Source organism: Larus michahellis, chromosome 2, assembly GCF_964199755.1.
Source record: "Larus michahellis chromosome 2, bLarMic1.1, whole genome shotgun sequence".
NCBI lineage: Eukaryota > Metazoa > Chordata > Aves > Charadriiformes > Laridae > Larus > Larus michahellis.
In genome coordinates, this window is record NC_133897.1 from 58,343,763 (window position 1) to 58,405,417 (window position 61,655).

The 61,655-nt window shown below is 45.3% G+C and overlaps 1 protein-coding gene across 2 annotated transcripts; it reads left to right on the forward strand.

Annotated features, from left to right (window-relative positions):
• The first annotated feature begins 2,675 nt into the window (after positions 1-2,675).
• On the forward strand, positions 2,676-37,530 carry BLVRA (biliverdin reductase A). 2 transcript variants are annotated; one of them, XM_074575631.1, is made up of 7 exons: positions 2,676-2,805; positions 20,636-20,767; positions 22,486-22,605; positions 23,422-23,519; positions 24,916-25,023; positions 28,465-28,636; positions 34,808-37,530. In XM_074575631.1, the coding sequence occupies exons 2-7, from the start codon at positions 20,649-20,651 to the stop codon at positions 35,079-35,081; spliced, it is 891 nt and encodes a 296-aa protein (XP_074431732.1). In that variant the 5' UTR covers positions 2,676-2,805; positions 20,636-20,648; the 3' UTR covers positions 35,082-37,530. The 2 variants fall into 2 exon arrangements, with proteins under 2 accessions (XP_074431732.1, XP_074431733.1); XM_074575632.1 differs by lacking the exon at positions 2,676-2,805 and adding an exon at positions 20,387-20,521.
• Positions 37,531-61,655: the final 24,125 nt, after the last annotated feature.

The following is a 61,655-nucleotide window of genomic DNA, read 5'->3' on the forward strand; positions in this document are numbered from 1 at the left end:
CTAAGAAGCCCTATTAAGAGGCTGGTTTGTATGCAGAGCTGCAGGTTTTTTAACATCTCTCTGTCCCCTCCTGCCTTTCCACTAACATCCCTCCTTTGTGGGAATCGGTTATCTTTACCTGCGGGGTGGTCTGACTCCTCCATATCTAATAACTCCCTGAAAAATCTATTTCATACCTTCCAGACCTGAAGAGGGATTTTGTGCCAAAAGCTTGTCTATGGTTCCCAGCTATGCCTGTGTTGGCCTGGCTACCCCTGCAGGGGTACTTACCCCTTGTAATTTTGCAATGATGAAAGCTATACAATATGCATCCAATTTATTGGTATTGGTTTTATTGCTTTTTATTGGTATTGAAAGGTACTCATTATTAATAGATACTTTCTCTGCTATTTCCATATGGAAAGAGAAAAAGACTATGTAAGACATCAGTACACCAGTAGAGCTATGTCCACACTGTGGGTTATTTGCTGCTGCTTCTTCCAGGGTTGGCATTTCCCCCTGCCTGCTGTCACCACCCTGGGGACCCTAAGCTTCTCTTGCCATGCCAGCTGCTCATCTCATGGTCACAAAGAGCTCCTCCAGAGCTCATGTCTCATTCCACCCCTGGAGAAACTGCTTCCCCCTTGCCCCCCGCCCCAATCTTGACCAGATCTGTAGTTCAGTTAAATGTTGGGTTTGTTATCTAGCCATCTGAATAAATAAACCTATGGCAGAGTGAGCTTGAGGCTATATACAGGGATCAAACAGCAAGTAGTTAGCTGACTGGTTTAAGGTAACTTAACTCCACAGAGGCAGTTGTGCCCTCCTGTTTGCCTGCGTGTTGCCATTCCCACCTGGTTTTGGGAGATGATCCATCTGGAAAGTAGTTTTTTATTTTATTTTTTTACAAGGTTAATTATGAGATCAGACAGGTCCCGCATCCTGTAGAACACGTGGCTGAACAAATGCGAGCCCTGTAACTGAATCCAAAGGCTCTGAGTTACATCTGCCTCTAATCACTCCCATATGCATTCTTTCACATGTTCTGCTATTCGTTATGATTTCCTATCATGTGCTAATTGATTCATTACTTTATGCTAAGCATACAGTCACATGCTACTCATTAGCAGTCCCATATGTTGAACTCATGATGTATATCTTTAAGTGCCGTATCTCCTGGCCTGCCAATCCTCCTTTATGCAATACCACACATATGTTGCAGACCTTCATTCATGCTTTGATGGACTTTAAACTTCCTGCTCATTAGTCTTGTATGTAATTCTTCAGTTACTCTCTGAAGCTCCTCCTTATTGCAGTTGTGTAACTACTTTAATTAGAACTGCTGATACATAGATCTGTGCCTTAGCCTTGTGGTAACTACAATGTATTGGAGAGGGGAAGGAATGAATTTTGAAACATCCTGTGACATATTTGAAACATCCAGCATAGTAATGTCAGCATAAACCCATGTTCAGATGAAGTTAAGTTAGACCACGGAAGTTTTGCGAGAGTTAAAATTCTGTAACTGGCTCAGAAAACGTGACTCCTGAAAAGCAAACATATCTGGGAGTAGGCCAAGTGAGTTTCTGAAGTCTTGCTGGTGAGGAAGTTAACTGGTAAGAAGAAATGAGTGGGAAAAGACGGAAAGAAGAGTGTATCACTCTTACAATTCCAACCTGCAGAATTTTGGAAAAAGAATTTAAGGAATTTAGAGCTGCCTTGAATTTTAAAGTTTTATAGGAAGAAGACAGACTACTTATGGTATTACTATGTACGCATAGCATGCCCCAAGATTTGCCAGAAATAGGTTGAACTGAACACACTCGAGTGCAAAAAATTAGTTACTGATTTGTCCAGTTATTTCTACTTTATGCCTGAGGTGCATGAATATAGAATTTGATGAATTTGATCCTTTGTACCTGTAGTCCCAATATGACACAGGTTTAGATTCTATCATAGACTGTAAATGCCCAACATCAGCATGGATGGAACTCAGTTCATCCTTATTTTCATACCCTGCTTATTGCAGGAACTACTGGCCTGCAGGAAAATAGCTGCACCCTCCCAGGCTTTTATCTTCCAAGCCCTGTGTGAAGCAGCTGGAAGTCCTGTTCCATGTAGATAAGAAATGGCGAGTAAAGAGGCTGGGAGTAAGATCTGGGTAAAAAGTGGCTCTCCAAGGAAAAGCTAGTGCTTAAGCACAGCATGTTGTGGGCTGGGAAGCAATCCCTGTAGGAAGGGAGACAAACAGTCTTGAGTAAGAGCTTGTGTAACGCCTGGCCTGAGCTTTGCTAGTGGCTGCTTTCTGCATACCGCCTACTTGGGGGAAGCCCGGCACAGAATGATTTCTTTTCCGCGTGGCACTGCTGAAACTCCCGATTTCCTGAGCAGGGACTCAGCCTGCAGCGTAAACCCTATGGACGCGGCTGGGCGGACGCGAGCCCCGCTGATGTACCAGTGTCTGCAAGCCATTGCACGGCTGGGCTCTGGCGAGTCCCTGGCTGGGGTAACCCCTGCGTGGGCTTCACCGGGGTCTTGCACAGCTCCCAGGGAGGTGTCAGCCCCTTGCTAGCCATGTGCTTGGTGTTTTCTAGGCGCAAGCTCCCACCTCAGTGCCTGTTCCTGCTGCTGCAGCTGCTCCTGGCTATAGCCCGCCCCTATAGTGTCCTTATTGGATTCCTGGCCAAGGGGGTGTTGCTGCAGCGATAGCAGCGGGGCGAGCGGTGCATTGATATGCCGGAGCTGCAGCCGGTTGTATAAGAAGGAGCTGCAGGGAGCGGAGGAGAATTAAAACAGGATCACGTTTCTCCTCTGTGAGCCGAAGAGGTTAGTGACTATTACTTAATCCCCGCTAGCTGTAATTAGGATTTGGAAGCACCGCTTTCGTCTCCTGACTCCCCCCCTCCACCCTTCCCAAGGTTTCTTGCCACCAGCGTTTTCCCCTCGGTTGTCCTGCAAGTCACGTTGTCCTAGCCGCTCCAGGGGCGCCCACCACACTAGAGGGGACAGGCCAGCCCTTGGGGAGGGCGGGGGGAACAGCGAGAAGAACAAAAAGAGAGAAGCCCTTTGTTTGGAAGAATGTCCAAGGTGCAGTGAAGCAGAGCATTTCGCTTGCAAATGATGTGGAAGTAACCAAGTAGCATCACTGGGTGGCCAGAGCACTGCCTGGTGCCAGTGTGAAGGGTCATTTAAAACCTTTCCTCCAAAGTGTCTTCTGGGCTTGTTTTTAGAAGTGCTGAGTTTCCTCCAAAGCCTGTTAAAATCCATGTTTACTGCAGGTGTTTGACACCCCCTTCTGAAACAGCAGACCATTACCTTTGCTGTACCTCAGTTTACCCATGGGAAAAGTGGAGATGAGAATATTTCCCTTTTGTAAAGGGACGTGATGGGGCTATATTCCAGACAGCCTTTGGTGGGAGAAAGGTGATGCTTATGTTCTCAGATATGGTACAGAATCCACGTGTAAAACACACTGACACTTTATTAATAATTACTTTATGCTTTAGTCACTAGAGCACACAATCTCTAACTATCTTAAAAAAAACATGCATCAAGGCTCAGTCTACACACAGAGAAAAGACAGGCTCAGCCTTTATATAACTCTCCTGGCATCGTGCTGAACTTTTGTGTTGGAGCTTGTTCAAAAAAACCGAGCTAGTGTTAATTACGGCAACAGTTTATTTAACTGATTTTGTGTGAAATAATTTTTATCAAACTCCTTGCATTGGTTTGCCAAATTAATTTTCCAGGAATTAGGATAGTCATTCAGCTGTTTATTCTCCCATTACAGATGTGAACACAGTGTGCCAAAAATCAATAACTTAGTGTTTGAGCGTCTTTCTGTCATATGTGTCGATAAATGGGAAAATAAAGACAAATCTGTTTCAGTAATATTAATCCAATTTGAAGTTTAATCTTCACAAATGTTCACAAAATAAAGAGCAATAGGTAAATATTTTATATTATTTTCAGCACATATAAGAAATCCTTAGTTAAAGTCTTACTGAAAACTCTTGTTACAAGCAGTGCATGCAACTTAGATATTCAATAATTGATAGTAAAATATTAATGATTGACATGATTCTTACTATTGGATCCGGGAACTTCCCTTATACTGGAAGGCTGATGATTCTGGACTTGTCCTCCTGAGTTTACATGCACATGGTCAGCAAACTTTTTTTCTAATACCAAGCTCACAGTTTCTTCAGACAGTGAATTGAGTTACTGTTTGTGATCAGCTAGAGTTGAAGTCAATGAAATATGGTTTGCATTGTCCTTAAAGGAATGGTAATCCTTATTTTGTGTAGCTAAAAAGGAGACTCAATCTTTGTAGTTTTCAACTTCTTATTTTTAGTGTCCTCATTGTTTTCCTTTTCCAAATTGTAGCTCTAACTGGATGTTTCAACACCCACTCCTTATCCCCCCCCCCAACGCTAAAAGACCACCACATTCAGCTCTGAGAGACTTCATTTTTAGATGTCAAAGGGCCAAACTTTTTTTTTTAATGACAAACGGATGCTATATCCGCAGACTTCATAAACTAAGCTCAGCAGATGAGAAAAGGGCCACTGATCACTGCACTAAAAATGAACCACCTTGTCAAAACAAGTGAAGGTGAATGGGTAAATTAACTGACCAATTTTCGAATTAGAACTAGAATCACTTTCCGTCTTGCACTAGAGTGTCAGGACTTCAGTAAGATGTAGGAGTGGAACGCGCATTGGCATTTTGCTATTTTATGATGACTCTGAAGTCACCTCAGTTTCATACGGCGTGTAGAGAGGATATTGCACTCTACGTTGTGCAGATTTGTTGTAGGAAGCTTCAGTGGGTGTTTTCCATTACACTGGTGTGGTCCACTGGAGCTCTGTCTGTGCTGCCATCCTTTGTTGGTAAGCACCAGTCAGGCAACAGGAGATAAACCAAAACTGGAAAGAAGTGGAGAAACTAACAAAAAGAGCTTGGATAGATGTGATAAAGCAGTGTTTGCAGTGGGAGAATAACTCCCCAGGAAAAAGGAGCTCCTGTGTTTGACGCAGTGGTACAGCAACATCAACATATGCAGGACCGGGGATAACTAACTCGTTCACGTCTAATTTTCAGGCAACCATAGATCTTTCTGAAGCTTGCAGGTAGCGCTCAGTGTAGTAAAAGAATGTACATTATGCTGGTACTTCACTTTTTTTAAGCAAGGCATAAAAAATGTCACTTCACTGAGAGGGGAGGGAATGGGGCTTAGGGAAGAAAAACAGTCTGAAAGCCAAGGCATTTAGCAGCTTAATCCTGTAGTAAAAAAAAAAAAAAACCAAAAACCAAACAATGAGTGTATACATGCCCTGTTGTAACTTTGTAGAACAAAGTTTGCTGAGGGGCTGTCCCTCTCCTCTGGAGTTAGCCTTGAACCGTGGGAAGTGTTCTTACACATGTACGGCCAAACTGTTGGGCTTACATCTTGAAACTTTATAAAATAGGCGCATGTCATGGTTTATAATAAAAATATAAATCTACATTTGACCTGTTTCTTCTCTACTAAACAAAAAGAGCTTTGGCTTTTTGTTTAACTGAACTTAAGCATTCCCTAGACTAATGTTTGCAACCCAGACAAAGCTCTGCTGTGCTAATTAGAAAGCATTGCAAAAAACACACCTTGACTGGGAAAGATAATGAAATGCATTTGCTAATCCTGTTATTCCAGGTGAGTGCAATCCACCACTTAAACAACATGAGTTCAATAGTTAGCATAAAAGGAGTTTCTCCTTTTTTCTCCCCCTTCTCCTCAGTATAGCATTATAAACCAGTTAGAAAGACCCTGTTTGGGGAAACTAGCATTCCTGTTATATTATCGTAACTATCCTAAATGATAAATTAAAGGCTGCACTACACTGGCTAATAAAACAAGCTGTTCTTCTGGCTCAAGTAATGTTATTGTGTTTATTAGCTTTCCCTCTTAGTGAAATGTGTAGGCAGAAAGGGATCATTATTGTCTTGTCATTACCTTTGCTTGTGAATGAGAGGAGAGGAAAGCTGCCAGAAAGAATATGAAATTATTAAATAATCCCTAAGTAAGAGAAAGAAGTAGTACAGGATGTGAGGGGAAAAGTTGAGGCCACAGTCATTTTAGCTAAAATGCCATGGATGTTTTTTAGCTATGTTAGAAGCTATAAAGCTTTGTGAACCTTTCTGTTGCTAGGGAGCAGTCTTTAGTCAGTATTTACTGTCTTTTGCAGGTTCTGACACAGATTAGCAAGAGAAGTCTGGTTAGTCTGTTATTTGGTGATGAATTTAGAGACCGCAGTGGCTTGCTCATACTTGTCTTGGAGTAATTTGCTAATTTTTCTCAGGCATAGCACAATTGTGTGCAGCTGGAAGTGAGATCAGTGCGTTTGTATAGATCTCTCTAGGTTTAGTCTTGGTGACAGATAGAATCATAGGGTTGGAAGGGCCCTCTGGAGATCATCTAGTCCAACCCCCCTGCCAGAGCAGGGTCACCTAGAGCAGGTTGCACAAGAACGTGTCCAGGCGGGTTTTGAATGTCTCCAGAGTGGTAGACTCCACCAGCTCTCTGGGCAGCCTGTTCCAGTGCTCTGCCACCCTCAAAGTAAAGAAGTTCCTCCTCATGTTTAGATGGAACTTCCTATGCCCAAGTTTGTGCCCGTTACCTCTTGTCCTATTGCCAGGCACCACTGAAAAGAGCCTGGCCCCATCCTCCTGACACCCACCCTTTAAGTATTTATAAGCATTGATAAGATCCCCCCTCAGTCGTCTTTTTTCCACACTAAAAAGACCCAAATCCCTCAGCCTTTCTTCATAAGAAAGGTGTTTGAGTCTCCTAACCATCTTGGTAGCCCTTTGCTGCACCGTCTCCAGCAGTTCCCTGTCCTTCTTGAGCCAGGGAGCCCAGAACTGGACACAGATAAGAAGGGCTGAGATTTTTTTGTCCCCATTAAATCAGATTCATAAAATTGGGATGGAGAAGGCAAATTAACTCCTGACTTCTGTCTTCTTCTGAAGATATGATACTCTAGCAGCAAAAATCTGAGGAACTCGCAGGAAAGGATAAAGATGGACTCTGTGCTGGTTACAATTCACTGGTAAAGTGATGAGGCTATAAACTGGGATAGTACACTTCTGGCATTGGAGGTGACCATGGGCTTCATCCGCTTTTGTTCTTGGTGTCCAGTGTAAGACAGAATAGGCCTGGTCTTTTCATAAGTATGGAGTACTTGAATTTGTGGTCTGAGTAACCTGGAGTGCAGTATCGCTTAAAAACAGCCCTGAGGTGTCTTAGGTTCATCATCCAGAAGTCCGGATAACCGGTACCAGCGGCTGCTGGACATAGTTGCTCTAGACAACATGTTTTTCATTTGGACTTTGTAATCTTCTCAAATGGCTACAGCTGAGCAAAAGTTTGATTTGTTTGAAATCTATTTTACATTTACTTACTTGCGTAGCAAAGGGGAATAGCTATCCTTGCATTTAGCCCCGTATTTTCAAAGGTAACACATACTCTCTCGTTCTCTTATGCCTGGCATTTGTAATGAGGCCTTAAGACTAAGGGCTGTTGAATAAATCTTTTCAAAATAAGCAGGTCGTTTGCCTGACTCTGCTTACTGCTTAAAAATAAAAGTATTCTGGCAGGTTTTTCTGACCCTGCATAGGTCCTGGTGACAACCGTCCTGATCTAGTAATATTTGCAACATAGACACAATGAAAAAACAGCAAAAGAACCATAAAATATTCATATTATATGATAATATAAACAGGGCTTAAAGTGGCTTGATGGCAGCTGGCCCTCTATTAGGGAAGGGAGGAGAAGAGTTTCGCATCCTTTTTCCTCCTGCCCCCTGAGCAGGGAATGTGACAATGTAATTCTGTGTCTGCTCCGAACACAGTCTTTATTCCTTTCTGTCTCTGAAGAAGGCCTAATTTTGCACCAGGCAAATGCATGATTTTTTTTTTCTTTTTTTCCAAATGAAAGGTCAGCAGTTTTCTTATGTTCATGGACTCAGGTTGAGGGAGCACCTTTCAGATAAACTGCTGATCCACTGCAGCTTACCACCATCCCAGTCAATTGACCAGTACCTTCCCAGCATCAATTGTCCTCTAATATCAGAAACACAATGTTCCTGCTTTTAAAACATGGGAGGGGAAGTCCTCCTATCCTAGATGCTGCTAAGTTACCAGCTCCTAAGGAAGCATGAAGGTGCTGATAACCCTGGAGATTAAATTTCTTTTGGTTAAATGACTACTAATTGAGGCTTCAACTCTTCATCTTTTGCCTTTGGGATCTCATACTGCCATCCTGACAGAGATGGCCTTTTTCATCAAGAGAATCATTACGAGCAGGGGGAACTGATGCAGTTGCCAAGTCACTCTCCGTCATATTTGAAAAGTCATGGCAATCAGGCAAAGTCCCAGTGCCTGGAAAAGAGAAACATCACACCCGTGGCAGAGGGGTTGGACCAGGTGATCTTTAAAGGTCCCTTCCAACCCAAACCATTCTGTCATTCTAACAAAAGGAAGTTCAAAGTACATTCCTTTACAGTGTGCTCATTATTATTATCTTTAATTTCCAGCTCCTACATCACCTTATTTTTGCTTATATGCCTATATCTGGAATAAACTTCCCTATTCCAGACGGCAGAACTAAAATACATGTGGTCAGGAGAAAAAACCAACCAGCCTGAAAGCAGTGGAGACAAATGGCTTGTGACCTGTAAGTCTGGCTCACAAGCCATTGTTTGGCCATGCTGTTAAGCTCTTTCTCTGACTCAATTTAATTCTAACCAAAGCCAATGGATCCAAGTGGAGGACAGATCATTGCAGACAGTGTCAGTTATGTATTCTGAGCTGCTGAGGCTCCACTGTTGCCTTTATCTACACGAGTCTGACCATGAGAGGGAAGAACAGAGATTTATTGTCTGATAGCTAAAGCAGGCATCTATAAAACAGTGACAACTTACAAATATCCATGTGTAGTGTTTGTGTTTATGACACTAATGTAGGATGCCCTGTGTTTTCCATTTCTAATGCTAAAAAAAGAAATGATTTGTCTGAAACCCAGTTTGTGGAGAGGCCACAGTGACGCCTCAAATGTGAATGACTGAAATAATAAAGATTAATCTCATACAGTGAGTTTCTTTCCCAGAACTTCAAAATGGTTTGCTGTGTTATGCTAGCAGAAAGGAAGGAGGAAAGAAGGGATTTAGACTCAGGTTTTAAAAAGTTGTAAGTAATACAGCTAAAGTAGTGAGCAGGGTTGCTGTTACATTTTAAAATATCTTTAATGTTACCGTTGTTAACATAGGATTGTGGTAGTTCAGTACAGTGACTCTTTTCTTTTCAGAACTCAGTGACCTCTTTTGTCACTTAAAGGGGTGGTGCAGTTAAAGGCATGAACTTGAGGAGGGGACGGCGCTCTCATCTTGCAGAAAAAACCCAGTGGACTGAGTATTGTCTGATCCTGAGCCTTTGCAGTAGCTAATTCAGTCGTTGCAAAGTTAGGCGGTTGTGCCGGTCCTGCCTTTGATGGGATATTATCCATTTGTTCAGCCACAGTTGCAAATAAAATTCTGGTCCCCGTTAAGTAGATCCATTTGGCAGAGGAAATCAAGAGAGAGGTACTCAGTTGTTTTGTCCCGATTACATGGCCATGCTGGTTCTGAATAGGTTGTGTATCTAAAATACTCCTCTGAGCAGGCATTCAGCATCACTAAAACCTTCAAGCTCTGCATCTTTGAAGGTAGATTATGAGGAGTAAAAGATTTTTTAAAGCCTATTCACCAATTATAGCTATTTTTTACAGAGATTTTTGTGGGGGTCATGAGCCAGCAGCTTCACTGGTCCCAAATCAATGAGATTTAATAAAGTATGTAGAACCTTCAGTAGCCCTAATACACTGGCACAATCCATCCTGTATCCTTCTCTGGCTAATGTTACTGCACAGACCCAACCATCAAGTCAGGTTATCATTTTTAATGAGTTTTTTATTCATTACACATCCATGTGCAAGATGGGAATACCTGATCTGGGAGTTGCAATACATATTAATTTCTCTGTAGGCGTGTTTTTAATATTAGTAGTTGTTGGAGTGGCTTGAGCCAAGTAGGACCTTGTGCTTTGCTTGCAGTTGGACCCAACTCGATGGCTGTTTTTAGGTCTTTTTAGAGACTTTTTGGAATGCTAAATCTGGTGATGGCAGATCTGTAAAGAGGCAGACAGTTGTAAGTAGGAACCATTTTGTAGGTCATTCTTTTGCTTGTTTGTCAACCCTGAGCGTGAGCCTGAGTGTGCCACGCAGGCTGGCACACTGGGAGGTTCAGTCAGGTTTAGGCATGCTCAGAGCTGTCTGACTGTACAGGCAAATCAAAATTAGTGGGTAATTTAGCCATCTTCTTGGCATATAAAACTGCCTCTCTGCTTGTAGGGTTTGATGGGGATCCTTCCTAGGAATCAGAAGGGGAGATGTGGTGTTTGCTTTTGCAATGTTTTGCAATGCTTTCAAACAAAGAAAGCATTGTTCTCCCTAAAATTTTGCATGGGATCTAATGTGCAGTTGAAGTACTGTGGGAAAGAAGCTTTTACAGCATTCCTGTTACCTTTAATTTTTTTTTTTTTTAAATTAACTTTCTTATCAGTAGGGTTTAAGTAGGATACCAAATGTCCCCGCTAGTGGCTGAGGTTTTGGTAAAGGTGTTTTCAGTTTCTTGGGACAATTGTAGCAGATAAGTAGCATATCAGGACTACTTGACTGCTAAATCACAGTGAATTGCAGACTAACTCTTCCTGAGAGAGCAGGCCAGTGGCTGGCCTGCGTGATTCTTGAGTGTTGTGATGCCCAATGTCTGACCAGCTACAATTTATGTATATATTATTTACTCTGAAGAGAGTATGTGGCAGGCTTCTGGTGTTATGAGTTGCCATTACGCTAATGATGGAGGCAGAGGATTTCATCAGCCAAGCAGTATCTTTATGGTGACTGCGGCATGTAGCGGGAGTGCTTTTTTTGTTTGGCGAATTCTCAAAATAGGTCAGCCTGTTACAGATCTGGGATGCAGTGACCTTTAGCGGACCGGAAGATAGGTATCATCTATTGGATTGAGTCCATAAAGATATTAAAAGACATACTTGTGGCTGGATATGTGTTTTGTTCTTGTGCCTAATATTGCAGTAAACAGCAAAAGCTCTTATTTCTTTATGTGCTTGTAGGAGTATTCTCATTGATATAAATGGAATTACTCGTGATTAAAGCGAAGCATGCATGTAATTCCTTGGAGGGTTCGGGTTTCAGATGACTTTAACAGCAAGAGAAAGGAAAGAAAAAAACAATTTTTTGTGTCATGCATTAGATGGCATTGTTTAATATACGTATTTCAATACAAACCTTAATTGTAGCCACCTTTTCTAGATGTCTGATCTGTGTGGGATTTCCTACAGCAAAGAAGAGAGGCTGTAATAATACCTATTTCTTACATTGCACTTATCATCAGTAGGTCTGAGAGTGCTTTACATAGGAGAGAGGTTTCCCCTACTCTTGAATTGGGAGGAATGACAGGGAAAGGGGATGTGATTGGCTTGCTGTAGGTCACCCAGTAAACTTCTGGAAGAAAGTAGGAATACAGCCTGGAAACGCAGCTTCCCTGCTTCTGCCTAGCCCAGCTCTGCATTCGCTAGGCACTCTGAAGAAAAAAAGGCTTATGGAAAGGACTGCAGTGATGGGCAGGGAAATTCAGGGGCAGGTGTAGTAACTGAGAAAATATTTCAGAACATTTTTCTGTAATTGTCCATCGTCACTTTCATTTGTATTAAAGCAAAGGCTTGGAGGCCGCTCCTGGCATTGGATTTTACCTGCAAAGCATTCGTAAAACTATCAAGTGAGATGGAGAAGCATCTTCTTTTCGTAGGTGACACAGCAAAAACAAAATGAGCAGCACAGGGAGGGAAGGGAAGTGCTGAGGTTATTTGGCATGTCTCAGATCTCTGGCCTGTCAGCTACACCTCTTGTGATTAGCTTCTAGTAAAGTTTCCCCAAAAATGCAGGTGTGGTTGGATGTTTTAATGGAACTTGAAAAGCTCTCAATTTTAAAAAGTGTAAGAGTCACCACAAAACAGCAATATCTTTGTAAGAAATAGGTGTTTAAGCAGAGTCTCAGTTATTAGTGTTCAGCTGCTTAGCCGTGTGGAGGTTTTACTCTGGTGGCTTTATTGTTCTGTGGGGAACCATGTAGGGGACATGGTTGACCACAAATCCACAGGGACCTCGCAGAGTTCAACTATGTGATAGCTTTAGTGTTTACGTGGGTATTAAGTCCAAATAGTGGTGGAGGATGTGTTTTGTGCCTTTTTTTCTTTGAGCTAGTACCGTTTTTAGCTTTACTCAGGGTTATTTTCTCCAGCCTGTGTTCAGGCACAGACTGGTAGTGTAGCGATAATATTGTTTGATCCCAGGGAAAATTAGGATCTGTGAATTGCTGATAGTTCCGTACCACTGCTCATTCTCCTGCGTGCTCATCTAAAATTGGACTTCACTCCAAAGTAACTGACAGTCGTTTGTTAAAACACTCCTCTCTCCTTCTACCACCGTAGACAAATTCACTTCCAAAAATTGTTATAGCACATTAAAGCCTGGAAGAAATTTTTAGGACTGTTTGTGGTTCTCTCTGCTTTAGTCATGTACTAATTAGCCACATTCAAGCAGCCTTTTGGTTTAAAGAATAGCTGTGATGAGGCTGCAGTTACGTGGAATTGTTTATTTACCCACCAGAAGTTTCACAAGACTCTCTGTAATTCATTCCAGAGTAGTTCCTGGAAACTTAACATTAGAACATATGATTCTGTAAGTAGGGTGGTGGTTGTGAAGGACGCACTCGACCCCTTAACTGAAGTAGCAGTGGTTTGGTGCAGGCTCCCAAGGAGGTGAAGGCCTGAGCTGTAGCCAGGCCAAGAACTCCTTTAGTTTTCAACCTGTTCTCTGAAAACCCACAAAGGAACAAAGTGCACAAATCACCATTTCCCCCCCCAAAATGAAACAATACAGGTTATCTCAGGGTAGAGTTTCAAACAAATGAGCCAGACTGAGGGCTTAGCTTTTCTGCACATCCCTGGGACTCCATCTCAGAAGTTTTATTTGTCTTGGTTTTTCCTCTTCAGACTAGCAACCAAATCTGAACCACAAAGGGTGACTGCAGACAGAGAAGGGCAACGGGACAAAATTATCTTTCCTACCCGTGCATGTACCTCGCAGCACTTCTGATTCAGTCCTCCACAGGGTGGAATATGTCATGTATTAAAAACAGATTTGCAGATTCTTCCAGTACCTCTCACGGTTTTATATTAGTTTTGTGAGATGTTTTTGCTGCAGGTGTGGAGTTGCAGGCTGTGGAGAGAAGCCTTTCTGTGATGGCAGTCAGGACTGCTGCAGACTCTGGAGTTAGTAGAGTTAAGTCGCAGAAGTATGTTTTAATAACTGTTTTCCTTTCTGCTTAGGTACTAATGCTGGAGACAGTCTATCTGTTACAAGTGCAGCCATTTATTATTAACCATCACTGCATATAGTAGAGGTGCTTGTTTGGCAGCTGTAACACAGCATCTGGCCGTATCTCAACATAACTATATCAACTTCAGCTTTGGCAGCCAGCTGGAAAACCAAAATTTAATCAGAAAAGCCAGGCAAATAAGCCTGCGTGTAAATTTAAGCCGGTGCAGGTGTATTGTTCAAATGGCATTTAAAAATTAAGAAGAAAAGCCCGCTCTGGCGGTTTCCAAGGTACAGTGGTGCCAGTCAGGATGAGAGGCTGTTTTCTGCTGGCAGACCTCTGCGAGAGTTGGTGCCTTGAAGGTATAACTCACCTACCAGAGCCTGCGTGCCTGCCAGGAGACTGTGACTTGGGTTGCGATAGCCAGAGAGATGGGTGGAGAGATGGAGAGGCACTGGGGAGGGTTGATATTTAGGACCATAACAAACAGCTCTCAAGGAAAAATGGGGTTGCTCTACAACTTCTAGGTGCAGTTGTTTTCCTCTGAAGTATGGAGACTGTAAATGGTCTTGGCATGTTTTCAGGAAAATTCCTCTGTCAATGTCATTTTATGTTCAGTCAATGCTTTTAAGGAGAAGAAACAGAGGGACAGAGTGTTGGGAGTTGCCTTCTTGACTGTCTCAGCCTTGCAGAAGGGCTTTACTTTTATCTCTAGGTTGCAGCAAAGGCAGAGCAAAAATGCAGACTCCCGCTCCAGCATGTTAGCATTCGAACAATTATTTCCTTTGCCTCCATTTCTGTTTATCCTTTTTCTTCAAGTTCTGCCTTCAGTTAAAATTAGTGAGCCTGTTGTTGGGTCTGCTTCCCCAAGGTACTTCAGCGCATACAGAGGTTAAAGTGCATAAGTGGTTTCCTGCAGAACAAAGGATATTTATGCCTTTGAACAGGCTGTTAAATTGGAGCATCGGTGCAGTTCTTCCCTTCTAAAAAACAACAGTAACAAAAGCCACACTGTTCAGCTTCTGCTTTCTCTGCTCCAGGCAGATGCGTCTTGCTATGATCAAACAATATGAGAGTAAGATATGGTAGCGCAGGCTACAACATGTACCAGCACCCTTAGTACAGCATCTACCAGGGCTCTGGGTATTTGAAATCGGAGATGTAAGGATAGAAGGGACCTCAAGTTTTCAACTTGTTGATTTTACAGTGACTGCTGATGTCTGTCCAGTGTTCCCCTAAAACTTACGTAGAGGAAGACGCTGCAACCCTTGTCTCAGAGCTTTGCTGCTGTAACAGAGAAAATGTGCTCTGTGATGGCTGATCCACAAGTCTGCTGCACAGGGAGCTCTGGAGCACTTCATCGGTCCAGTCTGGCTTAAGTTAGGGGAAAATACCAGGTTGAATCTGGCAGCCTGAGAGGGTTGAGGCTGCTGCAGCTCCATGCTCCCAGGTCCAAGCAGTCGTGAGGCTGAAAACATATTTGCAGTCAGCACATGCACACAGAGCACATATACACACCATGTATATACACATGTACATGGCCGGTTGCAGAGATCACAGACAGACAGAGCGCTTGCACAAACACAGACAACACCAGCAGCTGTATCCTGCTTCCCTCTCTGGCTGAGCAGGATAGAGGTCTGCTGGTGGGAATATGTGTGTATATACATATGCATATTTGTACAAGGTGGATCCCGCCAGCAGCTGGGCTCAGACACTCCATCTGCCCAGTAGCTACCCCTGAATCCCAGTCTCCCCAGTTGCTGGCCCTTGGCCGTATGAGCCCCCCTTTACTCTTAGGAGCAGTGGGAGGTGGCTTCCAGGTCAGTGGGGATTGTGTGGTGTATTTATTAGTGGCAGGAAGGAAATGACAACATATGTCACCACTCAGGCTTGGTAGAGTTATAGATTTAATGTAAGCAAAGCTGTGATGGGTATAGGAGGGGGTGCTGGAGAGAGTGAAAATTGCTGAGGAATTACTGTGGCGGTGAAATGGTTCAACTGTTGAGTATGCAAAAGTGAACTAACCTTGATAGCAGCCTTTTCAGATTAAGTACTCATCTGCGAGGCTTCTGCTACTCTTTAGATACGCGTGGCAGTAAAGTCGTAGTCACTTGAAGTAGCACACTTAAACAGACCAGGCTGGGAGTGCTCCAGGACAGCCTCCCACATCAGTGTTATGCTATTGCAGGTGACATTAATTGCAAAATATTTTGATTTCTGATGCGAGTCACTCATTCATACCTGTGGGAATGAGACTTTGAAAACTGCAGGGAGAATGCATGAGGCTTACTGAAATTCACTGTATTTCATCAGAGAAGGTACCTTTTTCTCATCCTGTAATGTCTAGGTATGCCATGAAAAGTTTTCTTGAAGGGGAGATAATTCTTAAGTTCTGCCTTTTATCTTGCCTCCGCACTGGCTTTGCATGGCCTTAGCAATGTTGCACAAAACAGAGGTAAGCCTCGCTTCCCTAAAGCTTACTACTGTGAGCATTAGGGGTTTTGAGATGTAGGGGTTGAAGTCCCTCTGTGATTGCAGTGGGGAGGAGCACATTTGCTGTGTGACCGATCCCTTTAGGCATACTCCACTGCCTGTTTTACTGATAAGTTTTGCAAGAATACTTGGGATGATGGGACGATGATGTATCTGTGTAGGATAAATGATCCTCCTCAGCTAGATGCCTTTCTTGGGTCTGCCTCTGTGTCATGCAGAGCTCATCCTCTCTCGGTAAGAGGAGCCACTTGTGTGGGCTGTCAGTGGGAAAGAGGTCCTGCACCAGTCTGCAGCCACTAAGTCCCCCATCCTGGTTCAGAGGGGACCCTTTGTGCGGCTGGCAGAGCTGCCTGCAATCAGGCCAGGGCGGTTGCTGCTGGGCGGTGGGAGGCACTCTTAAATCACAAGCTGTAAGCACAAAGGACATCCCTTTCTAATCTTCTCACCAGCCCCTTTGCTTTCATATAGCCAGTTAGGAAAGGGTGGAGAAAAATGCTTTTGGGTGCTGGCTGATGTACTGTTGTATCACTTACTGTACAATTTTTCAGTATGACAGGAGCCAAAGTTCAGCAGCCTTGAAAATGCCTCTAAAATCTTTTTGTCAAAGCTTTAACTGAGGTCACCTATCTTAAGAAAAGGCATGGAAGAGGCAGGCACTGCAGTTTAAGGTTTGGGCTTCCTCTTTCATCATTTTTGTACTTGAAAGATAACTGTAGCTGTTATCCTAGTATAAAGGTTTGAAATAAGGAGTAAATTTTCATATATTCATCTGGACTCTCAGATCAGTATTCTCTATTCTGCTCTTACCTTGTTCATGACAGTTCCAAAAACCATCTAATGTACTTTTCTCCCTGAGCAGCTCCAGGATTTGTTGTGTGAGCAACATGAGAGTAATAAAAAGCAGCAGCAGGGATGCAGACATAGCGATTTTTCTCTTAGCTATGCGCATAAGCAAAAGTTCTGTAATGTACATTTAGTAGCTGTCTCTTTCCATGTGGATACCATATTAGCCTGTAAACCCTTGACCTGGACTGAATGGCCTGTTGCTATGGCAACAGGTTGCATAGTAACCGTTTTTGTTCCTAGGTTGAAATCATCTTGCTTCTCTTAAATGTGACTTTTGGGGAGGTCAGAAGTTCTTCATCAGATGAAACTAGGAAAGTTTTTTCAAAGGAGAGGCAAAAATGTTGATGTTCTGCAACCTGAGCATCTGCTGAGAGATGTTCTTTGTTCATGGCAGTGCAAGAAGGTAGGCAGCTCCCCCACCTTCTCCACTTCATTGAAGCGGAGGTCAGCAGCTCACCAGAAAAAAAAAAGGCATTTCTTGGAAACAAGATGACTGTAGGAGCTTCAGGGGAATTTGTCTGCTGTGTGACTCCCACTCCCAACCCCACTAAAGACACTAGGCAAACATTAACAACTTAACACTCCAGTAACCTTGAAAATTTCTGAGCTTAAAGTAAGCCCCTGATCAGCTGCTCTCCAGCTGGACTGCTTCTAAACCTCTGCTGACCCGGTCCTGATTCACACTGGAGCCCTTTGTGAATCTGAATTTTAAAGAATTACAACCATACAATTCAGAAGAGCAGTTTTTTGGCTCTTTGATGGCTCTGCTTGACAAGGTCGTGTGGGAGACTGCCACGTGGGGCAGAGAGGCTGAGCTTGATCTACAGGACCAGACAAGGTACTTACAAGGGTGATGAGGGACCTGGCTGATGTCACTGTGAGGACACCTGGCAATCACAGGAGGTTTCTGGTGGCTGGAAAAGGGAGGGCAAATATTGTGCTCATCTTCAAAGAGGGAAAGTGTGAGTGTCCTAGGAACAGCAGGCTGGTCAGCCTCACCCAAGTCCGTAGGAAGGTAATAGATCAAATCCTCCTAGAAGCTGTCTTCAAGCACAAGAGCTCCAAGAAAGCATTTGTGACCAGCCAGTGTTGGATTTACCAAGGGCAAATCGTGTCTGTCCAATCCTGTTGCCTTTCATGGTGAGATGATTGACCCAGTCGACAAGAGGAGAACAGTGAATGGCTTTTAGCTTGACTTTTAGCAAGGCCCTTGGTGTGGTCTCGTGTAGTATTCTTATGGCCAAATTGGTGAGATGTGAATCAAATGAGCTATAAGGTGGGTGGGAAATTGTCTCAAAGGTTTGTGATCTGTGACACAAAGTTCAAGCAACAGACAATGAACTAGTCCAACCACTTAGTAGCATCCCTTGGGATTGATACCAAGGCCAGTACTGTTAAATGTCGTTATTAATGACCTGGACAATGGGACGGAGTGCAACTTCAGCAAGTCTGTGGATGAAATCAAACTGGGGCGAGTGGTCAGTACACCAGAGGGGCCTGGGCAGGCTGCAGAAATAGCAGACAGCAACATCATGAAATTCAGCAAAGGCAGATGTGGAGTTGTTGTCCAGGGTGGAATAACCCTGTGCACCAGTACAGGATGGGGACTCTCTGGCTGGAGTCCAGTGGAGGGGAACAAAGAATGGTCATCTGCTGGAGCAGATGATGAATGAGGAGCAACGGAGGAATCTGGGTTTGTCCAGCCTCCAGAAAAGAAGGGTAAAGGGGGGTATTATTGCTTCCTACAGCTTTCTGATGAGAGGATGTAGAGGAGCTGGAGCCACAGTCTTTTGGAAGATGGGTAGTGAAATGGTAGAAGGCAATGCAGGAAGCTCTGAGTGGATACTAGGAAGATGTTCTTCCTGTCAGGGTGATCAAACGCTGCCGCAAGGGCCCTAGGAGGTTGCCGTATTCCCATCTGTGGGGACAGTCAGAGCTCAGCATGGCCCTAGTACAGCTCAGTGGGGTTTGGATTGGGTGACCTCTAGGGGCTCCTTCCAACCAAAATCTTTCTGCAAGTAGCAGTCTCTTGTTTCTTTGGCCGTAGAAAAAACCAAGTGTAACTGAGAGCTCAGCCCAGGACTCTGCCTGTGGGTGGAACTGAAAATGGGTTGTGTGGTTATGTTAGACTCCTTTCCTCCCATCTCTCTCAGCCCTATACATCTCTCTTCCCAGGTGACCAATGTCATCATGTTATACCTCAAATATTTGGTAATGAAATGTCACTGTAATCCCCCTAGAGAAATCTTCCAATATCACTCATTTCTTCTTTAATATAAAAGACACCGCTGTGTATTGTACCCTTTTGGCATGTATAAAGTTAGCAGAGTTCAGGAATATATACATAGGCAGGAGCTTATAGAAAAACAAAATCCAGACATGACATGTGATTGGAGAGGGACTTTCTTTTATTTTGTTTTTTCTTTGTGCCGGTTGATGTAATGTCTTAGCAGCTGTCAACCCCTAGCGCTGTCTGAACAGTTACTCACAGCTGTGCTGCTGCACTCTGATCCTGTCAGACAAGAGTCACATTGTCCATTTATCCATTTAAGTCTCGGAAGGATTTGAAAGGTTGCAGCCAGGTAGTGGAAGTTAATGAAAGAGTTCACTCAGGTGAAGGCATTGGCAGTGGCAAGAAGAACACTGAAACAGAAGAAATTCTTTGCTGTGAGGGTGGTGAGGCACTGGAACAGGTTGCCGAGGGAAGTTGTGGATGCCCCATCCCTGGAAGTGTTCAAGGCCAGGCTGGATGGGGCTTTGCGCAGCCTGGTCTAGTGGGAGGTGTACCTGCCCATGGCAGGGGGGTTAGAACTAGATGGTCTTTAAGGTTCCTTCCAACCCGAACCTTTCTATGATTCTATGAAACAGTTTGAAGGCATGTGGGAGGATGGAAGTAATAAAAAATGCAGAGGGGCTGACTTGGCTTGGTTTCCAGCCGTTTTTCCTGTAAATCTGAAAATGAAAATTACTTTGCAATGTGTCACTAGTCTTTGGGGTTTGGTAACCGTGCAGGTTTGAAAGGTCACACCAGTTGCCCAGTGCTTCCGCAAATCAATGGCAAATCATAAAAGCAACAGGAGAATTTATTGCCAGTGGCCCAGCAACCCGGCCAGCGAGAGAAATACCTGGCTCGTCCTCCATATGATGCAATTGTGGCAGGGATGTCCTTTTGGGAGATGTACATCTCGAGGACATATCTGCTTGTCATTAAAGAGATGGCAGAGCTTTCTTCGTGCATGGAAATATCAAGCAAGCATCTTGACTGAATTATCAGAGGGTTGGTTGTGTCTTGATATTGTCGGACATGCCAGCGGTTACATGGGGGAAGAAAAGATGCTCTTTGCTTCCTGTTCCAAAGTATTCCGGCTATGCTGCCGCGCGCTGCAAATGTCCGTGTGGCAGCTCAGGGCAGGCTGTGCTGCAGACGCTCAGGAAGTCAGCAGGGTTTATATAAAGCTCTGCTGGGTTTGCAGAACCTTTTGGCTCCTTTCCAGCGTGGAAGCGGCGATATAAATAGAAGAACGGCTCACTTTTGAAGTCTGCCTTCTATTCACGGAAAGGAAGAACTCTGTGCCAGAGCTGTGATCTAATAGCTGTTAAATACTAGTCTCAAGACCAGTCCTATGCCGGGCTGAACCGCTTGACCACATTTCAATGGGATGTGAGAGAGTTCAGTAGTCTATGGCATCACATCTCTGGTAGCTGGTTGCTGACATCTGAAGAAGGTTTGGCTCTATGAAAGCAGAGCTCAAGAGTAATCCATCCTCCCACCTCCCCTCCCCAGCTGCTCCTCTCCCCGCTAAAAGAAAAAAAATGTTGCTTTTTTTTTTTTTCTTCAGTTAGATTAACAAAATGTTTGGGACTGTGGTGGTTGGAGTTGGAATTGCTGGCTTAGCACGGATCCGAGACCTGATGAATCCAATGCCTTCTAGCCCTTCTGAGCACCTGAAACTCTTGGGATTTGTATCCAGGTTAGAAATTTCATTTTAGCATGTTTAATATGGATATTGTAACATTTCTTTCTTCTGGTGCACACGCCTTTCCATGTGGGGGAGTATCATTTGAGGGGGGCAAGGGGTGAATATCCAAAGTTTTCTATTTCTCTTATAATTAAGGCTGTCTGAAAAGGGAAAGTTTATGCAAATATGGCTGTCATTCTGAGTGGCAGCTAGGAAATGAGCACAGAAAGCTTTTCAAGAGGGAGCAAATAGGTTACCTCAGTGAGATACCTTGAAGAAATGACTAAAATGAAAGCTGAGAGACATTCTCGCTGCAGGATCTGTGTGATAAAAAAGAAGTGCAGTTCTGTCTGACTGAAATTTCCTGTAGGTTTAGGACGGTACAGACAACAATGACACTAATGAGCTAATGTCTGCATGACATGTGTAGAAATGTTTAAAAAACACAAGAAGTTTTACAGAGTTTTAAAAAAGTTGTGGTGTTTTTTGTTTTTTTTTTTACAGAAACATGTTGTAAAGCTCCTAATACTGCAACTTCATCATAACATTGTACTTTTTTTTAAATCAGGTGCTGAACCTGTAGATGCCTTTAAAGAAAATCCCTTAATTTAGTACATACAGTAAGGTTGCCTGTTAGAGAACAAGAGTTTTTCTCACTAGCTTGGAGCTGTGGAAATTAAGTGTATACTACTCTCTGCCCCATAACAGCAGAGCATAAAGGTTTTAAACAGTTAGGCAGTACATATATGGATCTCAGACTGTGAATGTATTTTTCCAGCTCTATTTAAGTCATGCAGTCAGGGTTGTTTGAGACTGGAAGGACCCGTTAAGTCATCCAGTTTATGTCCCTGCCGAATACACTCTTGGTTCCCTGATGCCTTTGCTAGTGCTACGACTAGCCTTGAACAACACTAAAGATAGGGCTTCCACTACTTCTGGTGAGAAACAGTGCTGTCGAAATGCAAAATTCGCAGACAGGTTGCTTGGATTTGTTGCCTTGCTCTTTGCATCCCAATCACACGCAGACATGACCAGTCTTTGCTTTCAAATCCTGCTTGTGGCCTACCCTCGTGCCCTCCGTCACCTATCCTTACACTGTCAAGGTGTCTGCTCCAGTTTTTGCTAATGCACAAGGCTTTTGCGGGGAGTGTGTGTGTTTCATTTTCAGGTGGAGACGTACTCAGGGTGGTGGCCAAGAGACCCTTCTCCTTAGCACTGACATGGTGTGCGTGTTGTGAGTTAGGAGCCATCATAGCCGTGCATCTGCTTTGTCCCTCTCCTGCTTATCTGCACTTGTAGTTGCATGTGTCCCTGCCAACTCAAGTGCTTTTGCCTGTGTTTTCCAGCATGCTGAGAGGAAGTTCTCCCCTAAGAGCACTGTCCTCTTTCAAGTCACTGTTTTAAAATGGCTCTTTGGTAGGGATGCTTATTAAAAAAACCCCAAAATACACCAAAACCAAAACCCACTTTACACTTCAATAGTAGGACAGTTTCTGTACTGATACCACCACCCACACACTGGCCCATGTGTTTTGTTCTTTTGTGCACTTCACATCTGTCTGTAAGTCCTCGTGCCCTTCCTGGATCACAAGCTGCCTTTGTTCTACCCCAGTTGAACTCAGTGAGACAGTGGTCCATGGGAACAATTTCTAAGTGCTGCTGCACAACATGTCGTTGGGAAGAATGGATTGTGCTGGTTACACTCTGGTTGTATTTATGCTAATACGCAGGAGAAGTTTTGGCAATATTAATGAGGCCAAGCAGATTAGCCTGGAAGATGCTCTAAGAAGCAAAGAGATACAGGCAGCCTTCATCAGCACAGAGAACAGGAGCCATGAAGAAACCATCAGGTATTTTGAGTTGTTTTGTTTTGTTTTTTTTTTTGCCACCCTTTCCCCTGTAATTTAGCAGCATAGAGGAGCTGCAGGAGGGGATGTGGACACTGGAGGAGAGACTGCCAGACTAGAAGCCTGAAGTGAATGATAGCGAGTTACCTAGAGCACCCAATAAGCCCTGGAAGAGGGTAGGATTCAAGATGCACTCATTTCCCAAGTAATTCCAATTGCGTACCTGTGTTTGATGGACAGGCAACTTAAAACAGGATTCAAAGCCTTTCCTCACAGTTTATATAGAGGAAGGGCACTCCAGTGTCCCACTCCAGCCACTCAAGTGTCTGGAAGTTAGAAATTGCAGTGCTCAATGCTGCAGCATTTTAGTGACTTGCTGTAGGTAAGTAAAGGAATTTTGTGGAAAAAGGAGAATTAAACCCCAGCTTTCCTGGTATTTAAACGTATGTTACAGCCACCACATCATCCTTGCTAGGAAAGTTGCCATTTATTTCTTTTACTCCATGTAGCGCATTTTTCTAGATGTGGCTACCTGTGGGAGAGAGATGATGATCATAGAATCGTAGAATCATTTAGGTTGGAAAATACCCTTGGGATCATCGAGTCCAACCATCATCTCCACTCTACAAAGTTCTCCCTTACACCATTTCCCTTAACACTACGTCTAAATGAGTCTTAAACACATTCAGGGATGGTGACTCCACCACCTCCCTGGGCAGCCTATTCCAGTGTCTAACCACCCTTTCTGTGAAGAATTTTTTCCTAATGTCCAGCCTAGGATGATATACTTTTTAAAGACTGATCTTGTATCTCTTTCAGAATGTTTTTAGAAGCTGGGAAACATGTCCTCGTTGAGTACCCCATGGCTTTGTCTGCTAAGGCGGCCCATGAGCTCTGGGAGATGGCTGAGAAGAAAGGTAACACATTTGTTCTCAAGAGTGTAAACAGCATTACTTGTTGGGTAGCACCAAAGGCATCAAACTCAAAGGCAGGGCTCCAGTCCATTAATAATGACGCACAAGGGAGTATGCCCATCTCACAGATGAGTCAATGTAGGATTTAAGATGTGTGCCAATGGGGAAATAAACACACAAATGTCAATGCTAAGAGTAAGGTACGTTTGCCCTTGGAAAAGCACTGGTCTCTGCTTGTGGCGCTAAGAATGCAGTTAGAAAAGGAAACTTCTGTTGCAGTGATAGTGAAGCACTTCATGAGTGTAGCCATTGTACCTCACTGTCCTCTCTCTCCCTGAAAATAGAACTGTAAACACCTCCCCTGCCTTCTAGCCTTTGTGATGTGCTGGTCACACACAGCTGCTCATGCTATTGTAGGGCAGAAAGGCATCCTTGTTTGAAAGTTGGCTTGTGTCTGAGAAAAATATCTTTATTTCTGGAAAGTGTGTGGTCGCATCCCTGCAGTGCCAAGGATCAGAAGCTGGCAGTTCAGCCGAGGCCAGGGGAGATGTATGGGGCTGCAAGGAAAAGAACAGTGCTGGGCAGGAGCAGAGTGCAAACCTTTTGGACAAGCTGCACTATTTATACCACTGCTTCTTAAAAATTTCCTTTGTGACTTTTGTACTAAAACACCGGAGGTATAGGATTTCTGCTTTGCTGTTTCCCTGTACCCACATCACTTGCTGCCTTGTTGCTAGCCAAATGGCTTCCCATTGAGCAGAATTTATGCCTCTTCTCTCGAAGCAGCAGCGGTTACTGTCAGCAGCCTAAATTGACTGTCCCGGAAGCCTTCCAGAAAAACACCTTTTGAATGAGGGCCACATTCAACGTGTATCGGATAGCCTCTATTCCAAAGTATCCCAATTAATTGCAGTGGAGGGATGTGCTCCTTAATGTATTGTTACAATCTGGGTCTGAGTGTTATGCTATTTTTTTCGCCTCCTTTTTCTTTCCTACTACACTGGGAGGAAAAATGCAGAACAAGGAAATGTGAGGGGAAAGAGGCCAAGAATTAATCCATCTTTTACTTTGAAGACTCATGTTTCATGAGTTGGGTATTAGGTTTTATTACAGAGTTTCTGTTAAACATAGTGGCTACTGTTCCTGTAGTCTCTATATTGGTTGTCTCCTGAAAATCCTTAGCCCAGATTGATGCCTCAGCACAGGACCTGTGTTTGGTTTTCTTCCTGACATTTTGCCAGCCATGCGTGAGAATGTTTCTAAGTGAGTTCCCACTGGTGACTGGCGAAGCCTTTACTGCTTAGACGTGCCTTTGATTCACGCAGAAAGCTCTTATTGAATCTGTCCTGATTTATGGTGTCTTTTTGGGTTTTGTTTGGTTTTTTTTTGTTAATGGCAGATAAAGTCCTCCATGTGGAGCACATTGAACTTCTGACTGAAGAGTACAAGCAGCTGAAAAAAGAAGTGGCTGGGAAAGACCTGGTGAAGGGAACGTTGCATTTCACAGGTCAGTAGCTGTCGGGAAATCGAAGTCCATCTGGATTTGTCTGCTTGCTCCACAGAGATGCCAGTCCTTCCAGGCTTCATTCAGTCCTTTTAGATGAGAGCCTGTCTGTAAACTGACTAGAGACACAGGTATCAGTTCTGGATATTTCCATGAAATTACAGAACTGTCTGGAAAACATCTTTGCCTTAAAAGTTGTCTTCTAGAGGCTGTTGCTTTGCTAATCTCTTTCTGCTATCCGTTGAAGAACGCAAACCCGTGCCTTGTTGTATGGAGGAGAGAGTACATCTTCATCCCTTCTGTACTTTGGTGGTAGCGACCAATTTCTCATTCATATGGGTCTTGGAGAAGAGGATGGGCTCTGAGGAAGCGTCCCAATTTCTAGTGGGGACCTTTAGTGTTCCATACTGGTCTTTGGCCCAGAAGAGCTGGGGAGAGATTTTTGAGCCATTGTTTTCTCCCTGCTTTAGTCGCTTGTTGAATCTACATAAAACCTCCTGTCCTCAACACATCCTGAAAGCTTTGTTGTATATGTACTTTGTGCAGCCTTCTCTGTCATAGCTCACCAACTGATCCATTTCAAAGTTGACCATGTCAACAGCAAGGAGAGGCGGGGGTGTGGCCCTGTATGTTAAGGAGTGTTACGAATGCTTTGAACTTAATGATGGTGATAATGGGGTTGAGTGTTTATGGGTAAGAATCAGGGGCAGGGCTAACAAGGCGGATATCGTAGTAGGAGTCTGTTATAGACCGCCCAATCAGGATGAGGAGGCAGATGAAATATTCTATAAACGGCTGGGAGAAGTCTCAAGATCGCGAGCTCTTGTCCTCGTGGGGGACTTCAACTTGCCGGACATCTGCTGGGAATACAATACAGCAGGGAGGGAACAGTCTAGAAGGTTCCTGGAATGTGCTGGGGATAACTTCCTGACACAGCTAGTGAGAGAGCCAACTAGGGAAGGTGCCCTGCTGGATCTGTTGTTTGTAAATAGGGAAGGTCTTGTGGGGGATGTGAAGGTTGGAGGCTGTCTTGGGAACAGTGACCATGAAATGATAGAGTTTTCAATTCTGCGAGAAGCAAGGAGAGGGGTCAGCAGAACTGCTACCTTGGACTTCCGGAGGGCGGACTTTGGGCTTTTCAGGAGCCTGGTTGACAAAGTCCCCTGGGAGGCAGTCCTCCAGGGCAAAGGAGCCCAGGAAGCCTGGATGATTTTCAAGAAGGAAGTCTTAAAGGCGCAGGAGCAGTCTGTCCCCATGTGCCAGAAGACAAGCCGTCGGGGAAAAAGGCCGGCCTGGCTAAACAGGGAGCTAGTGTTACAACTTAGGGAAAAAAAGAGGATCTATGGCCTCTGGAAGGAAGGGCAGGCCACTCAAGACGACTACAAAGAGGTAGTTAAGCTATGTAGGGAAAAAATCAGGAGGGCTAAAGCCCAGCTGGAGCTAAACCTGGCTTCTGTTGTCAAGGACAACAAAAAAAGCTTCTATAAATATATTAGCAATAGGAAGAGGACTAAGGATTATCTCTGTCCTCTAGTAGATGGGGCCGGCAACATAGTGACCAAGGATGAGGAAAAGGCTGAGGTACTTAATGAAGTCTTTGCCTCAGTCTTCAGCAGTAGGACCAGTTGTTCCCTGAGCACCCAGACCCCTGAACTAGAAGACAGGGATGGGGAGCAGAATGAAGCCCCTCTAATCCAAAGGGAAATGGTGAGGGACCTGCTTCAGCACCTGGAGGTGCACAAATCTATGGGGCCGGATGGGATCCACCCAAGGGTATTGAAAGAGCTGGCGGAGGTGCTCGCCAGGCCACTTGGTATCATTTATGAGCAGTCCTGGACAACCGGGGAGGTCCCAGCTGACTGGAGGTTAGCAAATGTGACACCCATCCACAAGAAGGGCCGGAAGGAGGATCCGGGGAACTACAGGCCAGTCAGTCTGACCTCGGTGCCTGGGAAGGTCATGGAACAGATCCTCCTCAGTGCCATTACACGGCACATGCAGGAGAACAGGGTGATCAGGCCCAGTCAGCATGGGTTTGTGAAGGGCAGGTCATGCCTATCTAACCTAATATCCTTCTATGATAAGGTGACCCACTTAGTGGATGAGGGAAAAGCTGTGGATGTTATCTACTTGGATTTTTGCAAAGCTTTTGACACTGTTTCCCACAGCATTCTCCTGGAGAAACTGGCTGCTCATGGCCTGGACAGGTGTACTCTTCGCTGGGTAAAAAACTGGCTGGATGGCCGTGCCCAGAGAGTGGTGGTGAATGGAGTTAAATCCAGTTGGTGTCCAGTCACAAGTGGTGTCCCCCAGGGTTCGGTGCTGGGGCCGGTTCTCTTTAATATCTTTATCAATGATCTGGATGAAGGGATTGAATGCACCCTCAGTAAGTTCGCAGATGACACTAAACTGGGCGGGCGTGTTGATCTGCTTGAGGGTAGGTTGGCTCTGCAGAGGGATCTGGACAGGCTGGACCGATGGGCTGAGACCAATGGTATGAGGTTCAACAAGGCCAAATGCCGGGTCCTGCACTTGGGACACAACAACCCCATGCAGCGCTACAGGATTGGGGCAGAGTGGCTTGAAAGCAGCCCGGCAGAAAAGGACCTGGGGGTGTTGGTTGACAGCCGGCTGAATATGAGCCAGCAGTGTGCCCAGGTGGCCAAGAAGGCCAACAGCATCCTAGCCTGTATCAGGAATAGTGTGGTGAGCCGGACTAGGGAAGTGATCATCCCCCTGTACTCGGCACTGGTGAGGCCCCACCTCGAGTACTGCGTTCAGTTTTGGGCCCCTCGCTACAAGAGGGACATTGAGGTGTTGGAGCGTGTCCAGAGAAGGGCTACAAAGCTGGTGAGGGGCCTGGAGGACAAACCTTATGAGGAACGACTGAGGGAGCTGGGGTTGTTTAGCCTGGAGAAGAGGAGGCTGAGGGGAGACCTTATCACCCTCTACAACTACCTGAAAGGAGGTTGTAGAGAGATGGGGGCTGACCTCTTCTCCCTGGTGACAAGTGATAGGACAAGGGGAAACGGGTTCAAGTTACGTCAGGGGAGGTTTAGATTAGATATTAGGAGACATTTTTTCACTGAAAGGGTTATTAAACATTGGAATAGGTTGCCCAGGGAGGTGGTGGATTCACCATCTCTGGAGGTGTTTAAAAAAAGAGTAGATGGGGCACTGAGGGACATGGTTTAGAAGTGGCTCTTGTCAGGGTAGGCTAAAGGTTGGACTCGATGATCTTAAAGGTCCCTTCCAACCTCAACAATTCTATGATTCTATTCTATGATTCTATGTTTGTTGATTTTCCTACTCAGTCCATCCACTCACGACGTTTCTACACCCTGGTCTCTAAGCCTGCAACACTGCAGTTTCTTCAGCCTTTCCTATGTGGAGGACATTATTCTCTTTCCCATTTCTCAAGATTTTCTGCTGTTGTTACACCAGGTAGCGTCCTCGATGAAAACAAAACAGGATTTCCAGCTTTCAGTGGAATTGCCCGACTGACTTGGCTGATTGACCTCTTTGGAGATCTCACTGTTACTTCTGCCACCAGAGAACTGCAGAAGGATAAGAATTATTCCAGAATGACTGTTCATTTTCAGACGGCAAACAAGAAGTGAGTAATGGCCATGGCAGCAGGTGAGCCAGGCAGCTTGGGTATCATCTGCAGGAGTTCTGCATCTGCTCTTCCTCTTGTAGAAACAGAATGGGTGGATGCTGGCATGAAAGTGTGTAAGAGAAACAGACCTGAATGTGCTTCCTTTAGTCATCACGGTAGAAAGAGCCACCACCAAACAATGTCTGCTGAGGAGCACAAGGTGGTTTGAATTGCTCTTTGCTGATGTCTGAATGTGAGAATGGGCCCATAAAGCATTTTACCATGCCCAAGACTGAAATATCCTTCTCTTGCACTCAGAAAAATTGTTCAGAGGCAGGATATTTTTTGTTTAGCAACAGACATTCTAATTGTATGTTGAAAGCTAACCTTTCTTTAAAGGTTGAAAATATATGACTGTTTGAAAAGGTAATGTGCTAGTCATAATACTTAGCTTATAGCATTAATGCTTGTGCTAATATGTAGTAGTAGCTGGAGGTTAACATAAAATTGCACATTTCGAGCAGAAGTATAATGAACGACTGAAAGGCCAATGTGGAAAATTTGCTCTTGACTAATGCCTGCTCCACAGTCCTGAAGTTTCTTTGATTTTTTCTGAGTAGGGCATCAGTCTGTCTCCCATTTCTTGTCATTTTGCTTTTGTTGCGTATGTGTGTCAGACAAAATTCAGCAGCCAGGATTACTTGTAATTTTTTCTAGTCGTTGCAGTCTGACTTTCTTGCAGAAAACTCTTTGGTGATGCATTTTATGATAATGAGTTTGATCTCCCATTTACTATATGATAGCAATAGCCTTGCTATCAAATAGCGTTTCGTACTTTGGATTGAGTACTCAACTTTGTCCAAAGTCTGGTGGTGTATTTTGCTGGAAACTCTCCAGTCTGGTCATTCTGGGCCATCCGCATGGAGGTCAAGTCCTTTCAGTTGGGTTGAAGTTACTTATGAGGGCAGTTTACTGCATGCATAGGTGCAACTTGAGAATTGGCTGACATGAAAAGATATAGAGAAGTTACCCAAGCGCTGTATGTTTGCTAGGACATAGGAACAGTGATGGAACAATTTGTTTGTTTCCCTTCACTCCTATTTTCTGGTTTTTCTGTATAGTGCACACTGCCTTTGAGCCAGATGACCCCCTCATAGGCGTATGACAAGAGGCAGATGAGAAGACTGGGGAGAGCAAGGGACCCCATGGGAAAATATTCTGGCCTGTCTTCATTTGTAATAAATTATCCTTTTTTTTGTGTTGCACACATATGGAACACTTAAAACAAAAACAAACCAAAAAAGAAAAAGACACTAAACGTGAATGCTTACTTCTTGAAGAATTTTAGATAAGCTTATTGTTTAAAAAGTAATAACCTGAAGGACTAGCTATTTGAGGAGTGAATAATCAGGGCTCATTCGAACTGTTAGTTTCACACCATTGTTACTTAAGCATTTTAGCAGTCAGTCCTACAAAGCCCACTGCAGTTTATCGAGGGATTAGCATCTTCTCTTAGCAGTCTTCCTCTCTCTTTAAATAAAACATCATTTCTAATTCCCTTTAAAATGCAGTTGTGAGAGGACAGAACTCTGTATACAAGCTCTGTTTACCCTCTTAGCAATTTGCCAGTAACACGAGTAGCTGTAAAGATCTATATAGAATGAAATTTTGAACTAATTCCAGCAGGTGGAACTAGCGGGTGGCTTAAACGTTTCCCTGGCTGTCCTGTCTCCTAGGTAGTTCTTGGCTGCTATGTGTGATATTTGCTACATACAGAACTGTTTCTGGATTGCTGTTTTTTTCCTGCTCTACACCACTAACAGATACCTGCTTTTCTTAGCCCCCTACTAGCTATTTGCATGGGTCAGTAAAGTGTTTTGTCACCATGAGTGTTTTAATGACCTCAGGGACAGTCAGCTTTATGCCTCTGGGATAATTTACGCCGACTGGAAAGTTACATAGTGTTCCTGTATTTTGTTCGGTGGCGGGGCCATATTTCCTGCTGACCTTCCCCCATTGACGTCAGTGGAGTTACAGCAGTAGAGAATTTGGCCCACTCTTCATCAAGTGAAGTTATGGCCCGGCCATGGTGGTGGTGTTGCAGCTCTAATTTGCCCGACCTTTATTTTGCTGAAGGATGGGAAAGGTCTGCACTTTTCCTGAGAGCTCTCTCATCCTTTTTTTTTGAAAGACAAGAATACGCTAACCTTGAGAAATGAGGTTAATTCAGCCTATTTTCTGCCTTGGAAAATACAGCAGGTGCAGAACGCAGCAGCCTGTGTTCTGGTTGTTAAGCAGGGATTTGTGCAAAGGCTATAGTCTGCCTCCACTGCACAGCCCGCACTGGCTGCTCATCTGTCTCTGGGTGCATTTTGGAGATGTGTTGTTAACGCCTGATGCCCAGCTATCTGAGAGATGACCTCTGCCTCTGTTGTGTTTCCAAGGCAGTGGAGCTGACAGCCTCTCTGCGATAAAACATTGGGCAATCCGGGAAAAGCCAAACCTCTACTGACAGCACGGCTGGTTTGGGACTGCATTTCCTGTCCCAGGATTACAGAGCTTGCATTCAGTAAATGTCAAAAATGAATTTTTAGTGTGAGCTGGAGAGGTAATGATTTGGGCAATGTCTCTTTTGATGTTAACTAGGGGTAGAGTCTAATTGTCCAATTCCCATCTGAGGTAAGGTAGCCCTTTTTTTGGTTGCATGGTAAACGAAATATATTGGCATTTTCAAGGTGTGAGAAGGAAGATGTTTAAAAGAAATTGAAGACATTTTCTGAACACATATTCTGTCAATAAATGTTTGAAATTATTTTTGTATTGAGATCTAAGCCTACAAAGTCTGAAAAAAAACCCTTCAAATTGAGCATCCATAAAAAATCATGTAATACATGCTTTCTGCAGAAGTTGCTGCGCAAAATATTAAGTTGAGTGTACCCAAAATTCTTTTGAGCATGTAACGAGCTTAATTCTTCTGCAGGTATGAGGAGTGTTCACTTCATTTTGGTTTATTTAACTAGGACAGTCCAACTAGGGCCACTCATTATTTGAAGAAACAGGGAATTGGAAAAGCAGAAAGTCCCTTCCAATCTCTGAATGTAATGTCACTAGGAGAGCTCTGCCAGTCTAAAATCTGGAAAGACAAAATTATCATTAAAAAGTCGGGATGGTTTCTTCACTGCAGATAGTGCTTGCTTTGTAAAAAGTCTGTGTAAAAGCAAGTTGTTAGCGTTTGGTTAAACTTTCTTTTTATTCTTTAACTGGCCAACATATTTAAAGGGGCTTTATTCAGTTACCAAAACCACTGCATTTGTTTCTCCTAAGTAACACTACTAACAGTTCTAAATAACTAACTACATCCGTAGCCAGATAATACTTTGATACAGATCTTTAATGAAAATGGGTAAATTACCTATTGAAAAAAACAGCAGTTCTTCACAATTTTCTGACATAAAATACAAACTTGTTTCTTATGCTACAAAATTGCTTAAATAATGGGCAGGCTTGCAGCGTACTTATCTTTATAGCAAAAAAGGGACTAATTTTAGTGTAGTGGTTGTTAATTAACATGTTTTGGTTACCAAACAAGTAGAATCAGCCTCTCTCTAGGTAAATAACTAAAAATCCAATCACAGAAGATAAATCTATTAGTAAACCCAACATTTTCCTGCTCACTGATCAAAATCAGTCAATTTAATCACTTTGATTAAATTGTGCCTGCTCTGTATGATTGTGCTTCTGGTTCAGTGGCTTCCCCAAGCTAGAGGAGAAGACAAAATACCCCTGAGCCTGGTCATTGGTGTGCGTCTGCTCTAGATCACCCCAGGGAGGTGACCCTGCATTGACACTGCCTGTTTTGGATCATGTAATGGACTCTATTACATGGTGGGGATCTTTGCTTATGCCTGCCCAGTGGTTTCTTCATACCTGCCTACCTGAGATAAAGCAGCTTTGAATAACTGGCCCGAACCCTCTGTTGCTGTTTACTGTCATAAGAACACAAAACTGGCTCTGTCGAGTCAGAGCAAAGCCCAGCTTGCTCCGTGGCCTGCCTCTGACTGAGGTCAATAGCCAGCACCTCGGGGAAGGAGGATGAGAACATAGAAAACACCGAGTGATATGGCCATCAACCACCCTTCTGGCCTGCAGCGACACGTAGCCCTTGGGACTTCCTGAAATGCATGATGTCTTTGCATTTATTAGTCCTCTGAGGACTTTTTATGGGGTGCATTTTTGCAGGCTGTGATTTGAGTCCTTTTTTTTTTTTTTTTTTTTAACTCCAGTTGTTTTATTCTGTTCAGCCAGGTTCATCTGGCTTAATTTGTAGGGTGTGTATGCAGCAGTACAGGTGAGCAAAGAATCATCGATACAATGATCTGAATACAGAAACTGGATCCTAAAGCATAAAAGATGAGAGGTGCAGAATCATTAAGCTGAATGCTCTGCAGAGTGTGTTCAGGCTAGACTGACAAGGACTTTCTTTCCAGACCTAATGATATTGAAGATTTAATGGGCAGTACTTGGAGACAGAATTTATTCTTCCATGCTATTGATGCCCTCGTAATTTGTGAGTGGCAGACTAAAGTGGGCCATAAAGGACTGTGGAAAGGCCATCAATAACCAAGTAAGAAAAATAATGTGCATCCTCTAAACACAGGCAGTAGTGAGTGCTGATGAATGAGCTGCAGAAAGGCAATGGCATGGTTTAGGCGGTTGACAAAAGAGCAGGACGGGAGGATCGTGGCTGTGTTGAGGACCATTCCTCAAAGCCTCTGCAAGCATTTGCAGTGGTGGGCCAGAGAGTCTGTGAAGACCTCTGAAGTGATGCAGCACCTCCCATGGCTCCTCTTTCCTCAGCCAAGCTGGGAAGTTGGGGAGGAAAGTGCAAGGACCTGTGAGCTATGCCAGTTGATAGCCAGCAGCACCGATACTTGGCTTGGAGGCTGTGGCTATCACATCGGCATGAGACAGGACTTTGCTCTGATTAAGAAAGACCTGCCTGAGAGTCTGTGTAACAGAGACAGGCAAAATTGACATCTTCTGGTGTAATCTCTAGGATTGACTCGGTGCGCCCAGTGAAGAGAAAGAAACGTATTTGAAAAGTTCAGAGAGAGTGTGGCCGGTTTTGGGCCCCTCACCACAAAAGAGACACTGAGGTGCTGGAGCGGGTCCAGAGAAGGGCAATGAAGCTGGTGAGGGGTCTGGAGAACAAGACTTACGAGGAGCAGCTGAGGGAACTGGGGTTGTTCAGCCTGGAGAAAAGGAGGCTGAGGGGAGACCTCACCGCTCTCTACAACTACCTGAAAGGAGGGTGTAGAGAGGTGGGGTCGGTCTCTTCACCTAATTAACAGGCGATAGGACAAGAGGAAATGGCCTCAAGTTGCGCCAGGGGAGGTTTAGACTGGATATTGGGAAAAATTTTTACAGTGAAAGGGTTATTTAAGCATTGGAACAGGCTGCCCAGGGAGGTGGTTGAGGCACCATCCCTGGAGGTATTTGAAAGACGGGTAGACAGTGCTCAGAGATACAGTTTAGATTAGTGATGGTTTTTGTCAGAGTTTGGTTGATGGTTGGACTAGATGATCTGAAAGGTCTGTTCCAACCTAGGCGATTTTATGACTCTGAGTATAGACGATAGTGTCTGCATGAGTGATCTTGTCATCTGTTCAGCCCATCCTAAAGGGCTGGTGTTCAGCTTGCACAGTAGCACCTGGGTTGTCAGTACGTATCTGAGTGACTATTCTTGCTGGAGGAATAAGCAGACATTGAGGGCTGTGTGAGTTTAGCTGTGATTGAATCATGCACAAGATATTTGGATGTTTAACTGCACTTTCCATCCGAGTCTACAAACAAACAGATTAAACTTCCTTCTTCCCTGTGAGATGGCTAGGCACTGCTGGCTTCCCTTTGTACCTAAGGAAAACAAAGCTGGAGAGAGCTTAGATGGTGTGCTGAAAGTCCTGGCATGAAGCAGTGGCAGAGTTAAGACTATTACCTGGTGTTCAGCTTCGTAACCACAAGGCATGTTGGTCAGAACATGTTACCTGAATATGCAATGACTGAAATTTAAAAATGGTGCACTTATAAGGGCATTTTCTGTAAATGCTGAGGGGAAAAAAAGCATAAACTATAACTGTTGATTCCATTTCTTCATAAATACTCTTCTTTTTCTCTGCTTTTCCCCCCTAGACCTCTGACTTGGATTGAAGAAAGGGGACCAGGGATGAGACGTGAAAAGAAAATCAACTTCTGTTTCACAAGTGGTTGCCTGGAGAACTTCCCTCAAGCTCCGAGGTCTGCTGTGGGCCTTTTCATGCAGGATCAGAACCTCTTTGCTAAAAAACTGCTGGGCCAGGTATCCAAGGAGGAGCTGGCTGCTGAGAAGTGGCGAATTTTGAGGTGTCTTGACCTAGCTGAGGTGATCCAGCAGCACTGTGAACAGCCAGAGAAAATCTGTTCCTGAGACTGCTCTTAGGGAAGGAGGGACGCGGCAGATGGGAAAGCTGTAGGGCTAGAGCTCACTGTTGCCATCAAGCAGTTACTATTTCTGTTTCCTTACCTTCTTTGTGACTAGTTGTGACTCCTAGGCTCTCTGGGTGGGCTGGAGAGCCTGGGCTATACCCTGTGCCTTCTGGTGTGTGCCAGAACAAAGCGACATTACCCTGCTCCAGTGCATTGCCGACCTTCCGGGCAGATAGGAACCTAGCAGCAACAAGCTTTCCTGTGGTTGCCTCCACTCGATTCACTTGGAAATGTCCCTGAGAGCACATCCTGGAGGACTGCAAATACTAGACATGATTTTACCTCCTGAGGGTTTTTTTTTTTTCCCCCCTCTATTCAGATACGTCTGAAAATGGGATGTGTCTCATTTAGTACTATTCATTAGAAGTATTAGCTAGAATGAAGTTCTTAGTGAGTTTTCCACCTCTTTACTTGATCTGCAGAACTTGTGCCACCACAGTCCTGACCGTTTCTTCCAGACGCCCTGAATTGTTCTGTGTGTTTGCTCTAATTAGTAGTTGTGCCTGTTTGTTGTTGTTTTGGTTTTTGGTTGGTTGCTTTTTTTTTTTTTTTCACATTGGAAATCATCTGCCTTCAAACAGAATCTACATTGGTATCAAACCAGAAGAGAAGAAATATCTTGTCTCTTGGTAGATGCCATGTTGAGTTCACTCACTTAATTTCTCTGGTGTCCTGTGCCAACATAGAAATCTTTTTTCCAGCAGAGATTAGAGTAGTAACTAACACGTGGCCTGCCTGCTTTCTACTGAATCTAAATGTTTTTCTTTTTTTTTTTTTTTTTTTTTTGTACTGGAAGCAGCATGTTATTGTCCTTCATTTGTGTTCTGTATCTAATTCAGCATGTGAATGGATCACTGCTAAAAATAATATACATCATGACTTTAAGAAAAAAAACCCCACCTAACGCGCTCCTGGAAACAGTGAAATTCATTTGAAATAGTGATAAAATTAGAATAGAACTGTGGAAAATGGAGCAATTTGCAAATACAGCCATGCGGTTACGGCGTATGACACCTGTGGGGATGGGTCTTTAGCATTTTACGGTAGTCCCACGGTCACGTATGAAGGCATTATCACTTCCCTAAAGAAACATTTTAGTTTGTAGGAAAAGCCTAAACAGTGCACAAAACTATGAGCAGTTCCTCTCTTTGCCTTTTACTTTCGAATTACAGCATCTGCCGGTGCTATGTTAATATAGCAGCAAACTTCAGTCTGCACAGTTGTTCTTTTAAGCACAGAACCATCATTTCTTTTTTACGTTATCACTTGAGCAATTTTCAACGAGGGAGCATAAATGTTGTGAACGTGTACGTAATTACAGCCAGTCAATATTGATGGAGACAGTCTTCCTTTAGGTAAATCATGTTCATTCAGAAGTTGGATACAGTTCAGTTAGTTTGAAATAGGGAAAGAAAGGCTGTGTATTTTTTCCCAAATCAGTCACATTTTAGAAGCAACTGGATCTTGATGGATTCTGCATGCGATTTTTTTTTTTTTTTTTTTTAAATTTACTCTATTTGTTAAAATCGGCGAAAAGCCTCCTATTGACTTCAATGGATTGAAACTCATGTGTGTTGCCAGCAGATTTGTGTGGGCAGATTGTGTGCTCGTCCACCCAAATGGACGCCTTACTGAGCATTTGCAGGGACTTCTTTACCAAGGTGGTGGACGTTGCCTGAGCAGATCGGATGCTGTATGAGGGGAAAAAGTGGGTTTGTGGCAAAATGCAAAAAGTCTGTCTGGGATCGAAATGAAATTAAAATCTCTGTATATCTATCCGCTATGTATGGCACCACACAAGAGGTCCTGTTACTTGACAAACTCCTCAGCTGTGAATATGGGGTGAATACCACTTGTTTACGTGCTAATTTACAACGGGTAACTGGGGAGGGAGGGCAAAGGGAAGGGAGATTCACACTCCCCATTTATAGGCATCAAAATTAGCCACCACGTCACCCTGGGCACACGCTGCAGTTGCTGGTGAGAGCAGCATTCCTCTAAGAAAAGGGGATTAAATTCATGGGAGCTCTGTAGAGCAGCAGTATAACATCATGCAGTGAATCACCCTCTGGAGAAGCTTGTTTCTATAGAGAGCGCCTGGGGAAATTAGCTGGTTAATTTGAGCTACGGAAGGCAGATGCCTAAAGCTGGATATCCCGCGCTATCCTCCGTCCCCCTCCCATTCCTCCCAGCTAACCTGCTTGCCTACTCCTGTCTACCCTGCTGCTGGGAGCCTGCAGCGTTCAAATGGCTTTTCCTTCAGCCCTGTAAATTTGCTGAGGTACCGCGATGGTTTGTATATGAGAGCTACTGGATGTCAAGCTTTAAACGTACGTATTGTTTAACCAGATGTCGAACTCACCAATAAAATATTGGAGCTCTTAATCATTCCCTTTAGTTCCTGTTGTCTTTCATTAGCAGTTCCCATTGCCGTTGCTGAAAGCGGCTCTGTCCTGACCGGTTCTTTTCTCCCCTTTTGCTCCTTGAACCCTGTGAAATCCTGCTGGCGACTACAGGCTGTCATCCTATCCTAAAGCCCTCGACTGCGTCCCTCTCCCGTTTCAAAGTTTTGAATACAAGTGTGGTGGGGTATGTGACCTTATCTCAACTCGTGAGCCCTCCCACAAAATTCCTGCCCTTCCGGTCCCATCTGACTCCTGCCCGGGAGTGCTGGCGAGTCTAAATCTCAGCTGCACGCTTCCAGTTTCCCATTCAACAACCAGTGTATTTGAGCAACCTTTTTGAATCTGCTAAGTAGAATCTGAAATGGGTGTTGAAATGGGTCTTTTGGTGGTTTTAATAAACTGCTTTATCATAGCAGAACTACTATCAGAAGAATTTTTGAGATAGTATTTGGCGTAACCTGAACTGAGCCAGTTTTAGAGATGCAGAGATCTGAAAAGGTAAGTATAGGCGTGCCATGGGCAGGTTGGTGTACCGCGTTCTTTGGAGGTAGCTGCTTTTCTACTCTTTCTGGTGGAAATGACTCTGCACCCGTGGGACAGTGTGGGAAATCCGTTGCAGTACACTGTATTAACTCTGCCTGATGCTATGGAGTTGTTATGGAAAGTGCTGTAATGCAAAATGCTCCTACGTGAAGGAGGGATGCTCAGTTTGCTGACATGGGCTGAAGCTTGTCTCTGGCAGATGAGAGGCATGGAGTCACTAACTGCAACATGCTAGCTGAAACCTGGAAGAGGTGGTTTGATCCAAAGGCCTTTTCAGAGGGCTAGAAATCAGGGAAATGGAAAATTTCCAAAGAGGAAAGAAATTAGCTATTGGTATGACTTGCAAAGCTGTGTGGGATGCTCCGTCTGAGAGGGAAAGAAGGTGGATTTGTTTTTGGGGATCAAGTGTTTACCTGAAAGCTTGTTCAGTGGGGGCTGGGAACGGGGTCTAATTTAACTGTGTGATTACTAAGGACTGTCAGGAAGAGTATGGGCACATGGGAGGTGGGATGAGGGGAAAGGCAAAGAGGAGGGGGGCACATCACAGGAGCTGCTTGAGCTGCCGTTATTTATGAGAAGGACACCATTGGAGTGGCCAGAGCAGATCAAGCAGACAAGGAAGGGGGAAGGCAAAGGGCGGCAGCTGTGTAGACCAGAGCTGTTTTTCAAATGTTTCTAATATCTCAAAAATGGCTGTTTTAAAATTAGTAGTATGTATGGCCTCTGAGTAAAACTGCAGCACTGAGTCCTCCAGCAGTCTGTAGAGGCGTTGAGGTTGTAAAGACTGAACTGTACACATAATTTCAGCTGTCACTCAAGATATTTGATTCCTTCAGGTTGGTAGTGTGGTCTGGGGCCTTGGGCACCCTCACAGTTTGCTGGTGAGTGACCCACCAAAGGTGATCCTGGCCGGACGTCTGGCTCCATAACGATGTCTCCAGTGAGGCTCACAGAACTGTGTGCTGATGTGCTTCATGCAGTAGCATTTACTGCTCCTTAAGGTACGTGGTATGCTCTGCGCAATAGTAATAAAACATAATACCAGGAAGCTAAGGATCTCCAGTGAAATAATGGCTCCAGACTTTTGACAAAGACAGCAAGATATTTGGTTAGCCTTAAGTGCCGTAAGCTGGTACCTGTAGAGGCTGGATTAAATGAGGTTACAGGACTCTGTTGAGAGACCTGTTAGAGTTTTTGTTTAAAGAAGGAATGTAGCACAGGTACCAGTGCAAACTTCAGCCCTAACCCAGAAGAGCAAAGCCTTGCAATGGGAAGACAGGACATGTCCATGCAGTACATCGTGATGCTGTACAAAACACTGGAGACGGCTCTGGCTGGGCTACCTCAGGTACCATGAGGACCAGCTTGTGGTGTATAAAATTCGTTCATCTGTCCATCCATCCATCCGTTCATCCACCCACCCGTTCATCCATCCATTTGTGGCCTGGTTCTCGGCAGAGCTAGCTGGCCTACGTGGAGCACTGGGCTAACTCGTTAGGCTACGGAGACATACCCGCAGGTCAGCCCTAAGTGCCTATTTGGCTCCTGGCCTGCCACCTGGAACTGCCAGCATCGACAGTATCTTCTGTTTACACTTACCTGTTGGGAGCAAAGGGAACCCAAACACAGCTTCCAACCTGTAGCTTCTGCTTTCTTGCTGACCCAACCTGATTAAAACAGACAGCTGTTCTCTCAGCCTTGAACAGAAACATAAGGCTCAGGAGGCACAGGGCTGCCACACGGCGATGCCCCCAAAGCTGTGGGAATCCTCCCGGTGTTAGAGCTGGCAGAGCTCCAGGCTTAGCGCTTGTCTCCCATGTCTTGGCAATAAACACACCTTACTGGGGCCCAGCTGCATGCAGATAAACAAGGAGGGAAACTTCAAAGCAGTAATTTAAGTGAAAAATACCATCTATGATCATGAGAAAATTTGAAGAATTGCCTGCAAGTGCTCAAATTAGCTCTTAAAACAAAAAATCCATCCTGGTCTACTAAAATCACTTGGTCCAGGTTACTGCTTCAAAAAAAAGGTCTCTAAAACTTTGTACTCAGGGCATCTTAGATGGCATTTAGTGTGAGCTGGCTTTCTGATTTTGCTGCTGCTGTTAATGTCACAACCTGCCCGCTAACGTTCCTGTCTACCACACCTAATGTACCATGCCATCCTGCCTGACCTCCAGTGAGTCACCCCTTTTCCCTGATAAAGGTTAACTTACAAAGAATCCAGTAACTTGTTTCCAAAACAGCTAGGTTACCTCAATGTAGTGAATAGCTAATTCACTGAATTAGGGCTTCCTGATGCTTTGTGCTGGGGTGTTATTCAAGTAACAGACAAGTACAAATAATTTTAAAATGCTAGGTTAAATGTTAGCAGAAAGTCGAGAAAGAAGCTTGACAGAGCTTAGTGTCGGGAATTCCCTTTGTGAATACTCTGTCACTCGGGATTCCTAAAAGAGTCCAGAAACAAATAGACAGGGTGAGGATAGCTCTGTATTAGTAGGAAGGAGTGGGTGAACTATTAGCTCTTCTTTTTCCCTTGTGTAATTCAAATATAGTCTGTAATTCAAATATAGTCTGTAATTCAAATATAGCTCTAATTCAAATAGCCTTCTTCCCATGATTTGGGAAGTGGCACACTGGCAGGTTTGGGTTTTGTATTTGATGTATTTGATGCAAGGATTTATAGCCGGCGTCCTAGGCTGGGTAGGCAGCAGCATGCTCATTCTGCATGGTTCTTAGGGAGCTGTTTATATCTGTGTTTCTCTCTTGCACCAATGGCTCCTCTGCCTTTTTGAAAATACGCAATTCCCTTGTAAGCTGACATCTCTCCTTTATTCTGGTTCCTTATTATTAGCAGTACTTGTAGATAACATGGCTTTGCAAAGTCTCGGTAAGATTTTAAATGAATCCGGACGCCTTTTCTCAGTTTCCTCTGACGGGAGGTTTCATTTTATGAATTCCACTGCAAGTGGATTTGTTATCGAGTTCAACAGTTTTAAGACTTTTCTTTCTAGTACTGATGCAAAATACAAATTTATTATAGAGAAGGCCTGAATGCTGGCATTTTCCTATCACTGACTGTACCTGCATTTTATTATAGCATTTTTGCGTATGGGGACTGTTTAAATTCCTAGTCTCGTTCACACAGACAGTGTTCACGTTTAGAGGTTTTCTTTTACTATGCTGAAGTCTATTTGTGTCCAGATTTTGTATGTTACGGAAATGTCTTTAAGACCTTTTAAGATGGGAAGTTACAAATGCCTCATCACCATCTTTTTCTTATTTTGCCCTGTGGTAAAAACCAACTGGATACAAACCATCTGTTTCTACCCTGTACATCCTGATCTCGTCGGCTAGTCTACCTGCAGTGAACTCCGGCAGAATGGGTTCATAAGTAGTTTTTTCGTGTCCATCTTGCTTCTCCCTGGGCATGCTTTTTGCTTTGCACAGTACAATCCACCTCTGCCACAAACCCGCTGTGTTCATACACTTGCTCCTCTTGTAATACCATGTCCTGCTGCTGTACCTCCACCTCTGTGTGCTCGTGAGGCTGCTGCTCATACCTGCTTTATTACAGATACCTGTTTTATTACAGATACCTGTTTTATTACACGACTGTGCAGGTCATGACTGCATACCAGAGCACCCCCACGTGCTCTTATATCTTAAGTTTTTCTCTGTTAACTTAGCAGCCATTAGAGCTTTCTCTACTTTTGCTTTTGAGCTTGATTTCATTAGGAGTTCATCTTTCAGCCTGTCATCCCAGCCTGCGAAGGCACACTCATCTTGTTGTCAGCTGTAGCCAGGTTACACGCTCATGAATCATTTTGGAATGTCCTTGATTTCACTCATCAGAGAAGCTCTTTGCACGGAGGTGTTTTTCACTGGAAATTAATGAGGTTTTGTGTAGCTCAAGCAGTGTACCTAGTTGTTTTGTTTTGTTTTTTTGTGTTTTTTTTTTTCCTATTCCGCTTCAGTGAACTTGTCACTGGAGATGGGGGGCTCTGCAGATACCCCTACCTTTTTCCGTGGTGCATCGCATTATGTGGGCTGCAACTGACAACAGCCCTGAGATGACTAGGTCTGTTAAGTGCTTCTATGCGGTCTGTTTCTCTGCAGGCCTTCCAGTTTGGAAAAGCCAGAGCAGGCGGCACGTTTCTTCCAATGCTTCACATGAAAAGCCCTTTTTTAGTGTCTTCTAACGTCCTGGATTTTGAAGGAAAGGACGGGGTAAAGCAAAAAGCTTTCCTTGTTTTTGTTGTTCGCAACTCCCCTCACAGGCACTACGCTGTCAGAAATTCAGCCCCATAGTTGGCAAAGCTTAGGCGGGGTGTTTTAGGGTGCGATTTGACAGGCATTTCTTCAGGCAGGACCGCCAAGTGCCCACAGCTGGTCCCTGCCCAGCTGCCTGTATGTGACTGCGGCGACTCCGTCTTCTGCCCCTTCTGCCCTACCTGTTTGAGGTTCCTCCAGATAGGCTGCGCTGCTGCCTATTGTCCCTTTTCCAATGCCTCGAGGTGCATCCCTGAGGGGATTAGTGGGGGGAGGGCTGTGAGGGAAGCAACAGGCAGCAGTGATTCTCTGCCCAAAATCTGGGCAGTGGCTGGAGAGATGGAGTCTGGTGTGGAGAGAGGAGGGAGGAGGCTGAGTTGACACTCTCAGTCAGCTCTTTACCAGCACTCCCATGTCAAGGAAGATAGAAAAAGAAAAGGAAAAAATCCAGTAAGGGGCATTAAATTTTTTGGTGGAAAATAACTCAGAAAACACAGGTAACCTTTCGTCCTGGTGTTTGTATATGGAAGGCCAAAAGCTGATCCAATTTTCTGTTGCAAAGAGTTGCAAGAACCCGAACCCCACCGAGTGCATTAATCTCTGTAGGTGACACCTGGATTTCTCATGTGTAAAATAACCATGGGTAAAAGGTCCTGCTACAATTTGGCTGCTCTGCATTGACAGGTTTTCTCCATGCAGGGGCACCTTTTCTTGTGTTGAGGAAGAGCCAGTGGCAGGAGGGTTTTTTAAAACAGGAGAAAACAGAGGACAAAAAAGGATTGTGAGCTCAAGTTTGTCTTGCAGGCAAGCCTGCTTTCTTTGACTGTTTGCTCATCTTCTCTCAGGATTTGTTGTCACGTCTGGTTTTATGGTTGTTGTCAGGTATTGGAAGGCTCTTTTTGCACTTTTAAGTGGGCAAGGGCTTACACAGGGGACGTACCATGGATCCTTCTATACTAAACATCTATCTACTACACGGTGAGCTGACATTGTGGAGAACCGGACTCAGCGAGCCAGTCCCACATCCCAAGCTCTCAGTCTCCTCCTTGATGTCTTACCAGAGGTGGTTTTGATGGGGGCAAGTATCTGTGAAGATGGTTGACATCCGTCATGATGGGAAACCTGAGACAGGAAGGTTGTCCCTTACCTCATATACAACTTCCTCAAATGTAGCTTGCTTTCTTTTGAATTTTAGCAAAGAGCCATTTTCCTTTTAGCAGCCACCTCAAGGTGCTCCTCCTTGCCCACCCACAGCACTACCTGGCTCTGGGAAAGGAGGTGAGATGGAGGAGTGGTGCAACGTGGGGCCCGGCACCACCTCTATTTTCTGCTGCTGTGAGCGGGAGTTACAACTTACAGTGAAAGCAAGGAGCAGAGTTTCACCTGGACACCATGCCCTCTTTTTCTGCCTGCTACGTTCCTACCAGGTGATTTGCAGTTGTAATGGCTTGTCTACTGGCTTTGGAAAGCCTGGAGGGGAGAAGTTGGAAATTTCCACGTGGGGTGAAGCTCTGGACTCAATATGGGATTGGGCCGGTCACTGTCACTTTGACTTCTGCTTATCGCCCTTTAAACAGCAGGATTTGTACCTTCTCTTTCTGACAGCTTTGCTAAAGTCATCCTCTGAAGGAAGAAACAATGCCTTGACCTGCTACATGCGTTTGGACGGCTCTGCTGCCGTGTCAGAGGCAAGCCCTGCACTCTAACACCACCTTTGAGTAAGCATCTGGTTTTTGCAAGTAAAATTCAAACTAGAGCTTGATCTGTAGCACCACAACTACTAGAAAATACTGAATGAGAGCTTGGCTACTTTTCTTACTCCACCCCGTGTAGACCTCTCCCCTCTCTTCATGTCCACTTTGTACAGATTCAAGTTGTACAAAAATCTTGTACCAGGCTGGTACAAAGCCATGACCAGTTGTTGTGGAGTGTGAGGAGTTGTTACAACATGGGTATATGGGAAAGGGATATAAAGGGGTAAAGCTAAATCATTCCAGTAAAGAAAGGGTAGGGATATTTTTAGCTCTACTTTTAGTCACATCAGTAAAATACTCTACAAGGTTGATGTATCCTCTGCATATGTAGCTGAAAGGATTTTTTTTTTTTGTGCATTGATATTCATTTTGCAACAGCTTATAATAAGATGTCACTCACAATGCTCTGGTCACTGAGTATGTTAAGGCTTGTTTATTAGGCGGAAAACTGCAGTAAATCATAGTCAGGTAGTTATTACTGGCAGTGTAACGTCTTGCGATCAATGCGGTGCTGATCTTTTGCAAATTCAGGAAGCTAACTAAGATATGTCAACAACTCAAGACTATCCCATGAACGTATCCAGCTGATTTTTAATGCATTAAATAATCACAGTTTAATCTGCCTGTCTGCTTTTAGCCATTCATGTTAGGGAACAAATTTGTTTCAAGTGATGTCTTGCAGCTATTTTCTTTTTGGCTGTTCAGTTCATTCAGACTAAAGCAAACAGTCTTCATACCTTCAGCCTCATCTAGTGATTCCTATCCGTGCAAAAGAGCACAAAGGGCAACCACATCAGCCTGTACCACGTCTCATCCACTTTCTTCAACGCACAAAACAACAGAGGACCTCTTGAGTTGGTACTCGTCTGTTTGAATTCCACTTAAGGCCCTCTCAGGGAAGCTGTATCACCAAGCACTCACGGCAGAAGGGAAAAGCAAAGCTGGAGGGGCACCTGTTGATTGAAGATGCAACGAAATTGCTCCCAGGAGCATGAAGGAGTGGGAGCTGTTAAAGGAGGGGTGTTCAGTGGAAGTGTGCGGATGCAGAAATAGAACCACGTGGTTCATCTGGCTGTTGCAGAATAAATATCCAGCGAATAAAGGCCAACCTGAGCACGTCTGGGGCAGAGCCGGCAGGAGGGTAATTCCGTTTTGTGGCGCCAGAAGTAGTTTTTATCCAGACTGGGAGAAAGCAGATTTTCTGACCAATCTTGGTGGATACAGACAGTGAGTCTGAATCGCGATTGTGATCTGTAAAACCCAAAGTAACCCTTAACCTCGTTCAGAACAGAGTTGGGTTTTTTTTCTTTTTTTCTCAGGTCACTCCAAGTCAGGCGGAGCGTGCATTTCACAAGCCAATGTTTGTGCCGTTTGGTGTAGGCTCTGTGTCTCTGTGAGAAAATACTCTGATTTAGTAGAAGAGAAAATAGGAAACAGCTCCATCTGGAAGACTGAAGGATGCTTTTCCAGGACTGAGCCCCACCATGTAAGATTTAACTTTTCCAAGCCAGCTCTATGTTGTCTTTCAGAGGTGGTAGGCAAAAAAAAAATAGTTAAATGAGTTAAACAATATTTTAGTTAAAAAACCCTCAAAAATGTAATAAAAACTTAAAACCTAAATGTAGTCAAAATTGCATTTGAAATTAAAATGTAATTTCCATAGTTATTATATAAGTAAAATAAAATAACGTGATAAAACCAGCAAAAAAAGCAATGCATATTTTCCACCTGAGTTTAAGATCAAGTTGCTGAAACTGTGGGAAGCTTTTAGGAGAATGACTGAGGCCGGAGTTTTCTGAATTGATAAAATAGCTTTCCATGCCCTAACTTCTCATAGAATGTTTTTTTTCATTTTACTGTATCTATTTCAATATAGTTGCCTTCAAAGAATAACTAAGCAATAATAAACAAATTGTCTGGAAGTTTAAAAAGCAGAAATACTTGCTTGGTTCTTTGGGCCTGTCCTTACAAACTAGGAATGAGGGGCTGTCTAACAGTTGTAAAATCTTCAGGTTCGAACCCCAGATTATAATTCCTTTGTAATTAAACAGTTTTAAATACAGCACTTTTTAAGAGTAAATTTACGGTTTTTCTGCTCTGTTCAGTACGTTCAACATAGTTTTAGATTTCAGCCCTTATAAAACAGAATAATCCACCTGCCATAAAAAGGAAATAATGAGTGAACTATTAATAGCTCAGTAAATAAGAAATGCCATTTTTATAAGATAATAAAATGTTACCAATGGGAATCTGAGTGCATACACTGGAGGTTATATGAGCATTTGTATGCTTGTATTATATCTTCCTGACGAGCAGAAGGTAAGTAAAAGTGAAATGTAAGTTTTGCACAAAAGTTACTTGTGTTGTTATCAGTGGTTATTCACTGATGCGGTTAGACTGTGCTTTCAAAAATAAGTGCAAAGTATATATTCAACACATGATTAAAGTCTGCTATTTAAATTGAGCTGATTTGCCTTGCTGACTTAATTACAAATTTTCAGAGTTTTAAATCACTTTGATATCAATATATGATTACTTTGGTACTTGATAAATATATATATATAAAACTGTGATCATTTTGGTACTTGAACGTGTCCAGAGGTGGGCACCAAAGCTGGTGAAGGGGCTGGAAGGCATGTCTTCTGCGGAGCGTCTGAGGTCTCTGGGTTTGTGTAGTTTGGAGAGGAGGAGGCTGAGGAGCGACCTCACTGCTCTCTGCAGCTTCCTGAGGAGGGGAAGTGGAGATGCTGAGGCTGATCTCTTCTGCCTGGTACCCAGTGCCAGGACGCCTGGGAACGGCTCAGGGCTGCATGCGTCAGGGGAGGCTGGGACGAGGAAACATTTGTTTACGGAGAGGGTGGTCGAAGCCTGGAACTGGAGAGGTTTCCTGGAGAGGTGGTCGGTGCCCCATGCCTGTCAGTGTTTAAGAGGCGTTTGGGCAATGCCCTTAATGCCATGCTGTAACTTTTGCTCAGCCCTGAAGTGGTCAGGCAGTTGGACTAGATGGTCATTGTAGATCCCGTCCAACTCAACTGGTCTCGTCTAGTGTATTCTTCCTACCTTCTCCTTTCCCTACCAGTACCTGCTGAGGCAATCTCTGGTGACATTTCTGCCCAGTCCTGCACTGGCAGGAGGGATGCAATGGGCAGCCACGTCCCATGCTAGGCATTGGCTCTCTCACCCTGTGGGGTGGAGGCACGTACCTTCTCATGTGGGTGAGAGCTGTGCATCACCTTCAGATAATTGGGTCATGTGAACAAATTTGAAAGAAGCGTGTGTGAAGTGTGGTTTTCAGGTCTTCTGTGTTTATCCAGTCTAGTTGGGTTTGCACAGGGTGGCAAAAGCCCACACCTCTGACCCTAGCAAGGCTCAAAGCCCTCAGTCTGAAGCAGGACGTGCTCCTCAACTGAGTGGTTGCCAGTCTTTTGGAGGTGAGCAATACCTGTTCATCTCCCCGTGGATTTTGTTTTTCTCCTTGTACCCATTTTTAGAAATGCCCGAGCTCTTTCCTTTGGAAAAAGATACTGGAACACAAGAGCCTGAGACCCTCGGTGCTCCCTCAGAACGAAGGTCCACGTGGCCCAATACTCTTGTCTCCCAAGTGGTCAGCCATCAAAGCCCCCAGGAGGGCGTATGAGCAGCGCAAGCCTCCTTCTGCCAGGGTGCTGGGGGTGCTCAGAGGCCTCCCCTGGGACCCCCACCCCCAGCGTCTGCTGCCAAGGGCCCAGGGGCCGTGTCTCAGCTCCGCCCGGGGCCGTCAGTCCCTGCCTGGGGGATGCTGTAGGTGTGCCCGTCTCTGCCCCTGTCTCCTGGGTGGGCCTGGGACCTGCCCTGCAGAGAGCTGCTCTCCTGGATGGAGCCCTCAGGCCTAGGTCAGGGCTCCTCATGCACAACTCCAGGCGTAATAGAGCGTAATTGCTCTGTTCCGTTCAGTTCCGTTCCATTTCATTCCCTGTGCTCACCATAAGTCGAATAACGACGAGACTGTTCTTTGCCGGAAATGCCAGGGGTTTTTCAACTCCAAAAACATTTTGAAGGACACACAACACAAAAGTTACAAGTGGAAAGAGGTCTTTATTTTGTTCTCTTTTGTTTTAATTTGATTTATTTTTTTACTTTGCTTTATTTTTTCTTTTCTTTTCTGTTTTATTTTGTGTGTAAGTTTTTGGGTTGTTTTGGGGAGCATTATTTGTTTGGTTTCGTTTCTTTTTTTATTTTGGATCTGATGTATTTTTGCAGGTCGTCTTCGTACTTTTCTTTTACTTTTTGTTTTATTTTGAGTGTATTGTTTTCTTTTTTTCTTTCATTTTTGTTTTTTTTGTGTTCTTTTTTTTGTTTTACTTTCTTTAATTAATTTTTTTGTTTGTTTTATTAGGGTTTTCTTAGCTTTTGTAGGTTTATTTTATTTTATTTTTTACTTTACTTTTATTTGGGGGCGTTATTTTGGGGGGTTTTACTTTTTCTAATTTTGCTTTCTTTTATTTTGGGGGGGTTTGTTTTTTTATATTTTTAGGATTTTTTTGTTTGTGTTTTGTTTTATTTTTTCTTTATTTTTTATTCTGTTTTGGGGGATTATTTTATGTTTTATTTCAAGTTTTGTTTTATTTTTTGTTTTATAGTTTCTCTCTGGAGTTTCTTGGTTTGTTTTTTATTTTATTTTATTCTATTTTAATTTTTATTTTATTCTGTATTATTTTATTACGTTTCATTTTGTTCTGTTTTACTTTTTTGAGATTTAGTTTTTGTCTTATTTTGGGGGTTTTCTATTGGTTTTTTGTTTGTTTTAATTTTAGCATTTTTTGGTTTGGTTTTAGTTCTTTCTTTGTTTTGTTTAGCTTTTTTGTTTAGTTTTTTTGTTTAGTTTTTGAGTTTTGCATGTATTGCTTTTTTTTGTTTTAGTTCTTCATTTCTCTGACTCCGTGTCAGAGCCAATGCTTGCAAGCATGAAGACAACGCGCAGGTGTAGCCAGGAGCAGGCTGAGGTACTCTTGAGTTGAGCCTGAAGAAACATCCCTTGCAGCCTGGCAAAGGGCAACCCCAGGGGCACGGAAAGAAGCAGCAGGAATACAGGCCCAGCACTCCCTGTTTCCTGGAGAGTGAGAACTTGGAAGAATGAGCATCGGTACTGACCACACACAAAAAAAAAGGAGAAGAAGATGAGGAGGAGGTGTGTGGTACTGTGGGGTATTTTCCAAAGTTCAACCATATCAATGACGAGTCTAATTTTGCCTTCCAAAACTCTGCGCCGCTGTGCTTCTTGTCCAGTGATGCCCGAAAAGCACTCCCGTGCCTGCCTTGCGCTTGTATTGCCCGCGGGGAGTGCTGAGAAGTGGCAGCTCCGGATGGTGCATCAAGCCTGGAGCCCTTCCAAGCAGCGTCGGTTTTGCCCAAGCAAGAACCCCATGGAGCCAAGGGAAGAGCGGAGCTCGCTCCCGCTCCAAGCTTGCCGTGGGCAAGAGAGCCCGAGAGAGCCAGGGCACGAGTGGTGCCTTGGAGGTGCAAGAGCAGCAGGCAAGAACCGAGCCGAAAGGGCCGCGAGGAGCCCTGACAAGGGGCTGTGCTCAATGCCACAGAGGACAAGAAGCAGCTCCCGGGGGCACCCTGGGGGCCCCCTGGGAGTGTAGAAAGCTTCCTCCCCCCGGATGCGGGGCACGAGGGCCACCTTCGTGGAGCGGGAGCAGCAGGCTCCTGGCCAAAAGGGCCCAAAGGAGCCCTGGCAAGGGGCGCTGCTCAATGCTGTAGAGGAAGGCAAAAAAACCCCCGGGGACATTTGCTAGCCCACCCTGGGGGGAAAAAAAGCCTTCCTCCCCCCAGCTGCAGGGCACGAGAGGCCATCTTCGTGGTGCATGAGCAGCAGGCAGTGACCTGGCCACTATGGAGCAGAGGGGCCTGACAAGTGGCCATGCTCAATGCTGCAGAGGAAGGCAAAAAACCCCCGGGGAGCAGTGCCAATGTGCCCCAGGGGAAAATTCCTTCCTGACCCCAGCGCTGGCGATCGGCTATTCCCTGAGCATGTGAGCAAGACCTGCCTCCTCGTCCCGCAGGTTGGTCACGCCTCCCAAGAGATGCCCAAGCCCTGTTCTCCCTCCACCTGGAGCCATCTCAGGGGCTTCCGAGAGTGGCCACGTTCCCCCGGCCTGATCGACCTTGTGGGCAAGAATCCTTTCTGTGCCTGGCAGGACACCAGTGGGTGCTCCAAAGCCCTGGCACCCCTGGCAACACCTCTGCATCCCATTTCTTATATCTACTGCCTGTGGCTCCATGGGGGATGAGGACAGCGAGCTCTGCAGTGCTCCTGCAGAAGGCGGTCCCTTGTACTCGCCACTGCTCTCCAGCTGAACAGGATTTCTGTCCCTCAGATGAGTTTTGAAGGTGGCCCCTCCGGGAGCTGGCCTTGCAGTGTAGAATGTCGAGCACCCTTGTCCAGCCTCTGGTCTTCTCCCTCAGGTCCTCCAAGTAATTCCACCAGCTTCTCAAGGACTTCCTCTCAGATGTCTTCAGGCTGCCCCCAGGCCGTCTATGGCAGCGGGACACAGGAGGATGCTCCCTTTTATCCTGCCCCGGGGCACTGTGACTGCTGCGTTGCCGGGGGCACTGTGACTGCTGCGTTGCCGGGTGGTGTCACTGTGACATGGTGGTGATGGGGCCACGCCTTAGGAAACATGGACTGTCAAAAAGGAGGAGGTGATAACATTTGGTTCCTGTTGGGAAGACTAAAGCACTCTAAAGCACTTTTACAGGACTTGGAAGAGACTGAGCTAACGTTATTCTGCCCCTGACTTGAAAGCACGAAGACGCACAAGTTGGTCAATCTGGCGGTAACCTCTCTGCGTGTGTCAGGGAACACCAGAGGGCTGTCAGTTGCACTGTGTGGAAAATTCAATTCTGGCAGAAATTACACGGGTGTAGCCAGCAACACTAGTGAGACTGGACACTGACCAAAATGTTAGAAAAACAAGGGAGCACAAAGCACAGAGAATTCTCAGGCCCACGGCACACCAAAAAGTGCTCCAAAGCAGAACTGATTAAAGCCGTACACTCTTGGATAGGAAAGTGCCCAACTCTTTTGAAGGCCCTTGAGTACATCTAGCGTTTGCCAGAGCATCAGGCCAAGCAAGCCCACATTGGGCTTGCCCAAACGCATCCTGATGATGTAGACTCTTCTCTCCCTGCGATATCACTGAGTGGTTTGGCAAATGCACCAAATGAAGGGAGCAGAGAGGCTCCTCACAAGTCAGTAAGGTCTGGAGCAGCAGGAGGGGCGATAAGTGGGAAAGGATGCTCTGGTGCTACCCTGATTTTTCCTTCCTTGTTAAGAGCCTGATTCTGCGATTGGCTACATCTTTTCTCTGGTGCTATGGGAGCATCTTCTCCTGCCTGCACTACCTTCCTGTGCCATCATCTGCTCCCAAAGCAGCAGCTCCCCTCTACGTTTCCTGTGCCTTCATGTGCCCCATTTCAAGTCTGTCCCTTGAAATTGGAGGGAGGGAGAAGGGCTGTAACTCTTTTGTAAGAAACTTTCAGTTCATGAGATCTCCCTCAAGTGCCTTCCTGCTTAAGGTATCATCACCTCATGTTACTGCCTTGTTTGTCTTCCCCTGCTTTACAAGGGAGTGAAGGATTGTAAGGTTTATGTTTCTGAAAGATGCTGGTTTGCCTATCTTCAGAGAGCTGAAGCAAGCAGGGTCCTTGGAGAGGCCATAGCAATGAAAGCCCGGCCTGCTGTAAGAAGAGGAGCTTCCGAGTGCAAATTTCTATCACCGAGAGCACAGTAGATTTGGCACATTGGTTCAAGCCTAATCTTTTCCACGTCTCCCTGCTTCTGTTTTCTGGGGATGTGGGTTGGGTTTAGCCGAGCTCTCTTTTGTGCATCTTTTCAGCCCTTCAGAATGGGGTCCAGCAGTGGGAAGCCTTTGGTGCCGAAATAGTCTAGCCGCTGCAGTGATTGAGTGCATGGAGATCAGGAACGGTTTTTAGAACTGCCTGCTTGACATTGAATGCCCACATCTGTGGGCATTTAAAAAACCCAGCCCAAATAACTGAAGGCAATGTTTTCACAAAGCAGCTACAACCCCTCGGAGCGAGAGCATCTAACAGCACTGAGCTCAGCATTCCTACAGGAACGGTTTGTTGATTGGGGGTTCTAGAGGAGCTGTGCACAGGTGGGCAGATTTGTACCGAGGCTGAAGCTGTTCCAGCCACATGCAAGCTGAAGGGATATGAACGTTTTGGCAGCGATAACGTGGGTCTCCTTTATCATTTGCTGTGTCTGGGTGTAAAGTTCTGTTGAGTAAAGCAGTCACAAGTAGAGGGAGAGATCTGTTGTTGGGTTTTTTAAATGAACTGGTGAAGCAGGGAACACAAGTGTGAGGATTAGGAAAGACTGTTTTTAGGAGTTGTGAAGGAAGAGCTTCTCAGACCTCACGAGCTCCCGTGGTCCCCACAGCTGAGCACCACTCACTACCCAGCGTGTTCAGCCAGGCTTGAAATGCTGCTGGCCAAGCCTGCCGTGCAGCTGGCCGTCGTGTTGCCTTGTCTGCGTGGCATTGAGGGGAAGCTCGGTGTATTGGGTTTACGTGGGAAGGTTTTGGTTACCAGGGGGGAGTGCAGGGGTGGCTTCTGTGAGAAGATGCCAGAAGGTGCCAGAGGTGGCTTCTATAAGAAGTTCCAGCCAGCTCCAAGACGGAGCTGCTGCTTTCAGAACTCATCTGCGACTTTAACCATGCTGAGAGTCATTTGCCTACCTCACTTTGTGGGAAGATGTTCAAATCTTATCTTAAACCCTAGAAAAGATCTTTTTTGAGTATGGAAAGAGTAAGGAAGGTACTATTCTTGCCCCCATTTTATACGTTAGTGCCAAAATTCACCTGTACTTTCAGCCTCTGTAAATAAGGGCATTTTTACCATATACGTTTCTTTTGTTGTGCTGATGCCAGAGGTGAAAGAAAGGGGCTTGGTTTCCTCTGCACAAACTTTGCAGAGGTGTCGAGAGCGTGCAGGATTTCCTCACCATTCCTTAGCAATGCACCAAGCGACATTTGCTGCTCGACTCTTTATGGTCAGGTCGTCTCCTTGGAAAGACGACCTGAATGGTTTTGTGTTCGTGATCTCATTTTCCCTTGCACTTCAATAGCTCTTTTCCTCCTCTCGCCTTCATCCTCCATACCTTTCTTGAAAGTGATGGCAGCCCTCTTGGCCTTAGTCTTGCTCCTTCCAGTCATTGTCTCCTTCTGTACGCCCTCCATGTGTTTCCAAACGGGAGCAGAAACTCATGACACTCCACGTGACGCTGTGTTACCTATTCTTACCTGCAATTCTTCACATACGGTTTCTTGATGTAGGGGTTGTCTCTTGCGTCGGAGCTTCAGCTGGTAGGGATTATGGGGGCCGTAAACTATACCATGAGATAGAGCTTTTTTTCTTGCTTACCCCCCAGTAGCCTGCTGGTGTCCAGCTCCACGCAGTCATGGCCAACAGATCCCGCCCTCCACCAGCCAGCTGAGCAACGGACAGGCTGGTGGAAGGCTCTGAAGAGGAAGCTGGTGCTGTCAGTCCAGCCACTTCCAAAATAAATATCTGTCTCTGAGGGAAGAAAATATTCACCCCTGGCATTAACTGAACTTCCCTTTTGGAAGTTTTGTTGGAGAAAGTGCCAAATCAGTCCAGGCGCTGAAGAAGCTCCAAGAGAGGAGACAGCGTTGGGTCAGTGCGATGCAGCGTGTGGCACTGCAGTCTGTGGGGATATGCTTCACTCTCCCGCAGTGGGACTGAAGGTTGCTGATGGTTTTTTAACTGACTTCTGCAGGCATTTAGTGAAGAGGCAGGTTGTTGCTGGTGATGCTGGCATGGATAAGGAGGTGGCCGGCCAGGTGGCCATCCAACCCTGAGAGGCAACCGCCTCTCTTGAAGAGGCCTTATGCGCCTGTGAGATAGCTGCAAAAAAGGACGGAAGATTTTGCTTGTTCTATGCCCACCTGAAACCATCCGAGAATGTTGGTGTGACGGAATTTCTGATGACGTCATTCAGATACAAAGGAACTTTTTTATTTTTAATTAATATAAGAAATTATGAAAATCATTTTTCTAATGCACATGGTGATTAGTTTTCAAAACTGGTGCAAGGAGCGCAGAAAGCTGCCAGACTATGTCTGTTCAGTTAAAGAATCTGAAACTTGTGATGTGAGCTCAGTGTGATGGGACAGGCCCTTGCGTGAGTCCAAACGTGGATCTGACGGATCAGCAGGCAGAGAGAGGCTTGCCATCTCCCTCGCCAGGAGCGTCCCCTGTCCAGAGGTTGCTTTGGGGAAAAAGCCAGTCTTGAAGTAGGAAGGATTTCAAATGTCAGGGGATTTATGAGCTAAGACCTGTGCTTCGGGGTACGCTTGAATGTGACCTGGTATTGAACATGAAGTGCATTTCCAGACCATGCTTTCCTCTTCGCAAAGGGCCACGCAAGGCAAATGAAGGCTGAAATAGCACCTCCTGAAATCATCAGTTAGAGCTGTACTAATTGCATTCCCGTACTGCGGGGCATTGAGCTCCACAATTTAAAAAGGACATTAAGGTCCTTGAGCGCGTCCCAAGGAAGGCAGCAAAGCTGGTGAAGGGGCTGGAAGGCATGTCCTCTGCGGAGCGTCTGAGGACTCAGGGTTTGTGTAGTTTGGAGAGGAGGAGGCTGAGGAGCGACCTCACTGCTCTCTGCAGCTTCCTGAGGAGGGGAAGGGGAGATGCTGAGGCTGATCTCTTCTGCCTGGTACCCAGTGCCAGGACGCCTGGGAACGGCTCACAGCTGCATGCGTCAGGGGAGGTTGGGACGAGGAAACATTTGTTTACGGAGAGGGTGGTCGAAGCCTGGAACTGGAGAGGTTTCCTGGAGAGGTGGTCGGTGCCCCATGCCTGTCAGTGTTTAAGAGGCGTTTGGGCAATGCCCTTAATGCCATGCTGTAACTTTTGCTCAGCCCTGAAGTGGTCAGGCAGTTGGACTAGGTGGTCGTTGTAGATCCCATCCAACTCACAGAATCAGAGAATCACAGAATGGTGGGGGTTGGAAGGGCCCTCTGGAGATCATGTAGTCCAACCCCCCTGCCAGAGCAGGGTCACCTTAGAGCAGGCTGCTCAGGAACGTGTCCAGGTGGGTTTTGAATGTCTCCAGAGACGGAGACTCCACCAGCTCTCTGGGCAGCCTGTTCCAGTGCTCTGCCACCCTCAAAGTAAAGAAGATCCTCCTCATGTTGAGATGGAACTTCCTATGCTCAAGTTTGTGCCCGTTACCTCTTGTCCTATTGCCAGGCACCACTGAAAAGAGCCTGGCCCCATCCTCCTGACACCCACCCTTTAAGTATTTATAAGCATTGAGAAGATCCCCCCTCAGCTGTCTTTTTTCCACACTAAAAAGATTCAAAGCCCTCAGCCTTTCCTCATAAGAGAGGTGTTCCAATCCCCTAATCAACTTGGTAGCCCTTTGCTGCATCCTCTCCAGCAGTTCCCTGTCCCTCTTGAACCAGGGAGCCCAGAACTGGACACAGTACTCCAGGTGTGGCCTCACCAAGGTAGAGTAGAGGGGGAGGATGACCTCCCTCGACCTGCTGGCCACACTCTTCTTGATGCACCCCAGGATGCCATTGGCCTTCTTGGCCAAAAGGCCACATTGCTGGCTCATGGGCATCCTGTTGTCCACCAGGACTCCCGGGTCACAGAGCTGCTCTCCAGCAGGTCAGCCCCCAGCCTGTACTGGTGCACAGGGTTATTCCTCCCCAGGTGCAGCACCCTACCCTTGCCCTTATGGAATTCCATAAGGTTTCTCTCGTCCCAACTCTCCAGCCTGTCCAGGTCTCTCTGTGTGGTGGCACAGCCTTCCGGTGTGTCAGCCACCCCTCCCACTTTTCTGTCATCAGCAAACTTGCTGAGGGAGCCCTCTATCCCTTCATCCAGGTCATTGATGAATAGATTGGAGAGGACTGGACCCACTACTGACCCCTGGGGGTCAACTGGTCTCGTCTAGTGTATTCTTCCTACCTCCTCCTTTCCCTACCAGTACCTGCTGAGGCAATCTCTGGTGACATTTCTGCCCAGTCCTGCACTGGCAGGAGGGATGCAATGGGCAGCCACGTCCCATGCTTGGCATTGGCGCTCTCACCCTGTGGGATGGCGGCACGTACCTTCTGACGTGGGTGAGAGCTGTGCATCACCTTCAGATAATTGGGTCATGTGAACAAATTTGAAAGAAGCGTGTGTGAAGTGTGGTTTTCAGGTCTTCTGTGTTTATCCAGTCTAGTTGGGTTTGCACAGGGTGGCAAAAGCCCACACCTCTGACCCTAGCAAGGCTCAAAGCCCTCAGTCTGAAGCAGGACGTGCTCCTCAACTGAGTGGTTGCCAATCTTTTGGAGGTGAGCAATACCTGTTCATCTCCCCGTGGATTTTGTTTTTCTCCTTGTACCCATTTTTAGAAATGCCCGAGCTCTTTCCTTTGGAAAAAGATACTGGAACACAAGAGCCTGAGACCCTCGGTGCTCCCTCAGAACGAAGGTCCACGTGGCCCAATACTCTTGTCTCCCAAGTGGTCAGCCATCAAAGCCCCCAGGAGGGCGTATGAGCAGCGCAAGCCTCCTTCTGCCAGGGTGCTGGGGGTGCTCAGAGGCCTCCCCTGGGACCCCCACCCCCAGCGTCTGCTGCCAAGGGCCCAGGGGCCGTGTCTCAGCTCTGCCCGGGGCCGTCAGTCCCTGCCTGGGGGATGCTGTAGGTGTGCCCGTCTCTGCCCCTGTCTCCTGGGTGGGCCTGGGACCTGCCCTGCAGAGAGCTGCTCTCCTGGATGGAGCCCTCAGGCCTAGGTCAGGGCTCCTCATCCACAACTCCAGGCGTAACATAGAATAACTGCTCTGTTCTCTTCTCTTCTCCTCCATTCCATTCCCTGCGCTCACCAGGAGTCGAATAACGACGAGACTGTTCTTTGCCCGAAACGCCAGGGGTTTTTCAGCTCCAAAAGCACTTTGAAGGACACACAACACAAAGGTTACAAGTGGAAAGAGGTCTTTATTTTGTTCTGTTTTGTTTTAATTTGCTTTATTTCTTTTACTTTGCTTTATTTTTTCTTTTATTTTCTGTTTTATTTTGTGTGTAAGTATTTGGGTTGTTTTGGGGAGGATTATTTGTTTGGTTTGGTTTCTTTTTTTATTTTAGATCTGGTGTATTTTTGCAGGTCTTCTTGGTATTTTTGTTTTTGTTTTATTTTGAGGGTACTGTTTTATTTTTTTTAATTTTTTTTTATTTTCTGTTCTCTTTTTTCTTTTTCTTTCTTTTAATCATTTTATTTTTTTATTTTTTTGTTTGTTTTATTTGGGTTTTTTTAGCTCTTGTGGGTTTATTTTATTTTATTGTTTATTTTACTTTTTTTAATTTGGGGATTTTTTTTGGGGGGCTTTATTTTTGTTATATTGCTTTCTTTTATTTTTGGGGGTTGTTTTGTGTTTTTTTTATTTTTAACTTTTTTTTGGTTTTTGGTTTATTTTTTTATTTTTTATTTTGTTTTGGGGGGTTATTTTATGTTTTATTTCAGCTTTTGTTTTTTTTTTTTATAGTTTCTCTCTTTGGAGTTTTTGGCTTTGTTTTTTATTTTATTCTATTTTAATTTTTATTTTATTCTGTTTTATTTTATTACGTTTCATTTGGTTTTGTTTTACTTTTTTGAGATTTATTTTTTGTCTTATTTTGGGGGGTTTCTGTTGTTTTTTTGTTTGTTTTAATTTTAGCATTTTTTAGTTTGGTTTGATTTTAGTTCTTTGGTTTTTTGTTTATTTTTTTTGTTTAATTTTTGGGTTTTGCATGTATTGCTTTTTTTGTTTGTTTTGGTTCTTCATTTCTCTGACTCCGTGTCAGAGCCAATGCTTGCAAGCATGAAGACAATGCGCAGGTGTAGCCAGGAGCAGGCTGAGGTACTCTTGAGTTGAGCTTGAAGAAACATCCCTTGCAGCCTGGCAAAGGGCAGCCCCAGGGGCACGGAAAGAAGCAGCAGGAATACAGGCCCAGCACTCCCTGTTTCCTGGAGAGTGAGAACTTGGAAGAATGAGCATCGGTACTGACCACACAAAAAAAAAAAGGAGGAGAAGAAGAAGATGAGGAGGAGGTGTGTGGTACCACGGGGTATTTTCCAAAGTTCAACCGTATCAATGACAAGTCTAATTTTGCCTTCCAAAACTCGCTGCGTCGCTGTGCTTCTTGTCCAGTGATGCCCGAAAAGCGCTCCCGTGCCTGCCCTGCGCTTGTATTGCCCGCGGGGAGAGCTGAGAAGTGGCAGCTCTGGATGGTGCATCAAGCCTGGAGCCCTTCCAAGCAGAGGCTGTTTTGCCCAAGCAAGAACCCCATGGAGCCAAGGGAAGAGCGGAGCTCGCTCCCGCTCCAAGCTTGCCGTGGGCAAGAGAGCCCGAGAGAGCCAGGGCACGAGTGGTGCCTTGGAGGTGCAGGAGCAGCAGGCAAGAACCGAGCCGAAAGGGCCGCGAGGAGCCCTGACAAGGGGCTGTGCTCAATGCCACAGAAGACAAGAAGCAGCTCCTGGGGACACCCTGGGGGCCCCCTGGGAGTGTAGAAAGCTTCCTTCCCCCGGATGCGGGGCACGAGGGCCACCTTCGTGGAGCAGGAGCAGCAGGCTCCTGGCCAAAAGGGCCCAAAGGAGCCCTGGCAAGGGGCGCTGCTCAATGCTGCAGAGGAAGGCAAAAAAACCCCCGCGGACATTTGCTAGCCCACCCTGGGGGGAAAAAAAGCCTTCCTCCCCCCAGCTGCAGGGCACGAGAGGCCATCTTCGTGGTGCATGAGCAGCAGGCAGTGACCTGGCCACTATGGAGCAGAGGGGCCTGACAAGTGGCCATGCTCAATGCTGCAGAGGAAGGCAAAAAACCCCCGGGGAGCAGTGCCAATGTGCCCCGGGGGAAAATTTCTTCCTGACCCCAGCGCTGGCGATCGGCTATTCCCTGAGCATGTGAGCAAGACCTGCCTCCTCGTCCCGCAGGCTGGTCACGCCTCCCAGGAGATGCCCAAGCCCTGTTCTCCCTCCACCTGGAGCCATCTCAGGGGCTTCCGAGAGTGGCCACGTTCCCCCGGCCTGGTCGACCTTGGGGGCAAGAATCCTTCCTGTGCCTGGCAGGACACCAATGGGTGCTCCAAAGCCCTGGCACCCCTGGCAACACCTCTGCATCCCATTTCTTACGGCTACTGCCCGTGGCTCCATGGGGGATGAGGACAGCGAGCTCTGCAGTGCTCCTCCAGAAGGCGTTCCCTTGTACTCGCCACTGCTATCCAGCTGAACAGGATTTCTGTCCCTCAGATGAGCTTGGAAGGTGGCTCCTCCGGGAGTTGGTCTTGCAGCCCAGCCTCTGGTCTTCTCCCTCAGTTCCTCCAAGTAATTCCACCAGCTTCTGAAGGATGTCCTCTCAGATGTCGTCAGGCTGCCCCCAAGCCGTCTACGGCGGCAAGACACAGGAGGATGCTTATCCTGCCCTTCTTATCCTGCCCTGGGACATTGTGACTGCTGCGTTGCTGGGTGGTGTCACTGTGACATCGGGGTGATGGGCCCCTCCAGGCACAGCCCCTTCCACCGCCTGTCTGCATAGTAAAGATCACCAGTATTTGGAAAAATAAGATTATAGATATTATCCTCTTAGTAGCATGGGTTGTGTGCAAGAGATGGAAAGTATTGCAGAGGAAGTACCGCCAGTAGGGTGTGTTTCACTGTTGAGTGGAAAGACAGTGGCTGAGTTAGGCAGTACTAGTACCTGATTTCCCATGAGCTAGAATGGGCTTACAGTCCGCCCTGTTGTGTGCAACAAGAAGCCTATCCACGCCACCAGCAGCAGAGTTTTAAAAAATTATCAAGTTTTTATAGAAATTGTACACTGACTTCTGCTCTGATTTATTGGGTTTTTTTGGTGTATGTGTTCCCCCTGTTCCCGCAAATGTCCTCAAATTCTTCTTGTCATGACCATCAAGAGTTTGCCTTCAATATTTGTGGCTCCTGGGGCCACTGCTTGCTTGACATGGTTTTGTCTCATAGTTTAAAAGTCCAAATTCTATTTTTAATACTTATGCTTCACTGAGCTCTGTTTTCTCTCATGTTTTAAATAAATACCCCCCAGTATTTTCAAACCACCCTATTTGGAAATGTGATTTGTAGTGATAAATTTAGTCAGAGAACTGTTTTCTGGTACTTAAGCACTTGCTCTGTCACAGTTTTAGGAAGTTGTAACAAACTTGTAAACAGCAAAATAGTATTTTTATAACATGTTTTGGACAGTACCAATGGTGCAGGGAATAAAGTGGTGAGGAACTGATTTGTTACTGTAGCGAGTGATGTGTCTGGTCTGTATTTGAAATGTGTTGGTTTCCAGCTACGCAAAAAGACGGAAAACTCTTCAGAAGAGTCTGTTTGGGCATAGCTTGAACTCTGAATTTTGACCCTGCCATGTTGTTCCCTGTGTCCCTGAACCCCATAGCAAGGTATTGGGGTTTGATATATTTGGGATATTTCCACTGCCTCCAGAGGAAAAGCTGTAAAGCTTGCTGTAGAGCACGCTGACAGCCAACGCATGGAAATACTTGTTTGGAAAAACTGAGCGCTTCCCTGCAGCGTGGCACACAAGAAGGGCACCATCACAGCTGAAACATAACTTTCTTCTATCCCCTTCTAACCACCATTGACACTTACTCCAAGATCCCTTCAGTATCATAAGGACGTCTTCTTGACGCAAAGCGGAATTAGGACCATTAATTTGGTCCTGGTGAGGTTTATATAGCTGGCTTTGACTACAGTTGTGGTCCAGGTTTACGCAGCGGGAAAGCTTAGAGAGTAAGTGAAGGGTTTAATTTTGTAGAGTTTAGACAGGGAAACCCAGCCTGCTTTTTTGGTAAGATTTGCTGTCCTTAAAGTATGACGACCTCTTTGTTGTTCACCTGAGGGTGGAGAGGAGGAGTCAGGCAGTGAGTGTGGGCAGGATGCAGGGAAGGCGCAGGCTCTTAGAAGACATCACAACCTCTTTCTGACTCTGGTGGTAAGCAAGAGAAATGGAAACTAGAATTTGGCAGAGGGAAGGGACATAAAAATGGTTCCTGCCTGTGTCACCCAGGCCAAGCAAAAGCAGAAAGCAGTGGGACCGTCTGTCTTGTTTTGGAAATTGGGATTACATGATTTTAAATATATACATGCCCTATGTATTTATTCATGACTAAAGATATATTTCCTCTTAATGATACGTTTCCACTCTGTAAAGTGACTGTGGCTTCAAGGATTTCTAAGTTTCTGGCCTTTCTGTGTCTCCAAGATCAAATGTGCTCCTTTTATTCAGGCTTCTGCCTCTTTTCATACCACCCACCAGGTGCTTCCCCCCGGCCTGTCACTGACACACATCACCCTGGGGCTTGTGTTCGGCTGTGCCCCCTGCCCGTGGCTAACAAGGGCCAGCTGTGCCAGAGACCCCTTTTCCTCCAAAGGCCCAGCAGCCAGGAGAAGGCTTGAGAGATGAAGGAAAGCTTTGTCACCTCTTCAGTCAATCAAGCCCA

Coding starts and splice junctions, on each gene's coding strand:
- BLVRA (XM_074575631.1), top strand. CDS start 20,649: ATGTTTGGGACTGTGGTGGTTGGAGTTGGAATTGCTGGCTTAGCACGG. Junction 23,520..24,915: donor GGAGATGGCTGAGAAGAAAG/GTAACACATTTG, acceptor TGTTAATGGCAG/ATAAAGTCCTCCATGTGGAG. Junction 28,637..34,807: donor TTTCAGACGGCAAACAAGAA/GTGAGTAATGGC, acceptor TTTCCCCCCTAG/ACCTCTGACTTGGATTGAAG.